This window comes from Oncorhynchus keta, chromosome 21 (genome assembly GCF_023373465.1).
Source record: "Oncorhynchus keta strain PuntledgeMale-10-30-2019 chromosome 21, Oket_V2, whole genome shotgun sequence".
Taxonomy (NCBI): domain Eukaryota; kingdom Metazoa; phylum Chordata; class Actinopteri; order Salmoniformes; family Salmonidae; genus Oncorhynchus; species Oncorhynchus keta.
Genome location: NC_068441.1, coordinates 32075161 through 32136108, shown reverse-complemented (window position 1 = coordinate 32136108; position 60948 = coordinate 32075161). Strand labels below are relative to the sequence as shown.

At 42.1% G+C, this 60948-nt stretch overlaps 3 protein-coding genes across 5 annotated transcripts; 2 read left to right on the top strand and 1 right to left on the bottom strand.

Moving 5' to 3' along the window:
- The first annotated feature begins 2894 nt into the window (after positions 1–2894).
- LOC118400481 (pseudouridylate synthase TRUB2, mitochondrial) lies at positions 2895–6838 on the top strand. Its single transcript, XM_035797397.2, has 8 exons — positions 2895–3193; positions 4088–4225; positions 4388–4462; positions 4616–4677; positions 4818–4899; positions 5008–5080; positions 5340–5476; positions 6297–6838. Exons 1-8 carry the CDS (start codon positions 3076–3078, stop codon positions 6638–6640), a joined length of 1029 nt encoding a protein of 342 aa, XP_035653290.1. The 5' UTR covers positions 2895–3075; the 3' UTR covers positions 6641–6838.
- A 455-nt stretch (positions 6839–7293) lies between these two features.
- On the top strand, positions 7294–31777 carry hdhd3 (haloacid dehalogenase-like hydrolase domain containing 3). Of its 3 annotated transcripts, XM_035797399.2 has the most exons (4): positions 7294–7440; positions 7657–7761; positions 30535–30872; positions 31073–31777. In XM_035797399.2, the coding sequence occupies exons 3-4, from the start codon at positions 30540–30542 to the stop codon at positions 31466–31468; spliced, it is 729 nt and encodes a 242-aa protein (XP_035653292.1). In that variant the 5' UTR covers positions 7294–7440; positions 7657–7761; positions 30535–30539; the 3' UTR covers positions 31469–31777. The 3 variants fall into 3 exon arrangements, with proteins under 3 accessions (XP_035653292.1, XP_035653293.1, XP_035653291.1); XM_035797400.2 differs by lacking the exon at positions 7294–7440 and having other exon boundaries at positions 7606–7761; XM_035797398.2 differs by lacking the exons at positions 7294–7440; positions 7657–7761 and adding an exon at positions 25666–29718.
- Positions 31778–38152: 6375 nt separating this feature from the next.
- On the bottom strand, positions 38153–53758 carry LOC118400480 (protransforming growth factor alpha-like). Its single transcript, XM_035797395.1, has 6 exons — positions 53256–53758; positions 50812–50976; positions 48927–49041; positions 42360–42509; positions 41874–41983; positions 38153–40667 (listed from the first exon to the last, which is right to left on the bottom strand). The coding sequence occupies exons 1-6, from the start codon at positions 53296–53298 to the stop codon at positions 40660–40662; spliced, it is 591 nt and encodes a 196-aa protein (XP_035653288.1). The 5' UTR covers positions 53299–53758; the 3' UTR covers positions 38153–40659.
- Between the last annotated feature and the right edge of the window lie 7190 nt (positions 53759–60948).

Genomic DNA, 60948 nt, shown 5'->3' with positions numbered 1-60948 from the left:
GAAGTCAGTGTGATGAATGAAACCTTTGTTTTCTGAGCCAAGGACAGTGATCTTGACAGCCTTCATGGGCCACACAACAAACTGTAGTAAAGGAGGCACAGACAGCACAGTGTGAAAGCAGGGGCACAGACAGCACACTGTGAAAGAGGAGGCACAGATAGCACACTGTGAAAGAGGAGGCACAGACAGCACACTGCAGAGGTGGCACAGACAGCACACTGCAGAGGTGGCACAGACAACAATTCACTTTACACTGAAAACACTCCGATATAAGTTGTATGAAGATATCAATGTTATGTAACTTGACAAATGGCCCTCTGGACTCTGAGCACCTGTGTGAGCACCCTCTCCCATGTCTTTTCTCCACACTCACTTTCTGCTCCCTGATTAGTCCATTACAAAAACTTACCTCTGGCCTGTGCCTCCCACACAAAGACTGCAACCCATCAGAGTCAATTATAAATTAACATTTAGTATTTATAATGTTTAGGTGTGAAAAAAACCTATCAATAATCAATAATTACAGATCAGTTCACAGAATACCTATGCTCAATTCAATTGTGCGGCATTACAGAAAACGTGATAATTTGCACAAACATACTCAGTAATGCACGCACGTCACACACAAACACAAGTTGCTTTGTAGATGGAGTGATCGGTGATTCCTTTCTTCATACCCATTTGAATAATTAAAAACTATTTGCACTAAGTCTGTATCAATAACCAAATCTCAGGACATTACCTGAAGCCTCATAGAACACTACCACTGAAGTTTCACAGAACTAGTGTTGCGAAACTGGGAATCCATAACTGGGATTTCTGGAAACCCTGAGAATTTGGGGAAAGTTACCAGATTTTTGCAACCTTCCAGTAATGTTATGTAATGTGCTACTGAAATTCCTTAGGACATTACCGCTGAAGCTCCATGGTTAGGCTAGTGCTGGAGGCTAGTGGAGTCGACTCAATCTGACACAAGCATACAGTTTGATATTTGTGGATACAATGTCACATATAGCACTGGACACAGGGTAGGTGGTATCATCTTTATATTTTTTTGTACTAATTATGCATTGAGTGTTCTGTGTGTTTTATTATAATGTTTCTAATTAAAGAGACATTGGGGGCACGGCATTGCTGCCAGACCCTGAGCTCACCTGCGTGAATTGTTTTTTTTTGTTTATAGTTATATCTGGGGGTGCAACTTTCACTGGGGACAGGGGGGACATGTACCCCTCACATTCTGAAATACCATTTTTGTCCCTCCAGTTTTATAAATTGGAATGTGATACAAAATGAGGCAACTGTGTGCTTTAGGACCATTCGGAAAACTCTGAGCGGTCGGGTAGGCTGTTTATCAGACTGGATAATAAAAAATAAAAAACATCAATAATACAAAACAAATTGTTGGTGAATAACCTTGCAGCTTAGAAACAAGAACTTACAATTCATTCCAAACACAAAGTCTGCATGTCACGACTTCCGCCGAAGTCGGCCCCTCTCCTTGTTCGGGTGGAGTTTGGCGATCGACATCACCGGCTTTCTAGCCATCGCCGCTCCATTTTTCACATTTCCATTTGTTTTGTCTTGTTCCATACACACCTGGTTTTCATTCCCTAATAACACTTCTTGTATTTAGTCCTCTGTTCCCCTCCATGTCTTTGTGTGAAATTGTTTTGTATTACATGGTTATCGCGCCAGACTGGGTTTCATGTTTCTGTGTCTTTTGCACAGTTACTTTATTTTGGTATTTACAGTGTCTTGTATTGAACATTATTCGCGCCTTGCACTTTTGCCTTGTGGCCTGGAGGTTTTTTAAGAAGCTGCATTCTTCTGTTATTTTTTTATCTCCTGCCATAATAAAGTGTGCGCTTGTTCAATACTCCCTGCTCTCCTGCACCCGACTTCTCCACCAGCAGCGCACAGCCATAACACCCCCTTTCAGGACATGCATATATGCTAAGCACAAATATTGCTGTAGCGATGCTACACTTCTAAAGCCAAAGTTGCGCACCTGGTTATATGGTTAAAATTGGTTTTGTTTTGTCTCAATCCAATCCGCAAATTTGAAAGTGTATTGTACACACTCTCTTTAATAAATGGATCACTAGTCACTTTAATAATGTTTACATATCTTGCATTACTCATCTCATATGTTTACAGTGGAGGATTTAGGTATAGGCGACATGGGCAGCCGCCCAGGGCGGCATCTTCCCGGGGGCAGCATGGGGCGCCCGCACAAAAACATTTGGAATGGTGAAATTTGCGCAATCAATTTTCTATCGCTCATTTGCATGTCACGTCAATGATATCATGTCACCATATGGGACTGTGGATCAATTAACCTTGTCGGAGTGGGTGTCCTGATTCTAGTTTGTGAGCTAGGCACAAAAGTGGGGGTTCGCCAAGGGAGCCATACAAGCTAGAACCGCCACTGTATGTAAAGTATATACTGTATTTTAAACCATCTATTGCATTTTGCCGATGCAGCTCGGTCATTGCTCATCGATATATTTAGATGTATATATTCTTATTCCATTCCTTTATTAGGTAGTTGTTGTGGAATTGTTAGATTACTTGTTAGATATTGCTGCACTGTCGAACTAGAAGCACAGGCATTTCGCTACACTCGCAATAACATCTACTAACCATGTGTATGTGACCAATAAAATGTGATTTGATGTGTGACCTTCTTAATCCTAATCGCCATAATGAACAATAAAGTTTTATTCTATTCTATTATTTTGATAACTCTAACTCTAACATTTATTTATTTGGGTTGAAGTTAAATAAATACAATTCCATTTCAATTCAATTCAAGGGCTTTATTGGCATAGGAAACATTTGTTAACATGGCCAAGGCAAGTGAAGTAACTACTCCAGCTCGTTAGGTGGCAGTGTTCTGGAATATCTTAATCACGTCTACGCGTGCGCATTAGTTCCACATGTTGACATTGTCGAGATGTGAAACATTTCCAGGTTGGAACTGCGTTTATGTGAAATTTGACGAAGTGTAGTGTTATTTAACACCGTTTATGGGTAACACATGCTGGACAATATTTGTTGAGATCTAGCGTCATGGCGAGGCCATCTGTTCGCATGTTTCATAAACTAGAGGGATTGTTTTCCATTTACAAACCCCCCGGTGTCCACTGGAAACTCGTCCGGGATACCATCGAGACAAACCTGCTCAAAGGTACTGTAACGTTACTGACACTAGCATTTACTTTTGCACTACAAATGCAACATAATCCTCCATGTTGTTATTTTGATAATTGCATGCTTAATTGTAGTGCAAAATCAGTGTAGTGATTAATCAGGCTGTAATACACAGTTAATTGGTATATTCAGCCTGGAAATAATGCCTGCAAAATCGTGTAAATGTAACGTTACCTTACAAGCCTGAATGTTGAAAAAAATTACATTTAAGCTTACTCTACCTGTTGTCTGTGCGGTTTGCACTATAGCTGCTCGTAATTTGAGACAAAATATCCACAGGAAAGTATTGCTTACCCGACATTTTAGAGAGCCGGTAATGTTTAGTAGTAACGTTATGAGTTGCTACTGCTGTTACCTAATGGGTTTACCACTTGACAAGAAATGCCAGCAAGGGATTTCCTGTCACATGTCCAGTTCATTCACAGCAGTGCAGTTGAAGGAAATTAGATAATAATTTTACATAAGGAAGGAAGGTGGTCCTTCTGTAGCACAGTTGTAGCACAGTTGGTAGAGCATGGCGCTTGTAACGCCAGGGTAGTGGGTTCGATTCCCGGGACCACCCATACGTAGAATGTATGCACACATGACTGTAAGTCGCTTTGGATAAAAGCGTCTGCTAAATGGCATATATTATTATTATTATTATTATTATTATATTATTATTATTATTATTATTATTACATATTACATTTCTAGTCATTTATAGCAGACGCTCTTATAAAGAGCGACTTAGTAGCAAGAGCATACATTTTCCTAAAAAATATTTGTCCTGGTGCCCCTGGGAATCGAACCCACTACCCTGGCATTTCAACCACCATGCTCTACTAACTGAGTCAGACGGGACCGATGATGATGCAATCTCTTTCCAAAGGGATAAATGCTGCCCCTCCTCCAGCCCCTCGTCAGCGGGTCCATTTCCTAGCTGAGCCCACCAGTGTTGTGGCTGAGGGTTCCAATGAGCTCACCTTGTCTGCAGCCTCGGTCCCAGCTCTGGCTCATCACCCTCTGGGTATGTTCAGGTTCACTGTACAATCACTTCCAAGTCTTTCATGACCTGTCCCTTACACAACCTATAAGTACGTTCACTTGTATTTTAAAGGTGAGGGTCTCCATATCGTAATGTTGCTGGATTTGTGTGAATTCAATAACGGTCTTACTGTTTTCTTGTCAGTGAGTGGACCTGAGTTCCAGCACATAGGAGTTGGAGTGGGACATCGCCTGGACGTATTCTCCTCTGGAGTTCTAGGTGGGACTTTCTGTCATGTCCTCCAAATTACAAAAATATATATATATTGCTGAGGTATATGCTCATTTGAACCACATCGGGCCTGCATTACTGCACCGATATAAGTTTTCATGTTTGATCATGTACATCATCATGGCATCTGTTTCTCCTCAGTTCTAGGTGTTGGCCAGTCAAACAAGGCTCTGACTGATCTCTACAGATCTCATGTCACTAGAGTAAGCGTTCATCTCTATTTATGTTACAAGTAAAAGAGCATACAGTTTATTGGAGGTGGAAAATCCATATGGCATCATTCTGATAGAATGCTGAGATTGCCATGATGCATTTCTTGTTCAACTTTCGCTAATTTATTCAGGATTATACATTAGAAGGTGAATTGGGGATGGCCACAGATAATTTCTCTCACACAGGCCGCCTCATAGAGAGGACCACATATGGTAGGTACAGCAGCGCTTTATTTTTTTGCCTTTCACCTTATTGAAATGAATACAGAATCTATAAAAACATTATCTTGACTGTGTAGCAACCCTTGACATGCCTTCCAGATCACATTACACGGGACAAGCTGGAGAGAGTCCTGGCCATGATGCAAGGATCCAATCAGAAGGCCCTGCTCACGTACGTCCACCATTCATTCTAGTTCTGTGGTCCACCTCTTATCCCTCTCTGTTCACCTTACTTTATCTACTCACTGAACCAAGGTATATTACAATTAGAGCATTCCCATAGACCTGTACCAATTCAACGCCATTACTTACCAAACTAGTGCTGTGATATAAGTGCCAGTCAGTTGTTGTCTGTGCCAGTGAAAGCTTATTTGTTATTTTTGCTATACCTAGTGTGTGGAGCAGTGTAGGATAACTGTTTGTTCTGGCAGGTACTCTAAGGTGGACATGAGCACCCAGGGGGCCTATGAGCTGGCTGTGAAGGGGGAACTGCGTCCCGACGGGAAGTCTCCCCCTATTATGACAGGCCTGCGTTTATTACACTTCCAACCACCCCATTTTACCTTGGGTAAATGTATTGCCACCTCCAGTTTCACCTGTACTGTACAACACCCTGCTAGATAGACACTTGATCACACAAAGACACAGGGACACACTCGCATGCAATAGGACATGGCACATGGCTCTTTTTAACTGATGAACTGCAACAGACATTAGTTTGCATTAGATTGCATTAGATATGTATCCGGTATTCTTGAATAGTGGGGCAATTCCATGATGACAGTGACACTGGGACTGTTTTTTCACTTTAAAATGTATGCCAAACCAAAACCAATGATGTGCATAGAGTTGTATGGCTTGTTTAACTTTGCAAAGAACTACAGTATAAATAGTTCAACGTAGTTATTGTGCATAGTTGTATGGTTTGTTTAACTTTGCAATCATTGGTTTTTGTTTGACATACAGTTATGTTACCGTGGAACTGCCCAGTGCTTAATTCAATTTATACACTTGACACTCTTGTCCCAATACATGTGTAAATATTGTACTAGAAATCAAATCTGTTACTGTGGAATTGCCCAGTGCTCAATTAAATGTATAAACTCCCCTTACCCAATACATGTGTAAATATGGTACTATAAATTGTGCCTATCTGTATTATACATATTTCTCAAATGTTAATTCTATTCTACTGCCATTTACTTTATGTTCATATTCATATTTTTTTACTATTTCATATTGTTAATGCAATGTCAAAAAGGAACCTGCAAGTAAGCATTTCGTTGGACAATGTATACCATGCGTGTCCCTTACATACGACTAATACAACTTGAAACTTGCTAATTCAGTTTTGTACATTTCATTAACCAGTTTTCTCCCTCTCGCAGAGGTGCAGTGTTTGAATGAAACCCAGCGGTACCTGTGCAGAATCCTGCATGAAGTGGGCTTGGAGCTTCGCAGCACGGCCGTATGTAAGGGAGTGCGCCGCACTCGAGACGGGCCCTTCACCATACAACACGCCTTGACCCATCAACACTGGACTTCCCCAGATGTCATACAGGCCATCAGACAGTACCGCTCTTCCAGAAAGGCTGGCAAAGCCAAGCACACACAGCCAGGGAAGGATACAGGAACAGCCAGTCAGAGACAGGAGATGGCAGAAGAAGCAGCAGTCACTGGTGATTCCCACCGGTTACACTCTGTATTGACCTCAAAAGCATTTGGCTCTTGATGTCCTTGGAATAGATATCCTTGAAAGCTACATCAGCCTCAAAACATACTGGTTTTAGTCAATGAAGATGTGGCTGTTGGAAAACCAATTTTTTTTTTTTTCATGTGCAATGTCTGCTTTCTTTAGGCCAATGTAAAAATGTATGACCAGTTTGTATTAGTTAATGTCTGTTCTTTTAAATTAAAATATACCAAATTATGTGATCATCTCAATCTGTGGGGGGAAATAAGCTAATAAATATTCTTAGTTTTAAGAAACACTAGTAGGTAGCTTTAGCCATCCCAACATTAGCCCTCGATCATGACCCTCAGTTCCATTACATTACACATAAGTCATTGGGCGAAGGCGTCTTCTGTATAGTGGTTTGTTAAGATCCCTGACTCTTGTTTTGAACATTAACACGCGTTGCTTGCAGGACAGTTTGGAAACATAAGGACCTTATTTTTCATATCAGCAAGCAATACGTTTGGAAGACAGACGGACCACCTCTGCTAATTTAGCAATCTATCGTGCTCTGAACGCCTGTGTATGTAATGGAAAAAGGCCACCAGAAACGTGTTGTCACTGAAAAAATACTGTCGGCTGCAACTGTGATAAAGCAGGTAAACAGTGTACAGTATATATTTTGCGATAAATGATTTGGATGTCATATGAACGAACGTAACGTGCTTCTGTTTCTAGAACCGTATTCCAATTGAGAATCGATTCACGTTTCAATAGAATATTTTGCTGCCAGAGCCAGTCTACCTCTAAAATCACATACAAGGTCCTTGAACCTTAAGACGGGCTCCTTATTAAGAGTAAGTACATATTGGGTTATCCCAACATTAGATGGCAGGAGAAGCAGTTATTTGTCACAATTTAGAATGTATTTACTCTATTTTGAACGTCCTGTAACTTTTTGTCCAACCTCAGTATTATAATACATTTATGCAAAGGATTAACACAACAAACAATACACGGTAGGCTACATGTTTGAGTGCAGGACTCAAATGGAACCCTTTCTTCTGTGCAAGAGATTCCGTGGTGATGTTTGAAGTGCTGCACCCTAGGACCGACTGCCAGTAATACTGGTAACTAACCCTTCTTCTGTCTGTGATTGTAGCGTCGAGAGTGATCAGGTACGATACACACACACCCTTCGGTTATCTTCCTTGACATGCATATCATTTAACTCCGATGTTGTCATATGCTGCTGCTGTTTATCCTGTTGCTTAGTCACTTTATCCCTGCCTATAAATCAGTGGCGAACCGTAACTATGGCCTTAGTCTTCAGAGGGACCAACAATCTTCCAATACGTTGTGTCAAACTCAAATCAAGAAAATAACAGAAAACATAGTATAATTTATTATAGCTTCTGTAGTCGGACCATTCTAGTTCTACTGAAGGAGGAATGAAAACAGGCCTGGCCGAGCCTCGGAGACAGAAAATCATAACAATACAAAAGCACAACCATTTAATTTCCCAACTGAAATTAACAAAAGTTATTTTATGACCTTCATCACACTAACCAGTGATCTAAAGTTTAAATGCAACAATGTTTCATAGTCATTATTTTCAGAGATCGCAAACATCAAGTGAGCTGCAAAAAAGTGCCAGATTATCATTTGTAAACAAAGTTTGAAAGTTAAAAGGGTGGTGCTAACAAATTAGCAACAACATCCACCTTGAAGTAAATAACAGCTTCTACGGCCGCTGTTGCCATTGTCACACTACATACAACATTAGCTAGCTAGCATTACCAGCATTTTCGTGGGAAAACTACTGTTTGCGCCTCTGATTATTTGCTCGTCTTGTGCAATTTCGGCCTGCATTCCCGTATCTGCAGGAACCCCTCTTTATACTTCTATAAGTACATTTTTAGGTTAGAGAAGGCAGAAGCGATCCAGTACAGTAGGTGGCGTTATTGAACAATAACGTTGGATGCCGCCGATTAAACCCACAGAAGAAGGGGCGGGGTGACAACGCGCACTGTTTTCCTGCAGTTCTGTTAACGATGCCGAGGGCTGGTGTTCAGAATTCGGGAGCGAAGGACACTGCCAGTTTATCCAGCTAGTCCTACGGAGGACTCTGGGACACAGCAGCCGAGATGTGGGAGTGACACTTTGTGCTAGCTAGCCAGCACACTATGGGGGGTGATTAATGCCATAATTAAGCCTCGTGAAGCTACTGATACCTCTCACCAAGTCACCTAACATCTTCCTAGCGCCATAAAATAACGCCATTAATTAACATGGACTGTCAATGGAGACAAGTTTGTTTCCGGGCTGTGAATACATGGATTTTGATTAAGGCAGCCCCCCGCACCTCTCTGATTCCGAGAGGTTGGGTTGGGTTAAACGCGAATGACACATTTCAGTTGAATGCATTCAGTTATACAACTGACTAGTCGGGCAAATCAATCTCTGACTTCCGAATACAGTGCCTTCAAGACAACTGGGAACTCTGGAAAAAAATGAGCTCAGACTGGAATTTTTGTTTTGAACAGTCATCTAACTCAGAATCTCTGCATCTTACTCTGACCTGAAAATCACTGATGTCATGATTTGACCTAGTTTCCCAGATTTACCACTTTACCGGATTAACAGACACAGTCACCTAAAGGTGGTCTTCAAAGGCATTCTGATCTGCTTCAACTTCCACCACATCAGGTGGAATATCAGTGACCTCAAAGTACGTTATACAAAAACAGCAAAAGAAAAACACTAAGTCAATTTAAAAAATATTATACTACAGTATATGCAATAATGTTAAATACAATTCCATTGTTTACGTCAGTTAACTGCTGCGGCTCCCCTCCATATGACAGGCAATAGAGTGAATACTCAGGAGGCCTGGACACTGCTGTGTTGTGTGCAAAGACCTTCAGATTGTCCTTCCACCATTCCTGGTACCCATCAAGGGACTTGCCCGTGGCAGTCCCCATGGTCCGTTCATCCAAACGTGGAGTCCCCATACATCTACACATTCACATTATATATAACTCACTGTACGATCAGTGTCAATTTTTTAAAAACTCTAAATTACTGGGCGCCAATGCAAAACAATGCCACAACCATTATATTAAGCTGACATCGACTAAAACCAACTAGGCTAGAGCTAACTACTATTGTGCTTAGCCAAGCTAAATTTGGTTAGCATCAAGCTAGTGAACTGTTACACTATTTTTGTACAAATATTAACACTAACACATTTTATTGTGACGTCACATATTTACATGTATTACCTAAAGTGAACTGAGCCTTTGTTCATAGAAAATAAAACAAATTGGATCTAAAACAATGAAAAAAAGTACAGAATGTTTGGGCGCCATGTTAATCCCTTCCCGGTCCTTTGTCTGTACATTATGCCTTGAATCTATGGTATCGTGCCCTGAAACCTGCTCCTTTTACTCTCTGTTCCGAACGTGCTAGACGGCTAGTTCTTATAGCCTTTAGCCGTACCCTTATCCTACTTCCCCTCTGTTCCTCTGGTGATGTAGAGGTTAATCCAGGACCTGCAACGCCTAGCTCCACTCCTACTCCCCAGGTGCTCTCATGGGTTGACTTCTGTAACCGTAAAAGCCTTGGTTTCATGCATGTTAACATTAGAAGCCTACCCCCTAAGTTTGCTTTATTCACGGCTTTAGCACATTCTGCCAACCCGGATGTCTTAGCCGTGTCTGAATCCTGGTTTAGGAAAACCACCAAAAACCCTGACATTTCCATCCCTAACTATAACATTTTCCGCCAAGATAGAACTGCCAAAAGGGGCGGTGTTGCAATCTACTGCAGAGATAGCCTGCAGAGTTCTGTCTTACTACCCAGGTCTGTACCAAAACAATTTGAGCTTCTACTTCTAAAACTTCACCTTTCCAGAAACAAGTCTTTCACCGTTGCCGCTTTCTATAGACCAACCTCTGCCCCCAGCTGTGCCCTGGACGCCGTATGTGAATTGATTGCCCCCCATCTATCTTCTGAGCTCGTGCTGCTAGGTGACCTAAACTGGGACATGCTTAACACCCCGGCCATCCTACAATCTAAGCTTGATGCCCTCAATCGCACACAAATTATCAATGAACCTGCCAGGTACAACCCCAAATCCGTAAACACGGGCACCCTCATAGATATCACCCTAATTTACTCGCCCTCCAAATACACCTCTGCTGTTTTCAACCAAGATTTCAGCGATCACTGCCTCATTGCCTGCATATACGTAATGGGTCTGCGGTCAAACGACCACCCTTCATCGCTGTCAAACGCTCCCTAAAACACTTCAGCGAACAGGTCTTTCTAATTGACCTGGCTGGGGTATCCTGGGATGACATTGACCTCATCCCGTCTGTAGAGGATGCCTGGTTATTCTTTAAAAGTGCCTTCCTCACCATCTTAAATAAGCATGCTCCATTCAATTTTTTTTTAACCAGAAATAGATATAGCCCTTGGTTCACTCCAGACCTGTCTGCCCTTGACCAGCACAAAAACATAATGTGGCGGTCTGCATTAGCATCGAATAGCCCCTGTGATATGTAACCTTTCAGGGAAGTTTGGAACCAATATACACAGGCAGTTAGGAAAGCTAAGGCTGGCTTTTTCAAACAGAAATTTGCATCCTGTAGTACAAACTCAAAAAAGTTATTGGACACTGTAAAGTCCATGGAGAATAAGAGCACCTACTCCCAGCTGCCCACTGCACTGAGGTTAGGAAACACTGTCACTACCGATAAATCCACTATAATTGAGAATTTCAATAAGCATTTTTCTAGAGCTGGCCATGATTTCCACCTGGCTATCCCTACCCCGGTCAACTGCCCGGCACCCTCCACAGCAACCCACCCAAGCCCCCACCATTTCTCCTTCACCCAAATCCAGATAGCTGATGTTCTGAAAGAGCTGCAAAATCTGGACCCCCTACAAATCAGCTGGGCTAGACAATCTGGACCCTCTCTTTCTAAAATTATCTGCCAAAATTTTTGCAACCCCTATTACTAGCCTGTTCAATCTCTCTTTCGTATCGTCTGAGATTCCCAAAGATTGGAAAGCTGCCGAGGTCATCCCACTCTCCAAAGTGGGAGACACTCTAGACCCAAACTGCTACAGACCTATATCTATCAAATCAAATCAAATTTATTTATATAGCCCTTCGTACATCAGCTGATATCTCAAAGTGCTGTACAGAAACCCAGCCTAAAACCCCAAACAGCAAACAATGCAGGTGTAAAAGCACTATCCTACCCTGCCTTTTGTCGTGGCAGAATCAGAATTAGTTGGGTAACATAGATAAGATGTTTTATTTTCATAATATGCTTGTGAGATACTTGTCATTTAGAACGTATTTTGTTGTACTATAGTGTTGGCCGTTTGCAGTTATCTGTTCTCTGTCAGGGTTCGGTTACTTGGGCCACAGAAAGGGGAGAGGTCAAGCTTGTCTTCATATGTAAACGTATCTTTTAAATCATGTGAAGGGATGATTGAGGGGGAACCGGAACCAATTATCTCTTGGCTTCACAATGTCTGTGTGCCAGTCACTCCCTACTTTTCCCACCGGGGACAGGAGGACGGCAGTGTCTGGAACCATTCTATGTTCCCTCTGAGGTTGCCCTTATCTTGACCTAGAGGCTCACTCTCCTCTCCGTGAGCTTGTCCAGGATGGATTGTATTTGGGATGGGAGTGTCTAAAATGACAATTGATATATACCATTGGGTGAGGTAATGTCTTGGTACTATTTTGTACCAAGAACGAGATAAGAGCGTAGTTTAGGAGACAAAGCTGAACGATAATTTATTGCCAATGCTGTCTGGCTATGTGTGTCTTTGCTATAAAGGATCTCAGTTGCAATGTGTAAGCACTCTCAGAGAATTAATTCATAGACACTGAATTGACCTGAGAGTCACAGGGTTGTGATGGAGGTCATATAATTAAAGATGAACTTCATGATAACTCTGACTTGTGTGTGGGTTTTGCTCTCTTGTGATTTGGTAATACAGGACATTTCCACTACACTTTCTAATTTCTTCGAAACCAAGTTAACAAATAGATTTACCAACCATTTCGAATCCCACTGTACCTTCTCCGCTGTGCAATCTGGTTTCAGAGCCGGTCATGGGTGCACCTCAGCCACGCTCAAGGTCCTAAATGACATCATAACTGCCATCGATAAGATACATTAATGTGCAGCCGTCTTCATCGACCTGGCCAAGGCTTTCAACTCTGTCAAATCACCACATTCTTATCGGCAGACAAAACAGCCTTGGTTTCTCAAATGACCTCCTCGCCTGGTTCACCAACTACTTCTCTGACAGAGTTCAGTGTGTCAAATCAGAGGGCCTGTTGTCCGGACCTCTGGCAAGTCTCTATGAGGGTGCCACAAGGTTCAATTATCGGGCCCAACTCTCTTATCTGTAAACATCAATGATATCGCTCTTGCTGCTGGTGATTCTCTGATCCACCTCTACGCAGACGACACCATTCTGTATACTTCTGGCCCTTCTTTGGACACTGTGTTAACTAACCTCCAGACAAACTTCAATGCCATACAACTTTCCTACCGTGGCCTCCAACTGCTCTTAAATGCAAGTAAAACTAAATACATGCTCTTCAACCGATCGCTGCCCACACCTGCCCGCCTTCCCAGCATCACTTCTCTGGACGGTTCTGACTTAGAATATGTGGACAACTACAAATACCTGGGTGTCTGGTTAGATTGTAAACTCTCCTTCCAGACTCCCATTAAGAAACTCCAGTCCAAAATTACATCTAGAATCTGCTTCCAATTTCGCAACAAAGCATCCTTCACTCATGCTGCCAAACATACCATCCTACCGATCCTCAACTTCGGCGATGTCATTTACAAAATAGCCCCCAACCCTCTACTCAACAAATTGGATGCAGTCTTATCACAGTGCCATCCGTTTTGTCACCAAAGCCCCATATCCTACCCACCACTGCGACCTGTAAGCTCTCGTTGGCTGGCCCTCGCTTCGTACTCGATGCCAAACCCACTGGCTTCAGGACATCTACAAGTCTCTGATAGGTAAGGCCCAGTCTTATCTCAGCTCACTGGTCACCATAGCCACCCTTAGCACACACTCCAGCAGGTATATCTCTCTAGTCACCCCAAAAGCCAATTCCTACTTTGGCCGCCTCTCCTTCCAGTTCTCTGCTGCCAATGACTGGAATGAATTGCAAAAATCACTTACTCTTACCTCCCTCACTAGCTTTAAGCACCAGCTGTCTGAGCAGCTCACAGATCACTGCACCTGTACATAGCCCATCTGTAAATAGCCCACCCAACTACCTCATCCCCATACTGTATTTATTTATTTATCGTGCTTCTTTGCACCCCTGTATCTCTACTTGCACATTCATCTTCTGCACATCTATCACTCTAGTATCTAATTGGTATATTGTAATTACTTCGCCACCATGGCCTATTTATTGCCTTAACTCTCTTTCCTTACTGCATTTGCACACACTGTATATACATTTTATTCAACTGTATTATTGACTGTATGTTTTGTTTATTCCATGTGTAACTCTGTGTTGTTGTATGTGTCGAACTGCTTTGCTTTCTTCTTGGCCAGGTCGCAGTTGTAAATGAGAACTTGTTCTCAACTTGCCTACCTGGCTAAATAAAGGTGAAATAAAAATAAATGTAAACCATTAGCAACCTAGCCTAATTCCATTAACTTACGTACAATGGAGATAATACCAACCAGTATTTCACTCAGTTAAAACTGCCTTCAAACATCACCAAACTCTATGTAACTAACCATGTTATCTCAATATTTTGAGTCATATTGCATTTTTGCACATTACATACCTGAATTAATAGTTAGTGTTGAGATAGAGAAACGTTCATTTTCAGAACTAGTCATTCTCCATAATGTAGAAATGCTAAATATATATTAAATAAGAAATGTTAAATATCTTACTCCCTTCATTGATGTCACAGCTCCCCTAGCGGCAGTAATTGTATACATACATTAAATGAAAATGCCTGTGAGGAAAATATGACCACACATGCGGTTGAAGTTGGAAGTTTACCTTAGCAAAATCCATTTAAACTCAGTTTCACAATTCCTGACATTTAATCCCAGTAAAAATCCCCAGTCTTAGGTCAGTTAGGATTGCCACTTATTTTAAGAATGTGAAATGTCAGAATAATAAACACAGCAAAAAAGAAAGGTCCTCTCACTGTCAACTGTGTTTATTTTCAGCAAACTTAACATGTGTAAATATTTGTATGAACATAACAAGATTAAACAACTGAGACATCAACTGAAAAGTTCCACAGACATGGAATAATATGTCCCTGATCAAAGGGAGGGTCAAAATCAAAAGTAACAGTCAGTATCTTGTGTGGCCACCAGCTGCATTAAGTACTGCAGTGCATCTCCCCCTCATGGACTCCACCAGATTTGCCAGTTCTTGCTGTGAGATGTTACCCCACTCTTCCAACAAGGCACCTGCAAGTTCCCAGACATTTCTAAGGGGAATTACCCTAGCCCTCACCCTCGGATCCAACAGGTCCCAGACGTGCTCAATGGGATTGAGATCCGGGCTTTTCGCTGGCCATGGCAGAACACTTAAATTCCTGTCTTGCAGGAAATCACGCACAGAATGAGCAGTATGGCTGGTGGCATTGTCATGCTGGAGGGTCATGTCAGGATGAGCCTGCAGGAAGGGTACTACATGAGGGAGGAGGATGTCTTCCCTGTATGTCTTTCCTGTCACCCTGTAGCGCTGTCTTAAGGGTCTCACAGTACGGACATTGCAGTTTATTGCCCTATCCACATCTGCAGTACTCATGCCTCCTTGCAGCATGCCTGAGGAACGTTCATGCAGATTAGCAGGGACCCTGGGCATCTTTATTTTGGTGTTTTTCAGAGTCAGTGGAAAGGCCTCTTTAGTGTCATACATTTTCACAACTGTGACCTTAATTGCCTACCATCTGTTAGCTGTTAGTGTCTTCACGACCGTTCCACAGTGGCATGTTCATTAATTGTTTATGGTTCATTGAACAAGCATGGGAAACAGTGTTTTAAACCCTTTACAATGAAGATCTGTGAAGTTATTTGGATTTTTACTAATTATGTTTGAAAGACAGGGTCCTGAAAAAGGGATGTTTCTTTTTTTGCTGAGTTTAGTAGAAATAATGATTTATTTCAGATTTGATTTCTTTCATCACATTCCCAGTGGGTCAGAAGTTTACATACACTCAATTAGTATTTGGTAGCATTGCCTTTAAATTGTTTAACTATGGTGAAACGTTTCGGGTAGCCTTCCACAAGCTTCCCACAATAAGTTGGGTGAATTTTGGTCCATTCCTCCTGACAGAGCTGGAGTAACTGAGTCAAAACCTGACAAACCGTAGGTCTTCTTGCTCATACACACTTTTTCAGTTAAGCCCACAGATTTTCTATAGGATTGAGGTCAGGGCTTTGTGATGGCCACTCCAATACCTTGATTTTGTTGTCCTTAAGCTATTTTTACCACAACTTTGGAAGTATGCTTGGGGTGATTGTCCATTTGGAAGACCCATTTGCGACCAAGCTTTAACTTTCTGACTGATGTCTTGAGATGTTGCTTTAATATATCCACATTTTCCTGTCTCATGATGCCATCTATTTTGTGGAGTGCACCAGTCCGTCCTGCAGCAAAGCACCCCCACAACATGATGCTGCCACCCCCGTGCTTCACGGTTGGATGGTGTCCACCTTTTTCCTCCAAACATAATGATGGTCATTATGGCCAAACAGTTCTATTTTTTGTTTCTTCAGACCAGAGGACATTTCTCCAAAAAGTACCATCTTTGTCCCCGTGTGCAGTTGCAAACCGTAGTCAGGCTTTTTTATGTGGGTTTTGGAGCAGTGTCTTCTTCCTTGCTGAGCAGCCTTTCAGGTTATGTCGATATAGAGCTTGTTTTACTGTGGATATAGATAATTTTGTACCCGTTTCCTCCAGCATCTTCACAGGGTCCTTTGCTGTTGTTCTGGTATTGATTTGCACTTTCCGTACCAAAGTACGTTCATCTCTAGGAGAAAGAACATGTCTACTTCCTGAGCGGTATGACGGCTGCGTGGTCCCATGGTGTTTATACTTGTATAGTATTGGTTGTACAGATGAACGTGGTACCTTCAGGCGTTTGGAAATTGCTCCCAATGAGGAACCAGACTTGTTTCATCCTTGACACTTTTTTTCTGAGGTCTTGGCTGATTTCTTTTGATTTTCCCATGATGTCAGGCAAAGAGGCACTGAGTTTGAAGGTGGGCCTTGAAATACATCCACAGGTACACCTCCAATTGACTCAAATGATGTCAATAAGCCTTTCAGAAGCTTCTAAAGCATGACATAATTTTCTGGAATTTTTCAAACTGTTTAAAGGCACAGTCAACTTAGTGTATGTAAACTTCTGATCCACTAGAAGTGTGATACAGTGAAATAATCTGTCTGTAAACAATTGTTGGAAAAATGACTTGTCATGCACAAAGCAGATGTCCTAAATGACTTGCCAAAACTATAGTTTGTTAACAAGAAATTTGTGGAGTGGTTGAGAAACGAGTTTTAATGACTCCAACCTAAGTGTATGTATGTAAACTTCCGACTTTAACTGTATGTGTGTCACATACAGTGGGGCAAAAAAGTATTTAGTCAGCCACCAATTGTGCAAGTTCTCCCACTTAAAAGTATGAGAGAGGCCTGTAATTTTCATCATAGGTGCACTTCAACTATGACAGACAAAATCAGGGGGGGGGGAATCCAGAAAATGACATTGTAGGATTTTTAATGAATTTATTTGCAAATTATGGTGGAAAATAAGTATTTGGTCAAAAAGCAAGATTTCTGGCTCTCACATACCTGTAACATCTTCTTTAAGAGGTTCCTCTGTCCTCCACTCGTTACCTGTATTAATGGCACCTGTTTGAACTTGTTATCAGTATAAAAGACACCTGTCCACAACCTCAAACAGCCAGTACATGTCCAGGCCCGTCTGAAGTTTGCTAGAGAGCATTTGGATGATCCAGAAGAAGATTGGGAGAATGTCATATGGTCAGATGAAACCAAAATATAACTTTTTGGTAAAAAAGGAGGAGGACAAAGAGTGTTGAGTTGCATCCAAAGAACACCATACCTACTGTGAAGCATGGGGGTGGAAACATCAGTTTTTCTGCAAAGGGACCAGGACGACTGATCCGTGTAAAGGAAAGAATGAATGGGGCATGTATCATGAGATTTTGAGTGAAAACCTCCTTCCATCAGCAAGGGCATTGAAGATGAAACATGGCTGGGTCTTTCAGCATGATAAAGATCCCAAACACACCGCCCGGGCAACGAAGGAGTGGCTTCGTAAGAAGCATTTCAAGGTCCTGGAGTGGCCAGTCTCCAGATCTCAACCCCATAGAACATCTTTGGAGGGAGTTGAAAGTCTGTGTTGCCCAGCAACAGCCCCAAAACATCACTGCTCTCGAGGAGATATGCATGGAGGAATGGGACAAAATACCAGCAACAGTGTGTGAAAACCTTGTGAAGACTTACAGAAAACGTTTGACCTCTGTCATTGCCAACAAAGGGCATATAACAAAGTATTGAGAAACTTTTGTTATTGACCAAATACTTATTTTCCATCATAGTTTGCAAATAAATTCATAAAAAATCCTACAATGTGATTTCTCATTTTGTCTGTCATAGTTGAAGTGTACCTATGATGAAAATTACATGCCTCTCATCTTTTTAAGTGGGAGAACTTGCACAATTGGTGGCTGACTAAATACTTTTTTGCCCCACTGTATACACATGGCATATGCTTGAGTACCACCTTGACATCTATGATCTGCTTGCCTCAATAAATTAATTCTAGAACATCGGTAGCCAGGATTAGCTATTTCAAATAAAATCTAACTTTTTCACATGCGCCACATACACGTGTAGACCTTACCGTGAAATGCTTACTTACAAGCCCTTAACCAACAGTGCAGTTCAAGAATAGTTTAAGTAGTGCAGTTCAAGAAGAGTTTAATAAACAAGAAGTAACAACATTGTACAAAACAAATGGAGAGGGGGGGCAATGCAGTAGCAGCAGTGTATCTAGTCTCATAATAATTGCATAACGTTGCAAGTTAGACATGTCATATTTTGTTTGCATGTTTAAATTTTTTTTTATTGAACCTTTATTTAACTCGGCAAGTCAGTTAAGAACAAATTCTTATTTACAATGACGACCTACCCTAGCTAAACCCGGACGACGCTGGGCCAATTGTGCTGCCCTATGGGACTCTCAATCGCGGCCGGGTGTGATACAGCCTGGAAATGAACCAGGGTCTGTAGTTATGCCTCTAACACTGAGATGCGCCACTCGGGTGTCCCAAGCAAGTATTTTTTTGTTGGTCCTGTCAATGTTGTGATCACACACGGGTTACTTTGCCTGCTTGAAAATGTGTGCTAAAAGTGGGGATGTTTCATAGTATTTTTGATTACCTTAACTCACCAGCACCAATTAATTGTATTTTCCACAGATATCCACAACTGCAGTACAGGTCTACACTCGGTTAAAAAGGTGCTATCTACAAACTAACAGGATTATTCCGCTGTCCCCATAGGAGAACCCTTTTTGATTCCAGGTAGAACCCCTTCTGTGTCTAGGTAGAACCCTTTTTGGTTCCATTCCACAGAGGGTTCTACCTGGAACCAAAATGTTTTCTTTGGTGACAACCAAAGAACCCTGTTGGAACCCGTTTCTCAAAGAGTGTACTCAACAAGTTTAGCCTGTTAAGTTTACACCATTTGATTCTGTACTCAAACATCTGCCTGGTATTCAAGATAATATGCAACATAGCACCATCACCTTTTGAAGGTTTTCGTCAACCTGTGCTGAGACTTAAATCGCAGTGTTCCAAGAACCTCCACCAGGGGTGACTGTAGTATCCTCAAACGGACAAAAAGCAGACAAGGCACCCCACACTCATTTTAGATCCCATGGGGTCTTAATTTTTATACTGTATGCTCTCACTACCTCCTTTGCCATCTTCTCATGTCTTAACTTGGAACTCCATCCATACACACACACACACACACTATAGCACCTTGCTTACATTCTCACATTTTAGGCATCCAGCTGATGCCTTGGATGGATCATGTTTCACTGAGATGGGCACAGGGGTATATGTACAGTCATTTTTTGTGTGGTGGCAATGTAGTTGAACAGGAGAAGAGGATGTGGTGGGTTGAGCACCTGCAGTGAAGCTGATTGGTTGCTCATCACATCTTGACTAAAAGAAAGCGATTTAGAAATTAGTTAGACATTGCCATAGTTCAACAGCTGAAAAGCTGTCATTAACATACTCCCAGAGATAGCAATGTATTCACTGAATAAAGTAGCCTACCCATCCCCATTTACAATTGTATTCATCAATGAAATAAATTATACTATATCACATTGAATTAATTATTATTGTAGATATAGACTACTCTTGTATCTACAATAACATAATCATGGAATGAAATAGCATACCCATCCACATTTAATTGATAAATTATATAAATAATACTAGCAATAATACTAGCACATACAGTTAGATTGTAGAATAGGCTACTACTGTATCCACACTATATTAGGATACCGTTGTGATTTTAGGTCTTCAATCGAAGTTGCATGTTGTACCTCGTTTCCCTTTAGTGAAAAGTAGTTATTTAATTTACAATTTAATTAATCCATGAAATAAATAATACTAGCACATCAAATGACGTTATTGTACACTATCCTACTCTGCTATCGACATAGTAAACAATATTGCCTACGTGCTTTCGACAATACGTTATCAAAAAAAACTAATTTACAAATAAACCACATTTACATTTACATTTACATTACATTTAAGTCATTTAGCAGACGCTCTTATCCAGAGCGACTTACAAATTGGTGCATTCACCTTATGACATCCAGTGGAACAGCCACTTTACAATAGTGCATCTAAATCTTTTAAGGGGGGGGGTGAGAAGGATTACTTTATCCTATCCTAGGTATTCCTTAAAGAGGTGGGGTTTCAGGTGTCTCCGGAAGGTGGTGATTGACTCCGCTGTCCTGGCGTCGTGAGGGAGTTTGTTCCACCATTGGGGAGCCAGAGCAGCGGACAGTTTTGACTGGGCTGAGCGGGAACTGTACTTCCTCAGTGGTAGGGAGGCGAGCAGGCCAGAGGTGGATGAACGCAGTGCCCTTGTTTGGGTGTAAGGCCTGATCAGAGCCTGGAGGTACTGAGGTGCCGTTCCCCTCACAGCTCCGTAGGCAAGCACCATGGTCTTGTAGCGGATGCGAGCTTCAACTGGAAGCCAGTGGAGAGAGCGGAGGAGCGGGGTGACGTGAGAGAACTTGGGAAGGTTGAACACCAGACGGGCTGCGGCGTTCTGGATGAGTTGTAGGGGTTTAATGGCACAGGCAGGGAGCCCAGCCAACAGCGAGTTGCAGTAATCCAGACGGGAGATGACAAGTGCCTGGATTAGGACCTGCGCCGCTTCCTGTGTGAGGCAGGGTCGTACTCTGCGGATGTTGTAGAGCATGAACCTACAGGAACGGGCCACCGCCTTGATGTTAGTTGAGAACGACAGGGTGTTGTCCAGGATCACGCCAAGGTTCTTAGCGCTCTGGGAGGAGGACACAATGGAGTTGTCAACCGTGATGGCGAGATCATGGAACGGGCAGTCCTTCCCCGGGAGGAAGAGCAGCTCCGTCTTGCCGAGGTTCAGCTTGAGGTGGTGATCCGTCATCCACACTGATATGTCTGCCAGACATGCAGAGATGCGATTCGCCACCTGGTCATCAGAAGGGGGAAAGGAGAAGATTAATTGTGTGTCCTCTGCATAGCAATGATAGGAGAGACCATGTGAGGTTATGACAGAGCCAAGTGACTTGGTGTATAGCGAGAATAGGAGAGGGCCTAGAACAGAGCCCTGGGGGACACCAGTGGTGAGAGCGCGTGGTGAGGAGACAGATTCTCGCCACGCCACCTGGTAGGAGCGACCTGTCAGGTAGGACGCAATCCAAGCGTGGGCCGCGCCGGAGATGCCCAACTCGGAGAGGGTGGAGAGGAGGATCTGATGGTTCACAGTTTCGAAGGCAGCCGATAGGTCTAGAAGGATGAGAGCAGAGGAGAGAGAGTTAGCTTTAGCAGTGCGGAGCGCCTCCGTGATACAGAGAAGAGCAGTCTCAGTTGAATGACTAGTCTTGAAACCTGACTGATTTGGATCAAGAAGGTCATTCTGAGAGAGATAGCGGGAGAGCTGGCCAAGGACGGCACGTTCAAGAGTTTTGGAGAGAAAAGAAAGAAGGGATACTGGTCTGTAGTTGTTGACATCGGAGGGATCGAGTGTAGGTTTTTTCAGAAGGGTGCAACTCTCCCTCTCTTGAAGACGGAAGGGACGTAGCCAGCGGTCAGGGATGAGTTGATGAGCGAGGTGAGGTAAGGGAGAAGGTCTCCGGAAATGGTCTGGAGAAGAGAGGAGGGGATAGGGTCGAGCGGGCAGGTTGTTGGGCGGCCGGCCGTCACAAGACGCGAGATTTCATCTGGAGAGAGAGGGGAGAAAGAGGTCAGAGCACAGGGTAGGGCAGTGTGAGCAGAACCAGCGGTGTCGTTTGACTTAGCAAACGAGGATCGGATGTCGTCGACCTTCTTTTCAAAATGGTTGACGAAGTCATCTGCAGACAGGGAGGAGGGGGATTCAGGAGGGAGGAGAAGGTGGCAAAGAGCTTCCTAGGGTTAGAGGCAGATGCTTGGAATTTAGAGTGGTAGAAAGTGGCTTTAGCAGCAGAGACAGAGGAGGAAAATGTAGAGAGGAGGGAGTGAAAGGATGCCAGGTCCACAGGGAGGCGAGTTTTCCTCCATTTCCGCTCGGCTGCCCGGAGCCCTGTTCTGTGAGCTCGCAATGAGTCGTCGAGCCACGGAGCGGGAGGGAGGACCGAGCCGGCCTGGAAGATAGGGGACATAGAGAGTCAAAGGATGCAGAAAGGGAGGAGAGGAGGGTTGAGGAGGCAGAATCAGGAGAAAGGTTGGAGAAGGTTTGAGCAGAGGGAAGAGATGATAGGATGGAAGAGGAGAGAGTAGCGGGGGAGAGAGAGCGAAGGTTGGGACGGCGCGATACCATCCGAGTAGGGGCAGTGTGGGAAGTGTTGGATGAGAGCGAGAGGGAAAAGGATACAAGGTAGTGGTCGGAGACTTGGAGGGGAGTTGCAATGAGGTTAGTGGAAGAACAGCATCTAGTAAAGATGAGGTCGAGCGTATTGCCTGCCTTGTGAGTAGGGGGGGAAGGTGAGAGGGTGAGGTCAAAAGAGGAGAGGAGTGGAAAGAAGGAGGCAGAGAGGAATGAGTCAAAGGTAGACGTGGGGAAGTTAGTCGCCCAGAACTGTGAGAGGTGAGCCGTCCTCAGGAAAGGAGCTTATCAAGGCATCAAGCTCATTGATGAACTCTCCGAGGGGACCTGGAGGGCGATAAATGATAAGGATGTTAAGCTTGAAAGGGCTGGTAACTGTGACAGCATGAAATTCAAAGGAGGCGATAGACAGATGGGTAAGGGGAGAAAGAGAGAATGACCACTTGGGAGAGATGAGGATCCCGGTGCCACCACCCCGCTGACCAGAAGCTCTCGGGGTGTGCGAGAACACGTGGGCGGACGAAGAGAGAGCAGTAGGAGTAGCAGTGTTATCTGTGGTGATCCATGTTTCCGTCAGTGCCAAGAAGTCGAGGGACTGGAGGGAGGCATAGGCTGAGATGAACTCTGCCTTGTTGGCCGCAGATCGGCAGTTCCAGAGGCTACCGGAGACCTGGAACTCCACGTGGGTCGTGCGCGCTGGGACCACCAGATTAGGGTGGCCGCGGCCACGCGGTGTGGAGCGTTTGTATGGTCTGTGCAGAGAGGAGAGAACAGGGATAGACAGACACATAGTTGACAGGCTACAGAAGAGGCTACGCTAATGCAAGGAGATTGGAATGTTCAGAAAGTTAAGCTTACGTAGCAAGAATCTTATTGACTAAAATGATTAAAATGATACAGTACTGCTGAAGTAGGCTAGCTGGCAGTGGCTGCGTTGTTGACTTTGTAGGCTAGCTGGCAGTGGCTGCGTTGTTGACACTACACTAATCAAGTCGTTCCGTTGAGTGTAATAGTTTCTACAGTGCTGCTATTCGGGGGCTAGCTGGCTAGCTAGCAGTGTTGATTACGTTACGTTGCGTTAAAAGAACGACAATAGCTGGCTAGCTAACCTAGAAAATCGCTCTAGACTACACAATTATCTTTGATACACAGACGGCTATGTAGCTAGCTATGTAGCTAGCTGCGATCAAACAAATCAAACCGTTGTGCTGAAATGAAATGAAATGAAAATGTGATACTACCTGTGGAGCGAAGCGGAATGCGACCGGGTTGTTGAGTGCGGAAGTTCTATTCAGTAGACGTTGGCTAGCTGTTGGCTAGCTAGCAGTGTCTCCTACGTTAAGGACGACAAATAGCTGGCTAGCTAACCTCGGTAAATTAAGATAATCACTCTAAGACTACACGCTCTAAACTACACAATTATCTTGGATACGAAGACAGCAAAGACAACTATGTAGCTAGCTAACACTACACTAATCAAGTCGTTCAGTTGAGTGTAATAGTTTCTACAGTGCTGCTATTCGGTAGACGGTGGACGTTTGCTAGCTGGCTAGCTGCTGGGCAGATAGCAGTGTAGACTACGTTAGGACGACGAAATACGAAGTTGCAATAGAAGTGCTGACTGTTTCACTTTGTTGTCCTCTTTCTTTTCCTTTTTCTTCTGTCCTTCTTTTGTCCTTATTTTGTCTTCCTTTCTTCTGTTAACTAGATATTTTTTGTTGTTATTCTTTGTAAGCTAGCTAGCTTCTTCCAGGAGAGTCCCTAGCAACTGCTTAGCATTTACATTACATTTAAGTCATTTAGCAGACGCTCTTATCCAGAGCGACTTACAAATTGGACAGTAGACATAAATATTTCCTAACAATATCACAACTTAAATATAGCCCACTTACTCCTCAATTGGATCAAGGACATCTTGGTAATTCTTTTCATCGTCTCTAATGAGGAAACTATCTGGGGCAGACACTCAAATCGCTTGTGCCACTTGTAGAAAAACAAACAAACAACTGAATGTCTGTGTTGCTGCCGAGCTCTCAAACCAGTCACTTCCTTTATGAACGGTCACTGCTATCTGGATTCCTTGGGACGTCCTTACCCTGAACATTACAATTTTATACATTTATACTTGATAGGGACATTCCAAGGAGCCCAAATAGCATGGACCCTCTGGGAAAGCATATGAACTCCTCAGTAAATAATAGTGCCTACGTGCTTTCGACAATATGTTATCAACAAAAAAATATTATTTTCAAATAAACCAAATTTGCCTTAACACAGTAGGCCTAAATATTTCCGAACGATATCGCAACAACGATATAGTCTACTTACTCCTCAATTGGATCAAGTACATCTTGGTAATTATTTTCATAGTTTCTAATGAAACTACCTGGGACAGACACTCAAATCGCTTGTAAAGAAAAACAAGAATGAATGAATGTGTTGCCGCCGAGCTCTGAAATACCGTGCCAGTCTCTCACTTTATGAACAGTCACTGCAATCCGGATTCCTTGGGACGTCCTTACCTTTAACTAACACTAAACTTAACCAATTTACATTATTATACTTTTTTTATTGTTTTATTTTGTACCCTTTTTAACTAGGCAAGTCCGTTAAGAACAAATTCTTATTTTCAATGATGGCCTAGGAACAGTGGGTTAACTGCTTTGTTCAGGGGCTCCCTCTGTACATGATAGAGGGAGGGACATCCCAAGGAGTCCGATTAGCACAGACCCTCTGGGAAAGTCTATGAACTGCTCTATTCGACTGAAGGGACATCCCAAGGATCCCTAATTGCACCTATGAACTCCTCTGAAAGCTGTGGACACAACTGTTATTGGTTGTCTGTGGAACTGGTAACAACACCGTCTGTGATTGGCTAACATTTAGATCTGTATACAGAGAGATAAGATAACATACCATGCTATGAGGTGTTGAGGGAAAGACAGATTGGGCATCATCTTTTCTAGGCCATTAGCGATAACAGGAAATATACACGTAGGCTACACTATAGTTCAATGTGGCTACGTTGGAATGTCTGCTTGCACGGGAGAAATTGTACGTTTCTAACATTTATGGTTGAGATTTAATTAATATAAATATAAACTATGCACATTATGACTTTCATTAACTTCTCTAGGGTAGGGGACAGCATTTGGAATTTTGGATGAAAAGCATGCCCAAATTAAACTGCCTTCTACTCAGGCCCAGAAGATAGAATGTGCATATAATTAGTAGATTTGGATAGAAAACTCTAAAGTTTCCAACTGTTAAAATAATGTCTGTGAGTATAACATAACTGATTTGGCAGGCGAAAACCTGAGAAAAATCCATTCAGGAAGTAGGATTTTGTTGTTGTTGTAGTTTTCTATTCAATGCCATTACAGTATCCATTGACTTGGGACTATGCCTTCCACCAGAATTTACGTCTTTAGAAATTGTTTCAGGCCTATATTCTGGAAATAGAGGGAGTAAGAGCAGTTTGAATGAGTGGACCCTGCCGTGTCACAGAGCTTTTTCATGAGCGCGACCAGAGTGCCTTTTTTGTTTACCTATTATATTGACAACGTTATTGTCCGGTTGAAATATTGTAGATTATTTAGGCTAAAAACAACTTGATGATTGAATCTAAACATTGTTTGCCATGTTTCTATGAACTTTACGGATACAATTTGGATTTTTTGTCTGCCTGTTGTGACTGTGTTTGAGCCTGTGGATTACTAAAGAAAACAAGCGAACAAAACTGAGATTTTCGGATATAAGAATAAATGAATGTCTTCTGAGTGCAAACATATGAAGATCATCAAAGGTAAGTGATTAATTCTCTCTCTATTTCTTACTTGTGTAACTCTTCTACTTGGCTGGTTATGTTTGTAATGATTTGTCTGCAGGGCTATGTTCTCAAATAATTGTATGGTATGCTTTTGCCATAAAGCATTTTTGAAATCTGACACAGTGGTTGGATTCACAAGAAGTTCATCTTTAAACTAATGTAAAATAGTTGTCTTTTCTGAATTTTTATAATGAGTATTTCTGTATTTGAATTTGGCGCTCTGCAATCTCACTGGATGTTGGACAGGTGGGACGATGGCGTCCCACAAACCCTAGAGAGGTTATACGCGATGCAGGCATCACGCACACGTTAGTAAGGCGTTGGTGTCATGTCAGTCAGACCCGTAACGCAAGAGTCACACAGATGTTCGTAAGGCGTTGGTATCATGTCAGGTGGTACGGTTGCCTAGGCTTATGTCCCTGATCACTGTGTGCTATGATCACCCCATAGCACACGGTGTCGCTAACTACGTCTGCACATCGACTCGGTACTGGTACCCCGTGTATATAGCCAACTTATCGTTACTCAGTGTATTTATTCTTCTTGTTATAATTGTTCTATTATTTCTTTGTATTCTCTGCATTGTTGGAAAGGGCTCGTAAGTAAGCATTTCACTGTTAGTCTGTTGTTTACGACAAATAAAATTAGATTTGTTTCATGGTTAAAGTATACACCATGACAAACGTCAGCATGTAATAACGCGTGTAACGCAAGCAGTCTCGGTACACCTGCCCCTATGTGTGTTGTCAGTGGTGTAGTGGAGGGTATACACTGTATAGCCACTTACAGTGCCTTGCGAAAGTATTCGGCCCCCTTGAACTTTGCGACCTTTTGCCACATTTCAGGCTTCAAACATAAAGATATAAAACTGTATTTTTTTGTGAAGAATCAATAACAAGTGGGACACAATCATGAAGTGGAACGACATTTATTGGATATTTCAAACTTTTTTAACAAATCAAAAAGGTCCTCCTCCGAGAGAGAGAGAATTAGAGAGCACACTTAAATTCACACAGGACACCAAATAGGACAGGAGAAGTACTCCAGATATAACAAACTGACCCTAGCCCCCCGACACAAACTACTGCAGCATAAATACTGGAGGCTGAGACAGGAGGGGTCAGGAGACACTGTGGCCCCATCCGAGGACACCCCCTGACAGGGCCAAACAGGAAGGATATAACCCCACCCACTTTGCCAAAGCACAGCCCCCACACCACTAGAGGGATATCTTCAACCACCAATTTACCATCCTGAGACAAGGCTGAGTATAGCCCACAAAGATCTCCGCCATGGCACAACCCAAGGGGGGCGCCAACCCAGACAGGAAGATCACATCAGTGACTCAACCCACTCAAGTGACGCACCCCTCCTAGGGACGGTATGAAAGAGCCCCAGTAAGCCAGTGACTCAGCCCCTGTAATAGGGTTAGAGGCAGAGAATCCCAGTGGAAAGAGGGGGACCGGCCAGGCAGAGACAGCAAGGGCGGTTCGTTGCTCCAGAGCCTTTCTGTTCACCTTCCCACTCCTGGGCCAGACTACACTCAATCATATGACCCACTGAAGAGATGAGTCTTCAGTAAAGACTTAAAGATTGAGACCAAGTTTGCGTCTCTTACATGGGTAGGCAGATCATTCCATAAAAATTGAGCTCTATAGGAGAAAGCCCTGCCTCCAGCTGTTTGCTTAGAAATTCTAGGGACAATTAGGAGGCCTGCGTCTTGTGACCGTAGAGTACGTGTAGGTATGTACGGCAGGACCAAATCAGAGAGATAGGTAGGAGCAAGCCCATGTAATGCTTTGTAGGTTAGCAGTAAAACCTTGAAATCAGCTATCATGGGTTGCTAGGATCATATGACTAGGATCATACCTTTGGCTGCTAGACAATGTAATAAAGTTTAAAGTAAACCAATAGAACAGGAGAACATTGAGGTCTTTATAAAATAATTCTCTCCATGTTTCTATGGTGGGTTTTTGGCTATAGGCTACTATGAAGCAAGGCAAAACATGCCTCATAATATCATGAAGTAAAACGTAAGGAAGGAAACATATAGCAATGCTAATGGTTGGCCTAACCGTCTTCTGGTAGATGGAAAGGCTTTCCCAAAAACTCTCAATTTAAAATGTTAACTAGCTACAAAGTCGTCTTTGCCTACCTGGCAGAATGATATCATGATTATCTGCATCAATCCAGTGGCCATTTGTTGTGCTAACAACATCTCAGAAACACTGCTAGCCAAACAGCAGTTCTCGGTGCCTGCCACTTAAATTAAACGATAACTACACAACAACAAATACAATTCCCAGACCTTAGTGCTCTCCTGATGTGGTTTAAGCATTGTTATGGACATAGAACATCCTATTTAGTTGTTTTTCTATTAAAAAAGTGTGACTTTTAACTCGAAATGACACAACGACAAGGTTCCAGTTTAACAAAGTTTACTATACCGTATGAACACACTACAAGGTAGCCATTCCACTCTAGGCTAGGTCCATCAACCACAAGACTCCCTGCGCAGGCACACTCTTGACTGAGTGATAGCCCCGTAATAACAGAAATATTGGGATTCTTAAAACATGAACTTAACAACTTTGAGAGCGAAAACCTGGCTTAGTTGACAGCCTCCATTTATCTGTTTCACTAGTAGGCCTACCTGTACAGTACAACTTGGGCTGGCCTGACTGTGAAAGATAATTGTAGGTCATTCAGAGTGTATGTCACTGTTTCTCATACATTTTCACACAGAGCATCTTTCTTTCACCGGGCAGGCCATTTGGGAAATGTTTTGCTCAATTAGAGTATACTCACTTCTCCAGGCACCACTATGTGGTGTTATCATTGAGCAACTAACAAAAAAAGTCAGTGTATCACTGTGGGATCAATCAGTTAGAAATAAAACAGTATCTGGACTTTGTACCTGTAGAAAAGGCCCATGGAGTTGGTGGAATAATCCTTTAACTTATTGCCACTTACTCAGCTGGGCCAGGGGCGCTTTAATTAGGTCAGGTGGAAGGACAAGTCAGACAGATCTCAACTCCATAAAAGGAGGAAATTGCAATCGCTTGAGCTCACTGCTTTCTCTTCCTTAACTCCGTCTGATCCAGAAGTTCTGTGCGTCCATGAATCCACGTAAGTCCCCCGACTCAGTTCAGATGAAAGGTAACAATCTGTTGCGATCCAGAGAGTGGGCCATCAGTTATTGTTTGTTGTTACCGCGGAGCGCACGCTTCAAACAGTGTAATGTGAATTGTCAATGATCACGGCCCTACGGATGGATCCTCATAGGCCAATTATGCAATCGATATGGTTAATAGGTAATGAAATGAATTACATGTACACATGAAAGGGTAAAATGAGAAACGTCATTGTTTGCTGAACTGATTGACTTTGATATCAAACTACTGGGGATTATAGATTGAATAACCATTCACTGTTCGTATTCTTTCATGATTTATGATAAATAGTTACGAGCCTAAATAACTCACGGATGATTACTATTGACTTCTTAATGAACTGGACTGTTGAATTACCTAAATTATGTTAATACTGATTGTTATGATTTGCTCTTTGACTATGAATTTTATTGGATACATGTTATATTGTTTCCTTTGTTATGCAGCACAGACTACTCAGTAAATATACCACTTTATGGTTAAAAGAATTCCTTCCTCAGTCTCATCAATTCCTGTCACTCGACCCGTGACCACCTGTTCACCCTCACTGTGTCATTCTACCTGTCCAGCTACCCACACAGATTCCACTAATCTTTCAGTGCCTTCCAGAGCTTTTTTGTGTTTTATTTTGCAGCCTTAACTATTTTGTTAATTTTCTTTTTGTCAATGCAGTGAAAGTAGCTGAGCCATTTGTCATACTTTTTCTGATTTCCTCCATCTCAGCTACATCTACAACATGAGATGCGTGTGGATGTGTGTATTTCTGTGGCAGGTGTGATGCATGTGCCACTGCGCTGGGTGCTGTGGGATGTGAAAGACACCCTGCTGAAGGTGCGCAGGTCTGTCGGGGAGCAGTACTGCCAGGAGGTCCAGCGAACAGCAGGTTTCAGTCTTAACCCTACAGAGGTGGAGGCTGCCTTCCGCCAGTCCTTCCACCAGTACTCCAAACTCTTCCCCAACTACGGTACGGCCCAGGGCCTGGGGGGGAAGGCCTGGTGGATGGGAGTGGTTCGGGACACCTTCGCCCAGTGTAGAGTACAGGACGCAGCCCTACTAGACACACTGGCCTACAACTTGTATCATGGCTTCTGCAGCCCTAATAACTGGGAGGTGAGGGGATTATAATAATTGCTTCACTCAGCATGACAGTATGTTGTATAATTCATGTAACATCTCCAAAAAATGTGATATTATGATTGTGCAAAATGATCATGCATTCATTAAAATAGTTAAATTGTAAACATCCTCAATATCAATTGGAACAATTGTGCCACATAGTGAAATGAATAGCATGTATCTTCCGTCCTAAGGTATTTCCAGACTCTACGAAGACCCTGGAGAGCATATCCTCCCTGGGACTGAAGCAGGGTGTGGTGTCCAACTTTGACAATCGCCTGGAGGGGATTCTACGAGGCTGTGGCCTGCTGTCTCACTTCAGCTTCCTGCTCACCTCAGAGGAGGCCGGTATAGCCAAGCCTAACCCAGCCATCTTCCACCGGGCACTAGAGAAATGTGGCGTAACAGCCGCAAGTGTAGCTCACATTGGGGACCATTATGTCTATGACTATGTGACCTCTCGGTCACTGGGCCTCCATGGGTACTTGCTAGACAGACAGGGCAGGAATAAATACCCTGATGTTCCCCCACAGCATCGACTAAAGACCCTGGAGGAGCTACCTGCACGTCTCCAGCAACATATGGACTAAATGTTATCTATTACACAAGTAAACTCAAGCCAGGACTCAAACAAACCGCACTGTTCCAACATTTCACTGCACTTGACATTAAAGTATAAAAACTATATATAAAAGCCTTAATCTATGGCAGTGAAACTAGCCCCAAAACTTAACATATGCAATGACCACTTTTAGATTATCTAAATATGTACGTATAATTTATCTAATGTTTTCATAACTTACTTCACCAATATATATATATTTATATCACGTTGTGACACCCTCCAATTAATGTATTATGTTCAATAAATAAAAATGCCTGTTCTACAGCCAGTGCTACATTCTTCTACCACTTAACTTCTCTTGGAAATGAATACATTTTTTTTTTCATACAGCATTAGATTTCAGCTCACTTGAGCTGAGACGAGGAGGAATCGGGGCGGTTATTTATGGTCGTGGCTAGATATGATGCAGCTAATGTCAAAGTGATATCAAAAGTTGCATGTTTTTAGCATTTTACCTAACCTTAACCTAATTCTCCTAACCGGCTACATAAGTTCTCCAAACCTGCTAGTCACTTCTGACATTAACTGCATCCCACCCAGTCAAAACTGTTACCTGACATAAAAAGCTATGACTGGCTGCACATGATTGAGAGAAGCACACCAAAGTGCATCCAATCTTAGGGCAGGAACCAGTCTTTACTTGTTTGCATGGGTGGTCCATCCCACCATTCAGTACAACCCAGTGAAAAGCATACCGCTATCCATCTTAAGCCTATTTTCATTGTTGTGTAGTTTTGGCCTAAAAGGCATGAATTCTTTGGTCTTTCATTAATAGTGGAGCTCTTTTGTTACACAGCAAATTGGCCAGTGTTACCTTTTCAATGTAACATTCTTTGTGTTGATTCAGGAGTTAACATTTTCAACACTGTTACTATGAGCCTGTCCTCCACAACGAACTTAAATTAAGCGTGTACCAGAATGAGGCTCACACCTCACTGCCTATTGTTCCTGCAGTGAGGAAATTCCCATCTTCAGAGAATGTTTATAACTTCTCTACAGATAATTGTCTGGAGCTCAAAAAGCAGTAGCCTAGGAGTATGCAAGTCAGGGAGCCAAATTAATGTCTTTAAATGTGGTAAATACTTTTACGTCATAACACATGCTACATAATTATAGAGTAAGATACAAGTTCCTTTGTCTATAGGTCAGCTGATTGTATACGGTGCATTTGGAAAGTACTCAGACCTAGTTTTTTTTCCACATTTTGTTACGTTAAAGCCTTTATTCTAAAATGAATTAAATAAATATCCTCATGAAGTGAACAAAGCTTTAGACATTTTTGCAAATGTATTCAAACTAAAAATAAAAAGTATTTACATAATTATTCAGACCTTTGCTATGAGTCTCATAATTGAGCTCAGGTTCATCCTGTTTCTATTGATCATCCTTGATGTTTTGACAACTTGATTGGAGTCACACTTTGGTAAATTCAATTGATTGGACATGGTTTAAAAAGGCGCAAACAACTGTCTATATAAAAAGGTCACAGTTCACAGTGCAGGCCAGAGCAAAAATCAAGCCATGGAGTCAAAGGAATTGTCCGTAGAGTTCCGAGACAGGATTGTGTTGAGGCACAGATCTGGGGAAGGGTACCAACACATTTATGCAGCATTGAAGGTCCCTAAGAGCACAGTGGCTTCCATCATTCTTAAATGGAAGAAGTTTGGAAACACTACGTCTTCCTAGAGCTGGACGCCCGGCCAAACTGGACAACCGAGGGAGAATGGCCTTTGTCAGGGAGGTGACCAAGAACCCGATGTTCACTCTGATAGAGTTCCTTTGTGGAGATGGGAGAACCTTCCAGAAGGACAACCATCTCGGCAGCACTCTCCACCAATCAGGCCTTTATGGCAGTGGCAAGATGGAAGCCACTCCTCAGTAAAAGGCACATGACAGCCAGTTTGGAGTTTGCCAAAAGGCACCTAAAGGACTCTGACCATGAGAAACAAGATTCTCTGGTCTGATGAAACCAAGATTGAACACTTTGGGCTGAATGCCAAGTGTCACGTCTGGAGGAAACCTGGCACCATCCCTACGGTGAAGCATGGTGGTGGCAACATCCTGCTGGGGGGATGATTTTCAGTGGCAGGGACTGGGAGACTAGTACGTATTGAGGGAAAGATGAACGGAGCAAAGTACAGAGGATACTTGATTAAAAAACCTGCTCCAGAGCGCTCAGGACCTCAGACTGGGGTGAAGGTTCACCTTCCAACAGGACAACGATCCTAAGCACACAGCCAAGACAACGCAGGAGTGGCTTCGGGACAATGTCTTTGAGTGGCCCAGACAGAGCCCGGACTTGAACCCGATCGAACATCTCTGGAAAGAACTGAAAATAGCTGTGCAGCGACGCTCCCCATCAAACCTGACAGAGCTTGAGAGGATCTGCAGAGAAGAATGGGAAAAACTCCCCAATTACAGGTGTGCCAAGCTTGTAGCTTCATACCTAAGACAAGGCTGTAATCGCTGCTAACCCTACTGAGTAAAGAGTCGGAATATTTATGTAAATGTGATATTTTTTATTTTTTAATACATTTTGCAAAAATGTCTAAGCATGTTTTTGCTTTGTCATTATGGGGTATTGTATGTAGATTGATTAAATTGAAGAAAAGAAACTATTTTAAAATAATGCTGTAACAACAACATGGAAAAATTCAAGGGGGCCTGAGTACTTCACAAATGCACTGTAGGTCAAATCAAATGTAAATTTGTCACATGTGCCAAATACAACAGGTGGGAGACCTTAGTGAAATGCTTAAAAGCCCTTAACCAACAATGCAGTTAAGAAAAATAAGTTAAAGTATTTACTAAAATAAACCTAGGTGGCCTCCCGGGTGGCGCAGTGGTTAAGGGCGCTGTACTCTGTACTACAGTGTCAGCTGTGCCACCAGAGACTCTGGGTACGCGCCCAGGCTGTCGTAACTTGTGGTCGGAGGCCGAACATTTGCCATACCAGGCGGTGATCAGTGTGGCAGATGTGTTGTTACCTACCTTACCACTTTGGGGTGGCCCATCAGGAAGTCCAGAATCCAGTTGCAGAGGGAGGTGTTTAGTCCCAGGGTCCTAAGCTTATTGATGAGCTTTGAGGGCACTATGGTGTTGAACACTGAGCTGTAGTCAATGAATAGCATTCTCACGTGGGGGGGGTTCCTTTTGTCCAGGTGGGAAAGGGTAGTGTGGAGTGCAATAGAGATTGTGTCATCTGTGGATCTGTTGGGGCGGTATGCAAATTGGAGTGGGTCTAGGGTTCCTGGGATAATGGTGTTGATTTGGGTGGGGGGGATCCCCCCCTATCCCAACAGAGGGTAAAAGGGTACATTCTCTATTTGTATGCATAGCTGACTATTCTACTGTATACTAAATGAAATAAATGCTCATCTCTTTGATACTGGACCACATTTTTCCCTTTTATTTGCATATAAGGGGGGGGAAACCCTCTAATCTTGTTCTAGTATTGTAATGTCTAATTCAAAGATGTGGCATGAATAAGAATCAAATAACTCAAGTGAGTTTTGTTGAAAAAGGTGTCTAATCAATGATACATTCATTTTGATGTATTGTACTGGATCAAATGACAACGAACTCAAATATAATGGGTTCAATTAAGAAAAAAAGTTGTAATATGATTATGATTGGGATGACAAAATCCTACAAAACATAAGGTTTTTAGTTTCTTTTCAATTAAAGACCTAGACAACCAGGAAAGGGGAGTTCCTTAATTATTAGTGACCTTAATTCATCCATCAAGTACAAGGGTGGAGAGAATCTGCAGACATTCAGCCCTCCATGGAATGAGTTTGACATCTGCTATACAACTGTCATGACTTGGCCCTTTCTGGGTATAGAGCGTAGCAAACCCCCTCCCCTCCCTACACCCAGGTTGTGTTATCTTAGGTCGTAAATTCCTGGAAGAGACTCCTCCTGGCCATGCAGTATAGAGATAGAGTTTCACAGTAGAATAAAGGAACTTCTTCTACAGTCACAGAACTGAACAATTATCCATGTTTTGGAGAATGTGTAACAGTCGGTGGAGAAGCCAGCTATGACCTGGTCCGTTTTGTTTCATGTTTGTGACCTCATGAAAGACAACACAGCCACATGACCATATCTATGTTTATACAGGTTCCTCCATTATGAGGTTCGCGTCTAATTATTGTATAAAATGAATGAGATGAGTAAAGATTAAACTATTTGTGAAATGATGTTAATGTGAGAGAATTGTATTCCCTTTAAAGTTTAACTAAGTCATTGGCCCGACCTCATGAGCACAGACAGGATCTGGCATCATGGAACAGCCCTTCTCTACTGTTACGAATAAAAACCCCACCTGAAGAATTCCTCTTCAGACCATGCTTACCTCGGTCAGCTGAGGGGGCAAAGGTTTGAGTAGAGACCACAAAAACCTCAGTACAAGCTAAGGTTGTAATGGTTGTTGAATTCCTAACCATACCACGTGGAGCATTGGCTACACAGGTGGAAATGGTTAAACAGAATAAGAGCAAATCTTAGATACTAATTACTAGTCCGCAGCTAGAAATTGTTAACCTGGGATGCGAAGACCGACAACTGCCGGAACATCTATCTATAAGAACATTTCTGAATGGTACTCTGAAGTATCTATTCTAACCACGAAAGACTTCAGGGAAGCAGAGAGACGCTTGGATGAACTTTCCAACAGAAAGACGGATGATTCCAACAGAGATCAAGATGACACACCGAGCGTATATATATATATATATATATATATATATAGCAATTATTCCCAAATGAGTGAGCGTTCATGTGCAGAGGATTAGCATTTCAATTAATATAATTAACTGTGTAGCGACTCATTTCTCTTTCCCACCCTTCTCAGTCCACACACACTTCCCTTTCTCCACCAAGCCGTCATATCGGCTTAGCCCACTAGGGAATCTCCCCTATCATTTCCTTGTAACAATATCTGTTTGTTTATGCATTTGTGATTATTTATTTAGTTAGTAAATAAATGATTAAGACAATTGATGTATGGATGAATCATATTAGAGGCTGGGTTCATGCAGATAACCAAAAATGTACGACGTTTGGAATGAGACTAACATGAGGTAAATAATCATTCATTAATTAGACTAATTGATCAGATATTAAAATATCTGAAGAGTTATTAGGAAAATTATAACTTTGTAATCTGAAGATTTTCTTTGGTGCCCATACTTCCTAGTTAGTTACATTTACATGCTTAGTTTAGTCACGTAATAATATTTACAGAGAATTTATTTGATAAAATAAGTATTCAATTTAATGATGCCAAAGACACCAGATAACCATGCACTGCACATGTTGAGTGCAGAGATCATGATGATGTGTATGAGCACAACCAGCGATTATATCAGAGAGGGAGAGAGGGAACATCGGGCTGGGAGGATAGACAGCTAGGCGGGGGAGTTGGAGCTTGCTCACTTAACCCTAATACTGTTATTCCTAGCCTAGCCTTGCCATCTGCACCAAGGCAGATGCTGGGAATGCTGGGTTAGGATCAGAGAGGATGGTCAGAAGTTCAAATCCAACACCAAAAGAAAAAGATGGCCCTGAGAGGTACCAAAGAGCTTTAGGCAAAATCATTGTCTCCATTATAGGGCCATAACGCTGAACTGGAGCTTGGCCTTTGGTTTTTCCCCTTTTCCTCCATCTGATCATCCTCCTCTTTCTATCCATTCTTCCTCTCTATCACACAGTAAGCCTTTTGTGCATCTATCACAGGAGGCTGCAGAGGGGAGGACAGCTCATAATAAGGGCTGGAAGAGTGAATGGAATGGTATCAATCACGTGGAAACCATGTGTTTGATATCATTCCATTCCAGCCATTGGAATGAGTCCATCCTCACCAATTAAATAGCAACCAGCCTTCAGTGGTATCTATAGGGAGGGATGCCCCAAAAGAGCTTCTTAATTCAAAGCTGGGTTTAGTAGCTCAGCCAAACGGCTCTTAAGGACTCCACACAAATCCAATTGTTAACATAATGGGATTGGGAAACGAAGCACGTGGAGGGAGAAACAGGAAGGGTAGAGCAAAAGATGGATACGAGTGGTGGTGGTGGTCAAGCAAAAGACATGTGCAACGGAAAAAGCCAAATGAATGGAGATAGTGAGTCCACGTCGTCACACAGGCTATACTCATGCACTGAACAAGTACAGGCACAGTTTATTATTTTCTTGTAGCGACATCTACTCTCACTCAACAAGGAACAAGCAAACAAATAGCCCTGGAAGTAAATAGAATAAAACCTTTCCTTCCCTCAGCTATAAAAAAAGCACTCAGGACCGAGGCTCTTTATTCCCCAATTGTGCCTGAGGTTTTGTTTAGAGTTTTTTTTTTTTCATTTATTCTGCCTTTTAAAATATTCAGTAGAAGGGGGGGTGGACAGAGCTCTGAATAAAGAGGGCAACTGCAGTAAGAGGAAAGGTGAAAGTAGCGGCACGCAATGGATAGAGTATGGAGGGAGAGAGAAAGTCAAGTGAGGATCAAAAAGTGTGTCATATAGACGGGTGTAAGTCTACACTGTGTTCCAACAATCCACTAGCTTCTCATTATTGACCCTTTCTCCTCTGTTAGCGAGTAGATGTCTTGCTATGTTACTGTGCAACAGAAAACAGCAGGGAGACAGCCACCTTCACAGATTTCAGTCTTCATTGAAAAAGAAAAAAAACATAAGTCAAGGACATTACATCATCATACAACTGGTTAGTTCCAACGAAAATATCCAGTACAGTTGTACTGTTGATGAATATCCAAGAGGTTAATCATTGACAAGGTCAAGTCTGAAGTTAATACTGTATAGTCCATGATCCTTATTCTCTTCAAATTAAAACATGAGAGTACACGGATTATATTTCATTTGTATAGTTTACAACTTTACATTGTTCAGTAGGTGTGTTTTCCATGCTTATCCCTCCTACTTCCATTGTCTTTCACCATCTCTTGCAAATTTGTAAAACACTTGAAAGCTCCAAACATTTATTTACTTTTAAATGTAGTTTTAGGCTGCTTTCCATTTCCACCAAATGGTAGGCTTATGGTATAATAATCATAGACAAAATGTCTGAATGAAATATATACATTTATAAATAAATATAAAGCAGGTCTCCATCCAACTTTCTTTTCCCCAAGTATTTGTTTTTCAGCAATTCATTTGTCCAAAACTGTACAAAAATTGCCATTCATACGCTTCAGCACTCTACTTCCACCATATTTTCTTATTCAGACATCTATTGTACCATATCTGTAAAGTGTGGTTTTAACAGTTTCTAAAAATGATGCTCTATAAAAAGTGTTGCACAATTTCCAGTTAATAAACAAGTAATTCCAGCTAAAAGCTGTGTTTTGTGCATATCTGTGGTGTGCAATAAATACAAACACTGTGCAGTCTAATATGTTTCATAAATAGAAACAGGGTTCTGTGTATGCATGGCTGGATGGACACTATAGAAGGGCAATTCCATGGTAACAGTGATGCTGGGACAGAGGTTTCACTTTAAATGTATGTCAAACAAAAAACTGTTTGCAAAGTTAAACCATACAACTATGCACAAGGACTACTTTGACATACAAATAAATATATTAAAGAACAGTGCATATACAAAGTTTGGTAAAAGAATGATGGCACAAACAGCACAAACTATCCTTCTGTTCTGTTTTTGTAACATTTTCTGTGGAAGTTGTTCAAAGTAGATCTGTGCATATAACTGTATGGTTTGTTTAACTTTGCAATTATTGTTTTTTCCTTTACATATATTTTAACGTGAAATATCTGAGTCTCAAACATTCTGTTACAGTGTTATTACCCAGAACTGACGCTTGTCGCATGAGTCTTTCTGTGCTCTATCAGACATGTAAGATCTTCAGGTGCATTTGGCATCTCTCACATGTGAAGTAACAGAAACCTAAGTGCAGAAGTGTGCTATGCAATCGTGAGCAAGCTTGCTATGACGTGTACCACAAGAAAACATTACTATACAATGAAGTGTACATCTAGAATAGGTCATGATAAGAATCTCATGCATACAATGTTCCCAGTAACATATGTGCATAAAACAAGTGCTAGAACACAACGTCTGTTTGTATGTGCATCACTCACTCAAACCTCTGAGGCAGAGGAAAATGTAATGCAGGTTTTGTGCAGGAATGGAAAGAAACAACCAACACTACAATATCTGAGGTACAATGCAATGTGCACACTCATAGAAAGCCGGGCATATCAGGAATAATGATACTATGATAATAATGAGATAAGTTACTAAGGGACTATAGGTTGGCAATGTTTTTGGAGACTATACAGTCCTCTTATATCTACTTTTTTGCATGCATTTAATTTCTCCCATATCTATGTCCAAGTCCCACCATTGGTCCTTAATCCACAGTGGGGTTAAAGAGTCCCAGTAGCAATCTCCCATTTTTGTCAGGTGAGGTAAGTCAATATCCCTTGCTTAAAACAGAAGCTAAAATGTTCTTGCCCCACCTAAATCTCTGTGTGCTTTAAGTTTTGATGAAACAATTGTTCATTGTGTTTTTAGCTTGTGTTTAGCCTCTTAAAAGACAAAAATTGCAGAATTTGAGTTCCTCTGAGTTTGAGTGAATAAAACAAAGTTATACCTCAAATCGAAATCTGAAATAGTTGCTTTCATGTGCCAAAAACCCCACAGGACACCAAGTTGTCAAAAGTATTTCTCTTATGTCCAGCATGATCCTGGTCATGTCCTTGACTTCACCATCTTTACAGTAATGATGTCACACTAAGCGCTCACAATTTAGAGGGTATCTGTTCAGGAGTCCAGTTCCAGAGAGCTGTTCCCGGAGAATTTGGTATTTCTGACCGGTCAGTTCCCATCTCTTCTCCTCCATGCATTAAAACAGTAGTGAGATCACAGTATTCCAAGTGTGCGGAGGTTCTGAAACGACATGAAACTCTCACATCAAATGGGCCTCCCTTGGTCTGGTAATAGAGATAGAGGGGGTCTCTACTCCCTCTCCGTCTTATGAGGATGTTATTAGCCAGTTGTCTGATGCCCATCTTAGGTATGATCCATATGTCCCAGCAGTCTTTAGGATTGAATAGACAGAGGAAGAGAGAAGGCAGCCCATCATGAAAATCCCTGGCGTTCCAAGCAGGAGTTCTTCTCTTACACCACTGAGGGGAAATTATAAGATAAAAAAACAAGGAAATCAGATAGCCACATCAACCCATTTTGTAAAAAGGACAATGTGGTATGGAGACTCAGAAGTCATGCTCACAGTCACTACAGTCTATTCTATGCACTAAGGTTTGAAGACAATTTCATGAGAATTGTCTGATCGCTGTTTTAAATGAGAGATGAGTTGCCAACCATTGTGTGTATAACCCCTGATCTGGACTACAATAAAAACACACTATCCCACCAAACAGAGATAAAGTCTGTAGTCTAGGCCACCTAAAAACAACAAAACACAATCCCAATGGTACCTTGTGAATAAGGGATGTGAGGACAAAGTAGAAACATAACATGTCATTCAATTATATCAGAAAAGTACCTTATATTCTAAAATTGTGTTTCAGATGAAGTCAAATTTCTACATGGTATAGGAAACTTACATGAGGGGGCAGAAGTTAAGGAAATATTGGTCCTGGGTTTGCATAACCATCAGATAGACCCATAGCATGCCACTGCTGGGTAAGGGAGGCCACTGAGAAGACCTGAGTCTTTCAAGCATCTAACTACAGTACAGTATATCTATGGAGGAAGGTGGTTTATAATTTGATTGACATTGCGGTCTGGGTGTGATGATAATGTTGTTAGTGTGTACTTCCCCCAAAACACGAGTCAAGAACATTCAAAGTTCATACAGCATGAGACAGAGTACAGTAGTAAGCATAGCCTTAATAGCATAGTCTATTGGGAACCCTGTTCTAATATGGGCATAACAATTTTCTCAGTATAGTGTTCTCATAACCCTGTGTGGGAGCTAGAGTAGAGACCTCAAGTGAGAGTTCTACATGTCTATGGATGTAAAGGACAGGAAACATCCATTAGCTACAGCAGTGTCAGCAACACCTCAATGGTTCCCATACACCGCGTGAGTCTTTAATACGGTCATGATCAAACCAGATGGGTCCTATATGCACAGAGAAAGGTTCAGTATGCTTCAGCAGATTGGACACAGTAGGCCATTAAACCGACCTCTAAGGCTCATAGCCATCTACCCTCTCCAGTTGATTACAAAAATACCCCATACCGACTACCATAATTAGAAACCCTGTAGTATCACATTTCAAACATGATAACAGTTGAGAATGTGAAACAGACAAAAGACAAAACTAGGTAAAAGTACAAAATGAAAAGTAAGTTGAAGTCTGTACCACTTTCAGAGTGACAGCAGGACCCTCGGCCCTTCAGCATACTGCCTTGTTTCTCTGGGGCACAGTGGAGTCTGTGCCTCCGCCCCAAACCGTCCCGCCTCCACCAGCAACTGGGAGAGAGAGGACAAACTCTTCATGACAAATGATTTCAGGTCAACACACCAAATTACCTTCTAAAGACCAGTAGAGGGTTTTTAATCTTACTTCATGGACAAACTCATCATGGTAGCATGTGCAGTATGTTTGGTTAATCACAGTGTAATGACGCAGATGTCTACACAAGGTATGTAGGCTCAGTGAATGGGCAGTGTCAGAGGGAGATTGCTGTTCTCTTGTGGACAACACATTGAGCAGAATCACAGTGTGGTTGGTTAAGCACAGTGTGGTTGGTTAATCAACCACGTAGTTGTCTTAATGATATGCCATTTCAGTAAATGGGATAAGTCATGGAGAGATTTTCCTATTAAGCAGACATCATGTACTTACTGTAAAAGGGTGCAGAGCAGCATCGTCAAGACGCAACCAATCACACACAGAACTAGCACCGTGGCAACTGTCTGTTGCCTGTGATTGGTGGCCACCACAGCTAGCAGGTCAGCGTGCTCACATCGCATCCCTACGAAGCCTTGGTGACACCTGTCAAACATGAAGTGGATAAAGGACATAAAACTTCAAACAGCAGCATGGACTTGATCCTTCAAGGCTGTTTGACAAACTCACTGACTCCATTTGCAATGGAGAGACCACAGCATTAAATATAACATCTATAAATATATTGTATCTCTATGGAAGAGACTAGAGGTAGAGATTAATGAAGTAGAACAGGTAAGTAGAACTATTAGCCCTACGTTTCAGAAAGAATAGTTCAGTCTGCAAAACTATTTTGCATCATATTGCTACCCATACAATACCCTTCGTATTATGAACATGCCATAAAGTGTCTCAAGAGGTCGCTACTAAAGAGCATTTTAGTAAAGGGTTTAGGTCAAAGAGCCTAACCCTGGCCGGAATTCCCTTTTCTGCTCACCTCACTCAGTGAGAAGTGAACTGCCGCGCTCCAATTCCATAGGCCAGTGAAATTCGTATCATGATCAGACCAGTTCTACGAACTACAGCGAATCAGTGTACAAACATAGCACTGACAGAACAGATCCTAAACACACTTTGGATGCATTTGTATTTATTATGGATCCCAATTAACTCTTTCTGGGGTCCAGCAAAACTAAGGCAGTTAAACTATTTTAGAAAAACATGACAATACATTAATTACAGAATTCACAACACACTAAGTGTGCCCCACTATCTACAACACAAAATGTGTACGTGTGTGTATAGTGTGTATGTTATCGTGTGTGTATATATATGCATGTGTCTGTGCCTATGTGTGTGTTGCTTCACAGTCCCCGCTGTTCCATAAGGTGTATTTCATTCATTTCATTTTTATACAAATCTTATTCTACTGCTTGCATCAGTTACCTGATGTGGAATAGAGTTCCATATAGTCATTGTTCTATGTGGTACTGTGTGCATCCCAGTCTGTTCTGAATTTGGGGACTGTGAAGAGACCTCTGGTGGCATGTCTTGTGGGGTATACATGGGTGTCTGAGCTATGTGCTAGTTTAATCAGACAGCTCGGTGCTTTCAACATGTCAATACCTCTCACTAATACAAGTAGTGATGAAGTCAATCTCTCCTCTACTTTGAGCCAGGAGAGATTGACATGCATATTATTCATGTTCTGAGCCAATTGCAATTTTCCTGAGTCCCTCTGTGGCACCTGACCACACGACTGAACAGTAGTCCAGGAGTGACAAAACTAGGACCTGTAGGACCTGCCTTGTTGATTGTGCTGTTAAGAAGGTAGAGCAGCACTTTGTTATGGACAGACTTATCCCCATCTTAGCTACTGTATCCACCCCGGCGCCGACAGAGATTGCCGCCTCGCTTCACGTTCCTAGGAAACTATGCAGTTTTTTTTTTTTTTACGTGTTATTTCTTACATTGGTACCCCAGGTCATCTTAAGTTTCATTACATACAGTCGAGAAGAACTACTGAACATAAGAGCAGCGTCAACTCACCATCAGTACGACCAAGAATATGACTTTCGCAAAGCGGATCCTGCGTTCTGCCTTTCAACCAGGACAACGGAATGGATCCCAGCCGGCGACCCCAAAAACGACTTCGAAAAAGGGGAAAACGAAGCGGTCTTCTGGTCAGACTCCGGAGACGGGCACATCGTGCACCACTCCCTAGCATTCTCCTTGCCAATGTCCAGTCTCTTGACAACAAGGTTGATGAAATCCGAGCAAGGGTAGCATTCCAGAGGGACATCAGAGACTGTAACGTTCTTTGCTTCACGGAAACATGGCTCACTGGAGAGACGCTATCGGAGACGGTGCAGCCAGCTGGTTTCTCCACGCATCGCGACTGACAGACACAAACATCTTTCTGGTAAGAAGAGGGGCGGGGGCGTATGCTTTATGGTTAAAGTGACGTGGTGTGGCCACAACAACATACAGGAACTCAAGTCCTTCTGTTCACCTGATTTAGAATTCCTCACAATCAAATGTAGACTGCATTATCTACCAAGGGAATTCTCTTCGATTATAATCACAGCCGTATTTATTCCCCCCCAAGCAGACACATCGATGGCTCTGAACGAACTTTATTTGGCTCTTTGCAAACTGGAATCCATATATCCGGAGGCTGCATTCATTGTAGCTGGGGATTTTAACAAGGCTAATCTGAAAACAAGATTCCCTAAATTTTATCAGCATAACGATTGCGCAACCAGGGCTGGAAAAACCTTGGATCATTGCTATTCCAACTTCCGCGACGCATATAAGGCCCTGCCCCGCCCTCCTTTCGGAAAAGCTGACCACGACTCCATTTTGTTGATCCCTGCCTACAGACAGAAACTAAAACAAGAAGCTCCCGCGCTGAGGTCTGTTCAACGCTGGTCCGACCAATCTGATTCCACACTCCAAGACTGCTTCCATCACGTGGACTGGGATATGTTCCATATTGCGTCAGACGACAATATTGACGAAAACGCTGATTCGGTGTGCGAGTTCATTAGAACGTGCGTTGAATATGTCGTTCCCATAGCAACGATTAAAACATTCCCAAACCAGAAACCGTGGATTGAGGGCAGCATTCGCGTGAAACCTGCCCTTTTAATCAGGGCAAGGTGACTGGAAACATGACCGAATACAAACAGTGTAGCTATTCCCTCCGCAAGGCAATCAAACAAGCTAAGTGTCAGTATAGAGACAAAGTAGAATGTCAATTCAACGGCTCAGACACAAGAGGTATGTGGCAGGGTCTACAGTCAATCACGGATTACAAAAAGAAAACCAGCACCGTCACGGACCAGGATGTCTTGCTCCCAGGCAGACTAAATAACTTTTTTGCCCGCTTTGAGGACAATACAGTGCCACTGACACTGCCCGCAACTAAAACATGCGGACTCTCTTTCACTGCAGCCGACGTGAGGAAAACATTTAAATGTGTCAACCCTCGCAAGGCTGCAGGCCCAGACGGCATCCCCAGCCGCACCCTCAGAGCATGCGCAGACCAGCTGGCTGGTGTGTTTACGGGTATAGTCAATCAATCCCTATCCCAGTCTGTTGTTCCCACATGCTTCAAGAGGGCCACCATTATTCCTGTTCCCAAGAAAGCTAAGGTAACTGAGCTGAACAACTACCACCCCGTAGCACTCACTTCCGTCATCATGAAGTGCTTTGAGAGACTAGTCAAGGACCATATCACCTCCACCCTACCTGACACCCTAGACCCACTCCAATTTGCTTACTGCCCAAATAGATCCACAGACGATGCAATCTCAACCACACTGCCCTAACCCATCTGGACAAGAGGAATACCTATGTGAGAATGCTGTTCATCGACTACAGCTCGGCATTTAACACCATAGTGCCCTCCAAGCTCGTCATCAAGCTCGAGACCCTGGGTCTCGACCCCGCCCTGTGCAACTGCGGCCGCCCCCAGGTGGTGAGGGTAGGCAACAACATCTCCACCCCGCTGATCCTCAACACTGGGGCCCCACAAGGGTGCGTTCTGAGCACTCTCCTGTACTTCCTGTTCACCCACGACTGCGTGGCCACGCACTCTTCCAACTCAATCATCAAGTTTGCGGACGACAGAACAGTGTTAGGCTTGATTACCAACAACGACGAGACGGCCTACAGGGAGGAGGTGAGGGCCCTCGGAGTGTGGTGTCAGGAAAATAACCTCACACTCAACGTCAACAAAACTAAGGAGATGATTGTGGACTTCAGGAAACAGCAGAGGGAACACCCCCCTATCCACATCGATGGAACAGTAGTGGAGAGGGTAGTAAGTTAAGTTCCTCGGCATACACATCACAGACAAACTGAATTGGTCCACCCACACAGACAGCATCGTGAAGAATGCGCAGCAGCGCCTCTTCAACCTCAGGAGGCTGAAGAAATTCGGCTTGTCACCAAAAGCACTCACAAACTTCTACAGATGCACAATCGAGAGCATCCTGTCGGGCTGTATCACCGCCTGGTACGGCAACTGCTCCGCCCACAACCGTAAGGCTCTCCAGAGGGTAGTGAGGTCTGCACAACGCATCACCGGGGGCAAACTACCTTCCCTCCAGGACACCTACACCACGCGATGTCACAGGAAGGCCATAAAGATCATCAAGGACAACAACCACCCGAGCCACTGCCTGTTTACCCCGCTATCATCCAGAAGGCGAGGTCAGTACAGGTGCATTAAAGCTGGTACCGAGAGACTGAAAAACAGTTTCTATCTCAAGGCCATCAGACTGTTAAACAGCCACCACTAACATTGAGTGGCTGCTGCCAACAAACCGACTCAACTCCAGCCACTTTAATAATGGGAATTGATGGGAAATATAAAATATATCACTAGCCACTTTAAACAATGCTACCTAATATAATGTTTACATACCCTACATTATTCATCTCATATGTATACGTATATACTGTACTCTATATCATCTACTGCATCCTTATGTAATACATGTATCACTAGCCACTTTAACGATGCCACTTTGTTTACATACTCATCTCATATGTATATACTGCACTCAATACCATCTACTGTATCTTGCCTATGCCGCTCTGTACCATCACTCATTCATATATCTTTATGTACATATTCTTTATCCCCTTACACTTGTGTCTATAAGGTAGTAGTTTCGGAATTGTTAGCTAGATTACTTGTTGGTTATTACTGCATTGTCGGAACTAGAAGCACAAGCATTTCGCTACACTCGCACTAATATCTGCTAACCATGTGTATGTGACAAATAAAATGTGATTTGATTTGTATCAATATGTTTTGACCATGACAGTTTACAATCTAGGGTTACTCCAAGCAGTTTAGTCACCTCAACTTGCTCAATTTCCACATAATTTATTACAAGATTTAATAGAGTTTAGTGAATGATTAGTCACAAATACAATGCTTATAGTTTTTGAAATATTTAGGAATAACTTATTCCTTGCCACCCACTCTGAAACTAACTGCAGCTCTTTGTAAAGTGTTGCAGTCATTTCAGTTGCTGTAGTGGCTGATGTGTATAGTGTTGAGTCATCTGCATACATAGACACACTGGCTTTACTCATACACCGCATACATAGACACACTGTCGTTAGTAAAGATTGGCCTAGACAGCTGCCCTGGGGAATTCCTAATTCTACCTGGATTATGTTGGAGAAGCTTCCACGCCCTCTGTGTTCTGTTAGACAGGTAACTCTGTATACACAATATAGCAGGGGATGTAAAGCAATAACACATATGTTTTTCCAGCAGCAGACTATGATCGATAATGTCAAAAGCCACACTGAAGTCTGAACAAAACAGCCCCCCAATCTTTTTATCGTCAATTTCACTCAGCCAATCAGTCATTTCTGTAAGTTCTGTGCTTGTTGAATGTCCTTCCCTATAAGCGTGCTGAATGACTGTTGTCAATTTGTTTACTGTAAAATAGCATTGTATCTGGTCAAACACCATTTTCTTCAAAACTTTACTAAGGGTTGGTAACAGGCTGATTGGTCAGCTATTTGAGCCAGTAAAGGGGGCTTTACTATTCTTAGGTAGAGGAATGACTTTAGCTTTCCTCCAGGCCTGAGGGCACACACTTTTCCTCAGTAATTTTCCATCCAAGTTGTCAGACCCCGGTGGCTTGTCATCGTTGATAGATAATACTTCCCCCCTCTTCCACACTCACTTTACAGATTTCAAAATTACAATTCTTGTCTTCCATAATTTGGTCAGATATACTTGGATGTGTAGTGTCAGCATTTGTTGATGGCATATCATGCCCAAATTTGCTAATCTTGCCAATGAAAAAAACATTAAAGTAGTTGGCAATATCAGTGGGTTTTGTAATGAATGAGCCATCTGATTCAATGAATGGAAGAGCTGAGTTTGCATTTTTTCACAATTTAATTTAAGGTGCTCCAAAGCTTTTTACTATCATTCTTTGTCATTTATCTTTGTTTCATAGTGTAGTTTCTTCTTCTTTTTATTCAGTTTAGTCACATGATTTCTCAATTTGCAGTACGTTTGCCAAGCAGTTGTGCAGCCAGACTTAAATTGCCATTCCCTTTGCCCTCTCAACCATACAATTTTTCCATTACTTATCAATCCACAGGGATGTAACAGTTTTACAGTCATTTTCTTAATGGGTACATGATTATTAGTAACTGGGATAAGCAATTGGATGTCACAGACAGACCTAAAACTGGGTGGTTTACCCAACAAACTCTTCATAAATCCTACTAACTGGTGACCACTCAAAATAAAATAATTACAACATATGCTAACTTTTTACAGCTCACTTGTGACAGGTCACCAGCAAGGACAGGTCACAAGTTCATTATCGAAGAACAATTTCCCATACAGACTGAGTAACACAATGATGATTCACCTGATTTTTAAATAATGACGACAATGCCTTACTGTGGGACGTAGCCTTATTTCAACTATGTGGGTGCGTGTATCAGCGAGAGAGAAAGAGAAGTTGAACTTACACACATGCGGGTGTCTCCTCCAGAATCAAGAAACGACAGGTGCCATGGAAACAGAAGTGGCTGTGGGAGTCAGGACAGTCATCGAAGTGGGATCGAACAGCTGCTGCAACAAACTCTGAGAGAGAAAGAATGACATTTAAGGGTATTTCTAAAACATTGTGCAACTGGATTGCAGTCAGATTGCGCGTACTCAATGATTTTAAATCACCTTGTATTCCAAATAATTACTCAATATGTGATGAAGATTAGAAATTCTGCACTTAGCTTTGCTCAAACTGATCCCCTCCAACATGCCGTTTCTCTCTTTGTAGGATTACACTGTCAAAGAGCCCAATCTGGCCATACGCCTTACCAAAACTTCATAGATCTAAAATAACTTAATTCTTGGACAACAATGTCAAAATCTACTCCCACACCTCTATCCCATGCCTCCAGTTGGGGAAGTTCCTGAGGCAGAGGAGACTTATTCTAAGCCTTTTGTTACATCGCTGAGTGACTGGGGTTGTCATGGTTTATGTCAGGGACAGGGCCCTCCAAGGGACAAGTCTAACCTCATGTCAAATCCCCAGTGCCACGACACAGCAAACAAAACATCTGTCCATCATCAAACCCATTAGAGGTCTGGAGAAAGCACATCCCTGAAGCCAGGAAGTAAAACGCTCACCCTTTTCACTCCATGGTTGTGTCTGAAAAGATTACTAGCCATCATGTCCTTGCTTCCTCCTTATGGAGTGGATCAAAAGGTCCCTCCTTCCGAGCTCTACTCTATTGAGCTTTGAGAGGAATTCAGGAAACAAGGACAGAGGAGACAAGGATTTGACAGCTAGTAAGCTTTTCAGACACAGCCTCTCTCCTCTACCCTTTACATCCAATCAAACTTGATTTATTATGGCTAGAATAACAGAATTAATCTTCTGAAATAAATTAACATTGGGATGAGCTGAAGAGGTCAGAACTCAGGAAGAACACAGTAACCACATTTTTGTGTCTGGACAAATTTCTTACTCATCAACTATACAGTCAGGGTTTCAAATTCCAACCTGACTGGCCCAAACAAAAGTCTGAGTATCTTTTCTCGGGCAGCCAAAACAGATGTCACAATGTGGCATTCAGAGAGGGAGGAAGAGAGGGAGTAAGTGAGAAAGAGAGAGAGGATGAACAGACAGACTGCTGCAGTACAGCCGACCGTAACACACTCCATTCCATTAGTAAATGGCTGGTTGGATTCCAGCCTACATGCATTGTCCTTTTTCCCCTCTCTCTTTCAGAGTCTGTATAAAGCTCTCTGTTCTTCCCTGAGGCATCTGCCCCAGCTACCCCTCAGCCCCTCTCTAGCAGAGTCCCAAATTGTACCCTATTCTCTATAGTGCACTATTTTTGACCAGGGACCATAGGGCTCTGGTCAAACATGGAACCCTATCCCCTACATAGTGCACTATTTGGGATACAGATCCATCTCTCTCTTCATGTGATTTTGGCAGTCAGTCGAGGATAACATTTAGGAGGAACGGAAATTAGTCATTTCTGGATTTTAAATGGTGCCTCGCAGATAATGACGGAAATGTGATAGTTGGTAACCTGGGATTTAGGCTACTTGATTGTTTTTTTTGCTACATTCTATCCAGGCTGAGAAACTAGATTTATGAAAAAAAATAAACCAATTAATTCATGTGTAGCTTAGTATGTGTCCACTTTTGAAATACATTCTCTGTTGCCATCTGACTCTTCACTAGAAAAGCCTTGAATTACCATTGGCACCAGTTAATGAGTCTGAAGAGGTGAACAATTCTCTGGAGCACCCTGTAGAGGTTTTATTTATAAAATGTGTGTGTGCAGTCACCTGCACATCCACACACAGAGACAAAACACACACACAAATACTTACTTTTCACTGGAATGGTGGTTGTAGTGGTTATACTGGTGGTGGTAGTAGAAGAGGTAGTAACATTTACAGTGGTAGTGGTGGTAGTTATGGGAGGTGTGGTGGTCATTGTAGAATTAGTAGCAATAGTGGAATTATCCTGGCCTGTTCCATATGTAAAGAGGGAACCTATTGGAAGAAACAGATTATGAAATGATAAAGTACATAAGTAATAATGTCAAGAGTGATCAGTGAAAAACTAAAAATTCCAGTTGGCTTTAATAGTTGACAATCAGGAAACAGGCCGTTTCCAGATTACTTGTTGCTCTTAAAGTACAACTAATCTCCCACTTGGAACACAAGACAAGGTGGCATTAATTATATCCCCATTTATCATCCGGAGTACTATTCACTGAGGTGAAACTGACTGAAATGGGCTGCGCAGCCACATCATCACTTTTTTTAGAGCTTATCAAAAGACCAATTAGTGAAACAAATATCAGAATTGGGCAGCCTGTGTAAACGTAGCCATGGGGGGGTACTACCTAAGAACACTGATTTTCGCTTTCTGTTTCCAAACCACTACATGTTCACATATCAAACTTACTTGACTTAAACCACTTTGCCCCATTGGGAGGATACGATTTCCCATGATTGCTTTCCACCTCCCTCTTCTGTTCGATGTCTTGGCTTTTGCCAGGAGATCTTTGCACTGCAATCGTATTATCTTACCTTATTTCTATTACTTGATCCTAATTAACCACTTCTCTTTTTTATATTGCACTGGGCTCATTGTGGATTGCATGCTGAGGCATGTTCTGTACTCATACCGCTCACATTTATCATTATGTTTGGAGCTCCTCTTACCTCTACAATGGGTCTATAATAGGTCTAAGCTGGGATAGTCTTAATATAGACAGGTCTTGGGAGAGAGATCACACAATTAGAATACTGTAAGTATTCATTGTTATTCAATGATATAGAGAAAGGCATTTTTTATTTAACCTTTATTTAACTAGGCAAGTCAGTTAAGAACAAATTCTTATTTAGAATGACGGCCTACCCCGGCCAAACCCTAACGACACTGAGCAAATTGTGCGCCGCTCTATGGAACTCCCAATCAAAATCAAACTTTATTTGTCACATGCGCCAAATACAACAAGTGTAGACTTTACAGTGAAATGCTTACTTACAAGCCCTTAACCCACAGTGCAGTTCAAGAATAAGTTATTTTCAGTCATAAGAGCAACATTATGTACACAATGAGTTAAAAAAATTAAAACAAAAAAAACTATCAAAATAGCACAATAGGTTGGGAGAATGTAAAACGTCAGCCATGTTCTTCGGCACCATCTTGTTGTCAATCACGGCCAGTTGTGATACAGCCTGGAATCAAACCATGGTCTGTAGTGACGCCTCTAGCACTGAGATGCAGTGCCTTAGACCGCTGCGCCACTCATACAATAAAAATGCTGAGTATCAAATTAGCCATCACCATACTGCTCAGATAGATAAGAGATGGTTGCAGTCTGTCATCAGGGTTTCAAGAAGGGCCATTTTTTTGCAAGCTCTTCCCTTTCTGAGATTTCAAATGATGGTTAAAAATAAAATAAAACCATTTTAAATACTGAGCGTCAGTTAAATGGGTGACATCCCTGTGATCTTGCTAAGGACACTGTGCGTGTAACAAGGTACAAAGTCCAGAAACAGAGAGGGCAAATGAATGCTGTGTCAAGGCAGTGATTGTCCCCAATGGCACCCTATTCCCTACATAGGGCTTGGGTTAAAAGTAGTGCACTAAGACCCCTGGTCAAAATTAGTACACTGTGTAGGGAATAGGGCTATATTTTGTACACAACCCAGTGTGAATGAACAACCAATAACAGTAGCAGGGTCAAGTATTCCCTCCCTACTAAAAGGTCGAGGCCACTAGAAATCTATGAATAGGTCTGAACTGACAGTTAACGCATGCTACATCAAAAATCAACAGTGGCTCATTGGTCGGCCAACCATCTTTTTTTTCTCATAGAAAAGGTGAAATGTCACTGACCCTGAGGGATAGCCACAAAAATGGTTAGAATTCACAAATTGGAGCCATATTCAATCAAACCTGGAAACCAAATTCTCAGCGTATGAGTAGGCTAGGTTAGGCTATATAGGCCTGGAGTATCAACTTTGTCCTTTCTGATGCCCACGAAAATATTGAGATAGAGGTTACTGTTAATATTTTGTATTTACAATTGTCGTTTCTCCCTGCTTTTTCTGGGACCTCTGGTTGAGGTTTTATTTGTAAGGAATTGTATTTGTAAGGAAAATGGTCTACAGAAGCAAAGCTAGTTTATTAGGAAATAATAATTACCTTTTCCCTTATGGTATAGCAAATTCAAATTTACTCAAATCCATTTTTTATTTAACATTTTACAAATTAAAAAATTTTACCAACTGTTTTTTTTTTTCATTGAACTCACCAGTAATGAGAAATATCGCATCCCAGAAAGCCCGATTCATCATGATGAAGGTTGTCTATCAAGGTAATCCTCCGAAATTCTAATGTTCTCTGCTCAATTCCATAAATATTTTTGTAGGCCTACGCACGCATCCGTCAGCAGGCGAGAGAAATGTATTCGTCTAAAATTTAAAAAAAACAAACCTTTCTGCTTCTCCACTATAGGCTACTACTGACGTTCTTCAGAAATGTCTCAAACAATGCAAGTGCGTCGCTATTCAGCAACTTCATTATTGTCCAATGCCATGTGCAAACTGAGTTGACGTGCCTGATATGTTATCATTAAAGTGTATCAACCAACAAGTCTTCAAATACTTCGTTTCGATTCATATTTATTACATTTAAACGGAGACGTAAAGTCCATGCCCTAAACAATTCCACTCCTGTCGAAATAAACCCTTTCACGCACGGCACACGTAATCTTGTCAGTAGCGTCCCCTGAGGAGCTCTATCATGGGACACATGTAATTGGAGAGAGAGAGAGAGCGGCGCGAGATAGTGATAAATATTTATGTTTATTTATTTTCCCTTTCGTACTCTACTATTTGCACATTGTTACAACACTGTACTTAGCCATAATTTAATCTTTGAAATGTATCTATTCCTTTGAAACTTTTGTGAGTAATGTTTACTGTTAATTGTTTATTTCACTTTTGAATTGAATTGAGAAAGTGATTATTCAATATCATTCTGTCTTTGCTCTCTCTGTCGGGCCCACTTCCCAGTTACCTAACATAGGTTGTTTTTAGGGAATGTTTTAGAGTAAAATGAAACTTATCACAATAATCTTGTAATTATAACTCAATAATCAAATGACTGGCTTTCATATTTCAATTTGGTGGTGGCTTTTATATGGGCAGTTATACTGAACAAAAATATAAATGCTCATGTTTCATGAGCTGAAATAAAAAATCCCAGAGAGAAAGCGTATTTCTCTCAAATTTGGTGCACATAATAGTTTACATCCTTGTTAGTGAGCATTTCTCATTTGCCAAGATAATCCATCCACCTGACAGGTGTGGCATATCAAGAAGCTGATTAAATAGCATGATCAATACACAGGTGCACCTTGTGCGGGGGCCTATAAAAGTACACTCTAAAATGTGCCATTTTGTAACACAACACAATGCCACAGATGTCTCAAGTTTGAGCGAGCGTTCTATTTGCATGTTGACTGCAGGAATGTCCACCAGAGCTGTTGTCAGATAATTGAATGTTCATTTCTCTACCATAAGCCACCTCCAATGTCATTTTAGAGAATTTGGCAGTACGTCCAACTGGCTTCACAATTACAGACCACGTGTATGGCTTTGTGTGGGCAAGCGGTCAACATTTTGAACAGTGTCCCATGGTAGTGGTGGGGTTATACTGTAGTATGGGCAGGCATAAGCTACATACAACAAACACAATTGCGTTTTATTGATGGCAATTTGAATGCACAGAGATACCGTGATGCGAGGCCCATTGTCATACCATTCATCCTCGTCCATCACCTCAGCATGATAATGCATGGCCCCATGTCGCAAGGATCTGTACACAATTCCTGGAAGTTGAACATTTTACAGTTCTTCAGCATACTCACCAGACATATCACCCATTGAGCATGTTTGGGATACTCTGGATCGACGTGTATGACAGCGTGTCCCAGTACCCGCAAGATCCAGAAACTTCACACAGCCATTGAAGAGGAGTTGGATAACATTCAACAGGCCACAATCAACAGTGTGATCAACTCTATGCGAAGGAGATGTCACGCTGCATGAAGCAAATGGTGCTCACACCAGATACTGACTGGTTTTCTGACCCCGCCCCTACCTTTTTATTAAGGTATGTTTGACCAACTGATGCATATCTATATTCCCAGTCATGTGAAATCCATAGATTAGGGCCTTTTCAATTTATTTTGATTGACTGATTTCCTTATATGAACTGTAACTCCGTAAAATCATTGAAATTGTTGAATGTTGCGTTTATATTTTTATTCAGTGTATGTAGCCTACGTCTAGTGCACCCATATGTGCCTACAGATTTTACAGAATCAATGTCTGCATACTGCATACTTATGCTTCCATAGAGCAATAACAGTTGGCTCCACTCCACTTAATACACTCACAAATCAGCATAAAACTGATAAAGGTTAATGAGCACATTCCCTTTATGTTGATCCAACAACACCCATGTACCTTGAAACTCAGAAAACTCCAGATACAGAGCATGTTCTTTTACATTTCCAAACCAAATTAAAAGGATGCTGGTCTTGAAATAGTAAACATCAAAATCTTTCATTCATATCCATCTGCAGGATAATGGGTTCAGGGTTAATAAACAATGGTATTTCCCTGATACACTGCATTTATTTGACACTTGAGGTTATGTAGTGGGCAATGTTCCATTTAAGCTGCACAAATGTGCAGGGACTGCCACTCAGAAGAAATATCAGCCTGTGCAGAGAAGCACGAGATTGAACTTCACTCAACTTTCTAGAGTTTTCCCCCTCACCGCCGGCCCACTCATTAGGCAGGATTAGGCGGGCGGCATTTTCTGAGCTAAAGTGTCCAAGATGCACCTCCAACAACAACACATAAAACCTCACGTAATTCTACCCAAAAACAATGCCAATTTCTCTCAACCAGTGGCATAATGGGCTTTTTAGTTGAGCGCTGATGCCGCCCTGTGATAACCAATGCCCACTTTGTCAAAGGCAGGTGCGCAAAATATTTTGCTTGTCCATTGCCAATGCGCCTCTCCAGGGTGCTGTTGGAAAGACGCATTGCTGTGACACTCCACCAACATTCCATAAAAAAATATATATCTAAAATGAATCATGTAGCAGATACAGGATATGGTATGGAAGAGTATGTAGCCTTTTCTGTAGTTACAGGCTGGAGATTAAATGTATGGCAATGTATTGAACGGACACTTAACATCATGCATGTTTCTCTGATCAAATACCCTAACCTAAAATGGCGACCAATCAAATAAAACATGTGCTGTCAGCTTAACAAACAACATATCCTAAAACCGGACAGGTCAAAGTAAAAATGAATATGGAATGGGCAATCACAACTGTTGTCCAGGAGTTTCACCCAATTGTCATGATCAGTGGTTTCAAGTTTGCTCTGTACATTTTTGACCAGCTTATCATAGCAAAACAGAAAAAAATACTTCTGCATTTCCTGCTGTGTAAACACATTGCAAATAGGCTCACGATAACGTCTGATAAAGTTGGTTAGCTGATATTCAGAGCTTAAATAGCCAAATTGATTAGTCACAAGAATCAACACTAATAATATCAGACCTCAAGATAAGACACAGATGCAGACAGTTCAAAATAACAAACGTTTATTTACAAGAAGAAAAAAAGAGTTATACTTGTTTCTACTGACAGTGCAATGATTTAAATGTGATGTTAATAGTGACATTGGATGCACTCGTCAGTATGGCCATAATGAATGCACCCATCATAGTAAAATTCTTCTGAAAGTAAACTGTGTGTGTGTATGTCTGTCTATGTGCCCATGTGTGTACATACATTATGCTCCCTCTACCTTTCCTCTCAGTTTATTCAGAAGCTTGTGAACAAGATGTTTCGGGAGCATTGGGATGTTCAACAGGTCACCCTGTTCTGGATTTGCATCATGTCCATCTACTCCCTGGGAAGGCTGCCGGAGCTCTTATAGCTGAACCCATGAGCGTAACCTTTGGAGGATAATTTGACTTATTTGATTAATACATTTTGGCCTACTTTGGAAGGCAATGTTATTAATATCAATATCAGCTTTTTACACAAGGATGTCTGGTAACCTTGGTATGTTGTCCTCACTGAGAAGCTTATTACGTTTTATTTGTACGTTGTATTTTTGAACGTTGACAATTGTATCAATCAATCAATCAAATGTATCTATTAAACCCTTCTTACATCAGCTGATGTCACAAAGTGCTGTACAGAAACCCAGTGTCATGCCCTGACCTTAGTGAGCTTTGTTTTCTCTATTATTTGGTTAGGTCAGGGTGTGACAAGGGTGGTTTGTCTGTTTGCACTAGTCATATAGCTTCACGGTTCGTTTTGTTGTTTTGTTCAAATCAAATCAAAATCCATCCCAGGCCTCATCCAGCTCCTCACTCTCCCCTGGTTCCCAGAAAGCTCTCAATACATCCTCATAGACCAGAGGAAAAGGAGCCCTGTATCAATGGTAGGTAGGAGGAGAGCCAGACCATGACCTGTGTTAGTCTGTGGCTGTGTGCAGTAGTTTCTTGTCCGAGCCACATGGCTCTGTTCCTCTTGTATGCGAGTTAGTGTGAGTGATATATACAGTAAAAACATGAGCAAGTTCTGCTGCTGTTATTCATTATTCTGCATCAGCAGGGATGGAAAGTCTTTGTATCAATTGCATGCATCTGTGTACTTTTTAAAATAATTTTCTTGTATTTACATAATGCATTTTGTTTGTATTTACATAATGCATTTTGTTTGTATTTACATAATGCATTGTGTGTGCATGCATGTTAGCCTTGTGGCGTCTGCGTGGCTGTGAGATCCAGTGGTCAGAGTTGGATGAGATCCTCCAGGAGCAGGCAATCAACAGGTCAAGGGCAGGCAGAGGTCAGTAATCCAGGTCAGAGTCCGTAAAGTGCAGAACGGCAGGGTCAGGGCAGGGAGGGGTCAGTAATCCAGGGCAGTGTCAAAGGGTACAGAACAGCAGGCTCAGGGCAGGCAGGATGGTCAAAAACCGGGAGAACTAGAAAACAGGAACTAACACGAATCAGGTGTATGGGGAAAAAATGCTGGTAGGCTTGAGACAAGACAAACTGGCAACAGACAAACAGAAAACACAGGTATAAATGCACAGGGGATAATGGGCAACACCAGGAGCGGGGTGGAGACAAGCACAAGACAGGTGAAACAGATCAGGGTGTGACAAATAAAGCCAATGCAATGGCCTGTTTTACAAATGGTGGGCCTACCACATGGATGGGCATTCATCAAATTCCATTGCTATCCAACGTGGTAGGCTACATCCCAGGCGGCATTTTTTTGTCTTTCCCAGGGTGGCAAAAATGTAAGGACCGGCCCTGTTCCCATTTAGTTAACATTATCAAAGTTTCCCTTCACTGTGGAAATTGATCGAATCAACCCAATATTAGCGTTCAATGAAACATACCAAAACAAACTATGCAGAACGCTTTGGAGTAGGATTCTATTGCATTGACACACATGACTCAGCCAGTACTCTAAAAAGATTGGTGTGGCATAACCAATCAGAGTTGCATTTGGCCTATATGCAAATAGACCATTGCCATATATGGATCTGTGCCATTCACTTTGAATTGGACTGTGTTTACAGCATGAGTGGTGGTGAGTAGATGTGCTTGTTTTGAGATCAAAGCTGCATGTACTGAAGCCATGTGTGGACATTTGTTCATATCCTTTACTAGTTAGTGAGTTATTAGCCTAGTTGTAGATTTATAGTCAGCAATGGGGGAGTGATTAGTCATTGCAGATAATATTCTAATCTTTGGTGACTTTAATATTCACATGGAAAAGTCCACAGACCCACTCCAAAAGGCTTTTGGAGCCATCATCGACTCAGTGGGTTTTGTCCAACATGTCTCTGGACCCACTCACTGTCACAGTCATACGCTGGACCTAGTTTTGTCCCATGGAATAAATGTTGTGGATCTTAATGTTTTTCCTCATAATCCTGGACTATCGGACCACCATTTTATTACGTTTGCAATTGCAACAAATAATCTGCTCAGACCCCAACCAAGGAACATCAAAAGTCGTGCTATAAATTCACAGACAACACAAAGATTCCTTGATGCCCTTCCAGACTCCCTCTGCCTACCCAAGGACGCCAGAGGACAAAAATCCGTTAACCACCTAAATGAGGATCTCAATTTAACCTTGCGCAATACCCTAGATGCAGTTGCACCCCTAAAAACTAAAAAAATGTCTCATAAGAAACTAGCTCCCTGGTACACAGAAAATACCCGAGCTCTGAAGCAAGCTTCCAGAAAATTGGAACGGAAATGGCGCCACACCAAACTGGAAGTCTTCCGACTAGCTTGGAAGGACGGTACCGTGCAGTACCGAAGAGCCCTTACTGCTGCTCGATCGTCCTATTTTTCTAACTTAATTGAGGAAAATAAGAACAATCCGAAATTCCTTTTTGATACTGTGGCAAAGCTAACTAAAAAGCAGCATTCCCCAAGAGAGGATGACTTTCACTTTAGCAGTGATAAATTCATGAACTTCTTTGAGGAAAAGATTATGATTATTAGAAAGCAAATTACGGACTCCTCTTTAAACCTGCGTATTCCTCCAAACCTCAGTTGTCCTGAGTCTGCACAACTCTGCCAGGACCTAGGATCAAGAGAGACGCTCAAGTGTTTTAGTACTATATCTCTTGACACAATGATGAAAATAATCATGGCCTCTAAACCTTCAAGCTGTATACTGGACCCTATTCCAACTAAACTACTGAAAGAGCTGCTTCCTGTGCTTGGCCCTCCTATGTTGAACATAATAAACGGCTCTCTATCCACTGGATGTGTACCAAACTCACTAAAAGTGGCAGTAATAAAGCCTCTCTTGAAAAAGCCAAACCTTGACCCAGAAAATATAAAAAACTATCGGCCTATATCGAATCTTCCATTCCTCTCAAAGATTTTAGAGAAGGCTGTTGCGCAGCAACTCACTGCCTTCCTGAAGACAAACAATGTATATGAAATGCTTCAGTCTGGTTTTAGACCCCATCATAGCACTGAGACGGCACTTGTGAAGGTGGTAAATGACATTTTAATGGCATCGGACCGAGGCTCTGCATCTGTCCTCGTGCTCCTAGACCTTAGTGCTGCTTTTGATACCATCGATCACCACATTCTTTTGGAGAGATTGGAAACCCAAATTGGTCTACATGGACATGTTCTGGCCTGGTTTAGGTCTTATCTGTCAGAAAGATATCAGTTTGTCTCTGTGAATGGTTTGTCCTCTGACAAATCAACTGTACATTTCGGTGTTCCTCAAGGTTCTGTTTTAGGACCACTATTGTTTTCACTATATATTTTACCTCTTGGGGATGTTATTCGAAAACATAATGTAAACTTTCACTGCTATGCGGATGACACACAGCTGTACATTTCAATGAAACATGGTGAAGCCCCAAAATTGCCCTCGCTAGAAGCATGTGTTTCAGACATAAGGAAGTGGATGGCTGCAAACTTTCTACTATTAAACTCGGACAAAACAGAGATGCTTGTTCTAGGTCCCAAGAAACAAAGAGATCTTCTGTTGAATCTGACAATTAATCTTAATGGTTGTACAGTCGTCTCAAATAAAACTGTGAAGGACCTCGGCGTTACTCTGGACCCTGATCTCTCTTTTGAAGAACATATCAAGACCATTTCGAGGACAGCTTTTTTCCATCTACGTAACATTGCAAAAATCAGAAACTTTCTGTCCAAAAATGATGCAGAAAAATTAATCCATGCTTTTGTCACTTCTAGGTTAGACTACTGCAATGCTCTTTTTTCCGGCTACCCGTATAAAGCACTAAATAAACTTCAGTTAGTGCTAAATACGGCTGCTAGAATCCTGACTAGAACCAAAAAATTTGATCATATTACTCCAGTGCTAGCCTCTCTACACTGGC

Coding starts and splice junctions, on each gene's coding strand:
- LOC118400481 (XM_035797397.2), top strand. CDS start 3,076: ATGGCGAGGCCATCTGTTCGCATGTTTCATAAACTAGAGGGATTGTTT. Junction 4,226..4,387: donor TCTGGCTCATCACCCTCTGG/GTATGTTCAGGT, acceptor TTTTCTTGTCAG/TGAGTGGACCTGAGTTCCAG. Junction 4,678..4,817: donor ACAGATCTCATGTCACTAGA/GTAAGCGTTCAT, acceptor TAATTTATTCAG/GATTATACATTAGAAGGTGA.
- hdhd3 (XM_035797398.2), top strand. Junction 30,873..31,072: donor GCAGCCCTAATAACTGGGAG/GTGAGGGGATTA, acceptor TTCCGTCCTAAG/GTATTTCCAGACTCTACGAA.
- LOC118400480 (XM_035797395.1), bottom strand. CDS start 53,298: ATGATGAATCGGGCTTTCTGGGATGCGATATTTCTCATTACTG. Junction 50,977..53,255: donor TGCGATATTTCTCATTACTG/GTGAGTTCAATG, acceptor TTCTTCCAATAG/GTTCCCTCTTTACATATGGA. Junction 42,510..48,926: donor GAGGAGACACCCGCATGTGT/GTAAGTTCAACT, acceptor CATGTTTGACAG/GTGTCACCAAGGCTTCGTAG.